At 49.0% G+C, this 71741-nt stretch overlaps 1 protein-coding gene and 1 long non-coding RNA gene across 2 annotated transcripts; one reads left to right on the top strand and one right to left on the bottom strand.

Annotated features, from left to right (window-relative positions):
* Positions 1–36395: 36395 nt before the first annotated feature.
* On the bottom strand, positions 36396–37865 carry LOC109256160 (uncharacterized). The gene is made up of 2 exons (XR_002075530.2): positions 37120–37865; positions 36396–36580 (listed from the first exon to the last, which is right to left on the bottom strand). It is a non-coding gene; the product is annotated as an uncharacterized LOC109256160 (long non-coding RNA).
* A 239-nt stretch (positions 37866–38104) lies between these two features.
* Positions 38105–68249, top strand: MXRA5 (matrix remodeling associated 5). The gene is made up of 7 exons (XM_019431149.2): positions 38105–38295; positions 40600–40818; positions 46838–46967; positions 47196–47586; positions 49862–54841; positions 60683–61583; positions 65220–68249. The coding sequence occupies exons 2-7, from the start codon at positions 40628–40630 to the stop codon at positions 67126–67128; spliced, it is 8502 nt and encodes a 2833-aa protein (XP_019286694.2). The 5' UTR covers positions 38105–38295; positions 40600–40627; the 3' UTR covers positions 67129–68249.
* Positions 68250–71741: the final 3492 nt, after the last annotated feature.

Below are 71741 nucleotides of genomic sequence, written 5' to 3'. Positions count from 1 at the left end.
GATTTCCCAGAACCCCTCATGTCTTCATGTAGCTCACATCTTAATGTTCAATGCATGCACTGTGACTCATTTTCCTGCTAATTAAACTCTTCACAAAAATGATATTTAAACCTTGACTTCCCCCTACCTCAATGCACCTTTCTGGATATAACCGGGGAGTAAAATTGTAAGATATTTAATGTGAACAAAGAGGTGGTGTGATACACATACACACTGTGGGAACACAGAATAAATTTTTTTTACTGACACGACTTAATTTTTTTACTGACACCAGAATTAAGTATGTGAAAAAGTTTTGGTTCTTTCAAAAACAATTCTTTTCATTGAAGGACTTCGTTTTTGGGTCAGCCTCACAAGGAATGAAATAAATAATGCTGAATTAATTTTTCTTTTCTTTCTAATTTTTTAAATGTCTATGTAATTTTGAGAGAGAGGGAGAGGGAGAGGGAGAGAGAGAGAGAGAGAGAGAGAGAAGGGGAGGGACAGAGAGAGGGAGACACAGAATCCAAAGCAGGGTCCAGGCTCTGAGCCATTAGCACAGAGCCTGACCCAGGGCTCAAAGCTGAAGTCAGACGCTTAACCAACTGAATTAATTTTCTTACAGCAAATGAGGTCATATGTCTATGGCTCGGTCCCATCTTTTAAAGGGATTTGAATTGGGGACCAGTGTCAAATTGCACTTTTTTAGTAAATGTTTATCCTTGAATCAGATCTGAAAAATCTGTTTATAAATGTACCCATTTCAAGATGAATACACAAACATCAACTCCTTTTCCATCTCTTGTCAAGTCATTTCCATTACAAGTATATTTTAAAAGTGTTGATCAGAATACAGTCTGGATTCTTTCGGGTACTGTTGTTTTTGGAATTATGAAATTTTTTCAAGAGCAAGGCATTTATCACCTGTTAACAAAAAGCACTTCAGTTTTGATCAAAAGCATTCACTCAAAGGTTATTGGAAAATTATATATATATATATATATATATATATATATATATATATATAATTATATCATATATATATATATATATAATTATATCATATATATATATGTATGTATATATATAATTATATCTTACTAGGGTCATCTTTTGTCCAGTTTTGTTTTTCTTCAAGTATTAACATTCACAGGTGGTTTTTCTTCTCCACGTCTCCAGAGAGCAGACATTCCTGGCACTGATTGGAGAAAGTCTACAACATTCCCGGTGCAGTGGTCGGGACCTCCACAGCCAGTGACCCATGATGCCCTGTGCTCACCCTTCCCCACACCCTATAAGGTATCACCTGCCCAGAACCTCTGAGGCTTAACATCACCTCTTCCAAATAGCTTACAAAAGTATGCCATTCACAATCCCTCTGTTTTTAGAATTCCTTCCAGGAATCCCAGGTAGGGCTGAGCTGACATAGCAAAGCAAGTCAAGTTGAAAATGGATCTACTTTGACATTGTTATCTGCCCTTATCCTACTTGGAACTCTTGTGGATGCAGCTAGAAACCTCAGAACATCATCCTTGCCGACTCCACATGGCGACCTCCAAACAACCTTTCCTTGGCAATGAGCTTTATCAACCATTTGCTATGGACAAAATGTAATCACTGTTGAAAAATCCCAAGCAGTACTCATAAAAGTCAAAGAGATTCTCACACACGGATTCTAGGTTCTTATGGCCACCCAACTTATCCAGAAGACCTGTAACAGGTCAGATAGATGAGACACAATACATGTATTATCTCAAGTAATCCTAAGAATGATGGATCGTGCTGGCTACCACTGACAGACTCCCACTAGATTCCCTAAAAGCAGAGCCTGAGGCAAGGGTTATGTGCTAACCCTTTGGAGTTGCATGTTTCCTTACATGGCTGGACTCAGGTATTCCTATTTATGAGATTTCTCCCTCCCTCTCTTAAGCTCTTAACATACGGAACAGGGTCCTTCTAACTCCCTTCATCTCTGCATCCCCTTTTCCCTTCAGGACCCCATAGCACCTACTTCTCATCCCCTAAAGCCACCCACAGTTAAACTGGTCTTCACTTTGTCGGTGGCATACTATGAGGTGCCTGTTTCCCATCCTGTGAGTTTATCAATTGCCTGTGGTCTTTAAGGCAACCAGAAATATTCTTTTTGGATCCAAGGTGTCTTGAGTTGAGAACACTCTAAGCTTAGACTCTAATATTACTCTTTTTCCTGTGTTCTCAGTTTGACTTTACTCAATTTGGGCAGGTAAAGAAAACTCACTCATATGGAAAGAAAATGACCCAAGCACCTGCCTTTCTCCCCAAGGGGTTGCTGATGTGAGCAGCTGCTTTGTTCTACATTCACGTGAAAACACAAGAACCCCTTGGGTTGAATTCTTTTCCTTCCCCTCAAAATACATAACACTCTTTCATCTCCCACCCCGTCTTGGAGGGAGACTGTGGCGGCCTCTTTATGTGCACATGCATCCCCTTTGCAGAATTTTGGAGAGACAATAGCCCTTCTGGTCAATACATTCCCTACAGGTGGTCACTATGCATGCTGGAAGCCCATCTCCCATCCTGGAGACCTCAGCCAATGCCCAGCCACCTCGATAATTCAGGAGAATGCGTGGTGTCCAGAAACTACAGGGCCCCCTCCCATCGCCAGCACAGGGGGGTGGAAACAATTCCGTGGCCCGGCTTTCACCTTTGAAGCGCGGGAGCTCCTGAATGAACGTTTAGACCACGCGGTGCCTCAGAACAACATGAACCCTGTTTCAACCTGGACACTCCGGGTTTCATCCTTCCTCTCCCTGGACAGAGTCTGGAGTTACTTTGTGGTTTTCAGAACCACAGGATAGTGTGTTTATAATATAATATCCCATTACACAAATTGCATCACTGACAAGCACTGACATTCTGGTGGAAATCTACAACTGAAATGATGCTGCTGGTGGTTGTTGCCTCCAGACTAGGTCTATTCATGAAATCCAATGTCGGTGCCAAGGTAGAAGGAAAAAGGCATTCGAATCATCGTGTTACGTTGCTCCTGGCTTCTGCTAAGAGTAGATTTTCTTCAACGTTCTACTCACTTTACCCTTCACCTTTTAATGCCTTATTCAAAACCCGAATTTAGAATATAAGCATAAATTAAATATATAAGTATATCCATATATTAAACTACAGGTGACAATGTGCAAATAATACATATATGTAACTTACACATTCAATACGTGTATGTATAAATATAAATACAAGCATACCTTGGGGTGCCTGGCGGGCTCAGTCGGTAGAGCATGGAACTCTTGGTTTTGGGATCCTGAGTTCGAGTCCCACTTTAGGGGTGGAGTTTACCTTTAAAAATCATGAAAAATATAAGCATACTTTAAGGTATAAATCTATTTGATGGGTCATTGATGTTAAGGATTCAGATACATATATAGATACAGTACATTATCTATTGAACCCCTTTTGTGTATGAATATATTTCTCTCGTCATCCAGGGAAATTCCTGTTACATTTAAAGTTTTTCATGAGTGGGGCACCTGGGTAGCTCACTTGGTTGAGCTTCTGACTCTTGATTTGTGTTCAGGTCATGGTCTCACGATTTGTGAGATTCTCTCTTCCTCTCCTTAAGATTCTTTCTCTCTCTCTCTCTCTGTCTCAAACTAAAAAAAAATAAATAGATGATTTTTTAAAAATAAATAAAGTTTAGGGGCACCTGGGTGGCTCAGTTGGTTGAGCATCTGACTTCAGCTCTGGTCATGATCTCACAGTTCATGGGTTCGAGCCCCACGTCAAGCTCTGTGCTGACAGCTCGGAGCCTGGATCCTGCTTCAGATTCTGTGTCTCCCTCTCTCTCTGTCTCTGTGTCTCTCTCTCTAAAATAAATAAACATCAAAAAAGTTAAAAAAAACCAAACAAATAAATAAATAAAGTTTATCATGAGCTATCTGTGAGTCTCTCCTTATGCAACAAGGTGTTACTCTCCAATAAGAGTCTGTGTAAGATCCCCACTGAGCATCTTTAAATGGGGGCATCCCAAGCTTGTGTTTGTGGTAAACACACCAAGAGAAAGGAGACTCTTAGACATTCTCTTTCTACTTTGGGAGGAGTTTAAACAATCATATGCGTAGATAGTATGTAAAACCGCCTTTCTTCTGTTTTCAGTACAAAGATGGAAAACACTATTGGTGGTTGGAAAAACAGGAATTATAGGTCATTAAGAGTCGGCCAGGTGTTGTGTCCTAAAAGAAAGAAAACTGAAAATATGGTGGGGCAGGTACTTCATCCTTCGCTTGGTTCGTTGCTATGCTCGTGGCTTCCTAAACTCGTGGAGCTGAACTTGTCAGCCTGTCACCTTGCAATGCCATCCGGTATTTTTTTTTTTATACAGAATACAGTGTGTTGAGAAGCACAATACAAACACATACCAGGAAAGATGCAAACAGGAAAATATGGGTCACCACACTGTCACCTAATGATCACGTACGCAAAGGTGTGTTTTCATTGGTCACACAACAGAGCAAGTTTTGGCTCTCGATTCCAGCCACGTATTTCCACCATCTATAAAATCCATGACATTCCATGCATAGGTATTCTTTTCCCTCCAAGAAATGACTGATTTCATTATGATAATCCATATATACATTTGTTCTCATTTTTCTTTGTTCTCATTCTCATACTTTTGCATAGGCAATGGGTTCTTCTTCCTCTTCCTACCTGAAGACATTATTTAACATAACCATTTTTTTTCTTTGAATGAGGAGTGGATTGTCTAGAGAACATTTTATTCATTTACATTATCTGGAAAGTCTTTCCGTTGAAATTACAAAGTAGGATTTGGTTCTAAACCTGGTAGTTTTGCATGTGGTATGGCAACCTCTGCCTTTTAAAGATTGAGAGGAAAAACAAATGAAAACAGATACTATCTACTTTGGTACAGTTAAAAAAATCCCCCAAAACCTCTCAACTTTATTAGCTATGATTTTTTTTAGTTTTTTTTTCTAAGTTTATTCCTTTTTTTGAGAGAGGAAGAGAGACAGTGCCTGAATGAGGGGAGGAGCAGAGAGACGGGGAGACACAGAATCCAAAGCAGGCTCCAGGCTCCGAGCTGTCAGCATGGAGCCCGACGCGGGGCTCGAACTCACTGACCACGAGATCATGACCTGAGCCAAGCTTGGATGCTTAACTGACGGAGCCACCCAGGCGCCCCAATTACCTACTATTCTTGTGACGATTCTATGGCAGAAATAACACAAGGAGAGTTGAAGGTAGGGAAGCTTGCTTAAATGTATGTCTGTCACCATTGAGTCTGGCCTCGGGATTAGAACACAGATAGCCACTGTTGCAGGAAAACGAACTCCTCCCTGTATCACATCATTAAATTCTATTGTATTTAATTTCAGAAGCTCCTGATCCTTTTTCTTTCCAACCAGAAGGGAGGTGACGTACAGATGGTAGGAAAATAGAGACGTGGAGCCAGACGTCTCGGTAGAGAAATCCTTAATCCCTCCGAGATTAAGTGTGTGGGAGCTCATGCGTGCATTTACCATCCATCAAGATGTCAGTACTTTAAAATGACCCTGCAAGTTCCCAGATCATCTGTAAATGGTATCAGAGGTGGAGAGCAAGAGCGTGAGTGGCATAATGATGTTGAGCTTGGTTTCCAACGGACCTCCTCACGAAAATGATCCTGTGGTAATTTTCAAGGGCTCTTGGCTTAGTTGTTGAAGAGAAGAGCCATTTCAAATATACAAAGTAGCCAAAAAGAACATAGGACGTACTTGGATGGTACATGTTCGTCTATGTCAAAATTTCAGCCACAGGGATGTTTGTGGGCTGGCTTTTCATAAAGCGGGATTGAGAGAACTCTACTGGCAGACAGCAAACACAGGAGTGGACAGAAGACTCTGGAAAGAGAAGAGGAAGACAGGAATCACGTGTAGAAGACCTGACATCGCCTCTGTGTTAAACTATATCCTTCCTCAAACACTTGCTTCTCCCACGTCTATATGGCTTCCTGTTTGCTACACCTGAGACCAGCCGTGTTAAAACCTGACTTTGACTTCTGGTCCACAGCTTTTGAGGAATGATAAATTCCCTATGAGGGCAAGAAACGATTAACATGTTCTTCTGCTCATCTGTGAATGAAGGAACACATTTCCGGGCTCCCCGATAATAGATATTCAGAATTGTGCAGCCCTAACCTCTGAGCTGTTAAAACATATTTTATAACAGGCATTTTGGTGCAAGTTTATTTAGAACACATTGTGCCATAGAATGGGCATACGATACAGCAATTGCACGACTGGGTATTTATTCAAAAGAATCTGGAAGCAGAGACATACAGATATTTGCAGAAGGCTGCTAACAGCATGATTCACGATGGCCAAGAAATGGAAACAACGCAAGTATCCATGGATCGATGGATGGATAAAGAAAACGTGGCCCAGGCACACGGAGGAAGATGATGCTGTCTTGAAAAGGAAGGACGTTCTGCACCTGCTACAACTCGGGCGGACCTTGAGAGTGTGATGCTCACTGACATAAGCCAGTCACTAAAGGACACATCCTATGTGATTCCACGTCCCTAGAAGAGTCACCCCGGGGGACAGAAGGTACAAAAGTGGTTCCGGGGCTGGGACAGGGATGGGAGTTAGTGTTTAGTGGGGACAGAGTTTCAGTTTGGAAAGATAAAAAGTTCTGGACAGAGATGGCAGGGATAGTTGCCCAGGTAGTGTGGTTAATGCCACTGAGCTGTGTACCTCAAGTGGTTACAATGGTAAGCTTTGGGCTGTGTATTTGTCCCACAACAACAACAAAGCTGTTGCTTCATCCGGGTCCCTGTGGCTCTTTAAAAAAATTTTTTTTTTAAATGTTTATTTATTTTTGAGAGAAAGAGACTATGTGGGAGAACAAGCAGGGGAGGGACAGAGAAAGAGTAGGACACAGAATCGTAAGCAGGATCCAGGCTCTGAGCTGTCACCACAGAGCCCGACGTGGGGCTCAAACTCACAGACCGTGAGATCATGACCTGAGCTGAAGTCGGACGGTGAACCGACTGAGCCACCCAGGCGCCCCTTTGTTTTATGTTTATTTATTTATGTTTTTCATACATCAGTTATTTTATTTTATTTTATTTTATTTTATTTTATTTTATTTTATTTAAAAAAATTTTTTTTAACGTTTTTATTTATTTTTGAGACAGAGAGAGACAGAGCATGAACAGGGGAGGGGCAGAGAGAGAGGGAGACACAGAATCGGAAGCAGGCTCCAGGCTCTGAGCCATCAGCCCAGAGCCCGATGCGGGGCTCGAACTCACGGACTGTGAGATCGTGACCTGAGCTGAAGTCGGACGCTTAACTGACTGAGCCACCCAGGCGCCCCTATTTTATTTTATTTTATTTTATTTTATTTTATTTTATTTTATTTTATTTTATTTTACTGTACTGTATTGTATTGTACTGTATTGTATTCTATTTATTTTTTAAATATAATTTATTGTCCAATTGGCTTCCTTAGGGCACACTGAGCCCTGGGTGTTGTCTGCGGTGCTCTTAAAGACATTTGTCGAAACTGATGGAGAAATCCCGCCTCCATTCAGATGCACCTCAAGCCAGGTCTCGGCAAGTCCCCGACAAGCAGTGTGTAACACGGGACGTTTGCCAGGACTTCTCCTCACTAGCACACACCCCTGCTGCCATGTCGCACAACTGCTTGGAAGCCCCATAGCTTGCAGCCTAGCCACGCGGGACTCGCTGTCCCTTTGCAATCTGTGTCTCTTGTCACCTCTCTGATCACCCACTGAAAAACATCCTTAAAGTTCCACAAAGCCAAAGGCACTTTTTGCTTCTTACCCAACACTCCTGAGCCGGCTCCGGGTCCCGTCCGCCCACAGGCAATGAGAAAGTTGGCCATTTAAGAACACCTGAGACTAAACTATTTCTTTTTAAAAATCCCTTATCCCGGTTTTAACTGGGCAATCGGACTCGGAAATTTCGGGGTGGGGTGGTTACAGACAGAGAAAATAATATCCCCATTCTACCTAGGGGCACGAAGCCTTCACCGAACCCGTACCATGTTCTAAAGCTGTATCAGACACTTTCCATTCATAGCAACCTCCCCCCACCCCCCAGGAAATAATTTTATTATCATCATCCCCATTTGGGGGGGGGGTGTATCTTTGTTACTTCAACACTAGCAGACTAATACACCATCCATCATCTGTGGTCCAGCTCAGAGGGCTTTGCTTTGCATCGAACAAGACAGAGGATGGTCCAAGAGAGTTTCAAGCTCAGAGTGGACTCACGTTGCTGTCGCCAGGGTGATGGCCGATCTCCAGAGATAGTGTGTGATTCGGGCGATGGCCCAGGCTGGTTGTGAGTGTGGCATCCATCCATGCGTGGGTGGCTGGAAGGTGGCTAGGAAAAAAAAGAGCATGCGTCTTGTGGGGTCTACCTGGGGCAACTTGGGTGGACAGGGCTCCCTACTAAGTGCTCTGGAGTACTCCTGATGTTCTGCAAGGGCAGACTTTGTGTGCCCACTGAGATTTAACTACCATAGACAAGAGGAAATAGTTACCACACTTACATTTTCAATAACACTTCATTCGGGCTATGTCACCTGAAGCCATTGAACTCCTCAAGACTTAGGTGATCCCATGATCGTATGGTCTCTGTACAAGTGACCCTGGGACTTGTACATTCCTGCCTTTTTCTCCTCCAGCCTTACAAACACCCTGAAAGAGAAAGTATTTCTCTGAGAATTGGATTTGCCAAAACGCATGTGCGTTCATTTATTCCAAACAGAGTCCAAATGCTGAATTTTCATCATTCCCTTCTACTTTTTTTTTTTTTTTAGCTTTTGGCTTGAGTTTACCTCCACCCTCCCCCGCACCTTTTAGTTCCGAAGGCACATCCAAAGAGTACATACAGAAAATAATTTAACGAGTTTTCTCTTCCTAAAGTATTTTCATAATCTCAGATGTCAGTGCCGTCGTCCTAAATTTATGTATTTTCACAAAGAAAAATATATCATCTTACAGGCACAAGAAGCTGGACTTACAGTCAAATGAAAAAAAAAAAGAAAGTAGACTTGCTCCAAACACCAGAGGAATGAAGAAAACAGACTCTCTTCTCTCCGGTCAGTTAGAAATGCGTTCAGTTATTTTTATGGCTTCTCTGAGCCAACTTAACAAATGACGGAATGCAGGTGATATTGAAGTCGGGTAATTGAGGTTCTAATACTTGGGCAGTCTCTGAGATTCACGTGTGTCTTTGATCCAGCGGGTCCCAAGTAATGATCCCAACGGAGCGCCTCTGCGGTCACACCGAGACTGGTCACCCCCAGCTCCGTGTTGTCTGAGATAGTGTCGTCCAGAGGCAGATCTTCAAGCACCGGTCTCGGTCAGAAGTCTTCTAGGCTGGCAATGGGTCCCCACAGTGACCCTGCCCAAACCCAGTCTGGAAATTCTCCCGAGCTGGGTGTGGCTGGAGACAAACCGCACCCCGGTGACCATGTGTTGGCATTATGTGCCCCAGGACGCTTCTCATGCCACTTTCTACAATCATTATTTTCCATCTCCCCCCACCGTCCCCCACCCCGTTTCGCTAAAACGATGCTGCCTCCGTCTAAGCCAATGAGCTCACCTCAAACCTTATAGAAAGCGTATATTTTATCAGCTGCCCTCAACTGTACCTTCCCTCCATCAAATGTACCGTTCTACCTTCAAAACCCCCCACCTTGTCCCTATTGCCTCCAATTCAAGTGGAAGAGGTGTCTGAGATCATTAACATTTCCAACCTCCATCATCTGCCCCTGGAAACTTCCCCCCGCAGGACTGGCAAGCCCTGTCCGTGGCACATCTCCTCAGCGGTGCTCAGCTCCAGGGGCAGGCGATGTCCGTTGTCCTGTGCCCATAGGCAACGTTCCACGTGCAGTGCCTACGGATACCTGGTCCGTCTCAGGGTTTGTTCAAAGCTCAGATTTGGGGTCAGGGAGGTGACGGGGACTGCCTTCTGGATTCTCCACAACCCACAGGAGTGGGTTTGGGGCATGGGATGTCCAACGCTCCAGTCCAACGTCAGGACTGGTCCCTGACACTCTTCTATAAGCATGCTGATAGAGTCCCCAGTGGGACTCAAGCCCAGCTGTCCCTCTGTCACCTTGCGTGTCTTCCTGTCTCTCTCATCCATCTTCTTTGGACAGCCTCCAAAATAAACCACCTCCTCCAGGTCTCTGGCCGGAGCTCTGTTTTTCATGGCAGCAAGAGTTAACGGAAAGCACTTCCGTTTCCATCATCCAGAACAAAGACCTCATCATTTCTCTGACAGTGACAAGAGGCTCACCTCAAACAGAAAGCCCGGGGAAATTCTTCCTTGGGGCTTAGAACTAGGAGCTGGACACCATCCAATCTTCCTTCCCCCCACCCCCCACCCGGTCAACCCCCGATTCCTGGTAACCACTTTTCTGCCCACAGTTTCTAGGACTCTCACTTGTATTCAGATTCTATATGGAGGGGAGATCATACAGTACATGTCTGACTTCACAGACTCTGTCTGACTTAACCCATTTTCCCCGATGATGAGGGATGTGGAGCGTCTTTTCATGTGTCTGCTGGTCATCTGGATGGCTTCTTTGGAGACATGTCTGTTCTTGTCTTCTGCTCATTTTTAAACCGGATTGGTTGCTTTCTTTCTACTGAGCTGTGTGAGTTCATCGCATCTTTCTTGATGGTGTTAGTTCCGGAAACCAAAAGTGCAATCATTTGCAAACGGCTGCTTATTTGTGTCACAGATGGGACACAGCATGGATGAGATAAGGAGCGTCCCAGACAGCAGCACCCGTGGCTAACGGCTCCGGCCTGGGCTATGTTAGAGTTCCAACGGGGAATCACAACAGCTTTGGGGAAAGGGCCCTGATCTGAGTAGCTCACCTTGAATGAAAGGCTTAGCTGCTTCTTGAGAAACTGTTTAAAACTGGGAAGCCGCATAGCTGTTGTATCTTCATTAACATACTGAAAATGAAAATTAGTTAGCAATGGCCTGTGCTCAAAACACACTTGGAGTTTTTGACTCGGATATTGACTCAATGGCGAATACTTGGCTTCCATTTCTGTTCGGAAGTGGATGTCTTCTGAAATGTGGGTACGGCGAGAGGCCCACGTGCATAGTTCTGCCACAATAATTAGTTGAACAGCCAGAGAATTGGTTTCCCAGATTTCTTAACCTGCTAGACAGGAACTCCAGGAAGCAGGGAAAGTGCGTATGTGTTTTTCTTCTTATGGAATGTTTCTCCTTTAGCAAAGTATTAGCCAAGAGTGAAGGAAGCAAGAACTACAGTCTTCCCGGAAACAGGTGTATCTAATATTATAATGTTTTTTTCATCAACTGCCTTTCTCTCATGATTGTTCTTACTTTCCCTGGAATTTATGGAGGGCTGAAATGACTTTTACCTCCAGATCATAAAATATACAGTAAAAAGAGGAGCGGCTTAAGGATTTCCACACAAGCACAATCGGTGAAGAAAGCCTCTTTTGGCGAGTGGTAGTGGTTTGTTGAAGACGTTAACCCAAGATATTCTTGGGGGCTGAGTGTCCCTTGATGGTGAGTCCAGGTGCAATACCCAAACCTAAAAAGAAAATCACTACCTTGAGAGGTTCTGTGTATCCCAACGGATATTCCCATCTCTGTGTGTACGTTATGGGCTAAATTGTGTCATTTCCCAAATTCTTATATTGAAACCCTCATCCCCAGGACCTAAAAATGAGGCTGTATTTGGAGCTGGGATCTTTAAAGAGGCGTTTAAGGTAAAATGAGGTCACCAGGGTGCAATCTAACCCCATATGACTGGTGTCTGTGTAAGAAGAGGGGTTGGGGACATAGACACGCACAGAGGGACGGCCACGTGAGGACACGGAGAACACGGGATTGACACGCTGAGGAGAGAGGCCTCAGGAGAAACCAGCGTCAGTCCCTACCTGGATCTCAGACCCCCAGCCTCAACCCCTCCTTGATCTCAGCCTCCCAGCCTCCCGCCCTGCCTGGATCTCAGCCTCCCAGCCTCAGCCCTGTCTGGACCTCAGACTCCCAGCCTCAGGCCTGCCTGGGGTCGCCGACTCCCGACCTCCAGAACCCTGAGAGACAAATCTCTATTATTTAACCACCCAGTCGATGGACTTTTGTTATGGCCGCCTTAGCAAAATACTAGAGGGCTCCAAATGGCTGCTTGATATGAAACAATGATGTCAACAAGAATCAGGATATTGTTCTCTGTTTAGGCTTCCTGATAACACAGGCATATTCAGATTTAGGCCAAGCAAGTTGTCTTTAGCATTTCCACTCTACCCTCCCTGGGGAAACATGGTTTCAACCCAAACAATGAGGAGGGGGGAGGGGGAACATGAGTAAATGGAAAAGAGAAAACAGCTAATGCCATTACATTGCACTGGTAACATTGGCCTGCTTCGTTGTTTTCCCATCGCTACATCATGCACACAGAAGGCAGAAAAATGAAAAAATATTGCAAAATGAAATGCCGCTTACTTGCTGGACCTTTAACGAAATGACTCAGAGGTCACTTTTCAAGGCAAGACTTTGTACTACCCTCATTCACACTGTGGGACATTCCCTTTATGGGCGTTGGCAGCTCGAAAACCATTTTAACTCTCAGAATCTAATCTGTCCTACCTGGGATAACTTTTCACTGAAAGAGAGAGACAGAGAGAGAGAGAGAAATGAATTGCATAGGTATTACATACTTCCATGAGGTTATTTAAAAACTCATGGAACTGGAGGGGCCCCTGGGGGGTTCAGTCAGTTAAGCATCCAACTTCGGCTCAGGTCATGGTCACCCAGTTCGTGGGTTCGAGCCCCGTGTCGGGCTCTGTGCTGACAGCTCGGAGCCTGGAGCCTGCTTCCGATTCTGTGTCTCCCTCTCCCTCTGTCCCTCCCTCGCTCACACACACACTCTCTCTCTGCCTCTCTGAAAAATAAAATAAATATTCCAAAAAAAAGAGTATGCATTAGAAGTAGATCACCAGAGCACAGAATTACAGGCAGACTGGAAGACTGGTGATTTACGGACTCACAGCAGCTCAGGAAGTAGAAATACACAAAGGCCACTGCACACACATGCACACAAACTGAAATTGACTTCGCATCATGTTTGTCTTGGGCAAGAGCGGATTTATTAAATCTTAAATCTGAGAGCGGATTTATTGAGTCCATGGCCCAGGCAGCTAACCACTGGGAGATACTGTCTTAGACACCCGGGTTTCGGAGGCGTATGGCCGTGTCCACTGGCTATGGGAATGCGCCCGCTTTCCCTGTGCAATTCCTTGTAAAGCGAGAAAGGACTCATCATCAGTTTAGGAAAAATCCATGCTGTCCATCATATATAATAAAAACACTTGATACAGGGGCAAAAACACTTCCTCATTGACTTCAGGTTGATTCAGTGCAAACATCCTTGAAAACACTTAGATGTTTCAAAACGCCTCGATTTTACAGCCCAAATACCAACCTCTGTCATGGAGCTGAAGCGGTACTGGGGAGACGTTCCCATAAAGCGCCAGCACACTGAGCTCAACAGGATACTTTGTCTTCAACTCCAAATCTTTTCAGCGCCCGGAGTTGACGGGAGGGTCCAATTTCGGATCTCCAGAAAAGCCAATTGACCGAGTGTCCCTCAAGCAATCCTTGAATGGCGACGTTTAGCGGGAGTTCTGCGCAGGGCAGAGATACAGATTTGGAAGCTGCCTCTCCGGCAAGACCCCAGAGTCCCGATGTTGACAACAAACCGGCCAGTGAAAGCCAGCGTTGTGTCTCTTCATGAGCACATGGACCTGAAGCAGGGTCGTGCATCTAACCAACATCGCCACCCACGTCACGTGGAAGAAGGTTGCCTGGCACGAAAATCTCCCCAGGGAATATTTCTGCTTTGACACCAATGTTCACAGTGTGCCCAACACCATAAGAAGCAGAACGTTGGCCACCGCTGATTACCCTGCACGAATTCGCCCATTGTTTACCCTTATCAAAGCCACAGGTTCACTCACGTCCTTCATCAATTGATGTCGTGAGTCAACGTCCCACTTGGCCCAGGGGGGCTGTCGAGAAAAGTTCGCTGCTTTTCAACACTGAACATCGAAAACGAACCATCAGAACTCGTCTTGCCTTAAAAGCAAGCTCGGCGTTCCAACATGGTTGATTTTACCGGGTCAGCGTCCGGGCGGAAAAAAAAAAAAATCCGTCTTTGACAAAGATATAGTGGCTTGGCCCCGCTCCCTTCTCCCCGCAGGATGGGAAGGGGCGCTTCTGCAAGGATAGTCCTGCTGTCGGTGGACCTCTTTGTTTAAAAACAGTGCTCTCATGTGAAACAGGCTGCTTGTTTTTTATATATACTCCTTTTAACATGTTCTTGTGACATGAAACGCACATCAAGCAAACACACGGACATATGCACACACACAGTGCAGACAACGGACGGACGTTGTACGCGCACACGCACACGTAGGTGTGGTAAGTCTCTTGCCGGCTCTGTTTCTTTGTCTGGGACCAATTAGAGCCCTGATGTGGGTATAGCGGGAAACCTAGGTCACTCAGGTTTTTGGGGTAAAAATCTACAAAAGGGTGCAGCGTCCCGGCAAAGCCCTGCACCTTCTAATAAAATGACTTTTAGCTTGTTTGGATAAGCAGTGATTGGAAGGTCACAGATGAGATCCTGGGCGAGTGGGGCGTTTTTATCAGCTTCAGCCCCTTGGCGTCTGATCTGTAGGCTGCGAAGCCAGCCTTGGGCTCTCCACTGTCCCCCAGGGTCACCCCTTCACCTTCTTTGCTGCGTCTGCTTACTGGGATCAAGTGACGCTATGCTCCTGATTGTCTGAGGAACGTAGCCCTGGAAGGACAGCCCAACTCAACACGTGCGGCATTTGCCAACTTTCCTGGCATTCGTGCTCTCAGCAAAGCCGATCGGAAGCCATCAGTGACTTAAACGCCTGCCTCGTGCACACACGACCTCCGCAGAACAGAGGGTCCCAAACTTGGGTGCACATCGGCATCACCCGGGGAGCCTGCAAAAGTCCTAATGTCCAGTATGCATCCCTGGACAGTTAAACAGAACACCTAGCATATGTCCCGGGTGTCAGTATCTTTAAAGACATCTGGATGATTCCAATGCACGATCAAGTTGGCTCCAGGGGTGAAGCCATTAATCAATCATCCAGTTACCTCATTACAATATTTTTCTTTTTCCTTTTTTAAATTTTTTTAATGTTTATTTATCTTTGAGACAGAGAGAGACAGAGCATGAATGGGGGAGGGTCAGAGACAGAGGGAGACACAGAATCTGAACCAGGCTCCAGGCTCAGCACAGAGCCCGACGCGGGGCTCGAATTCACGGACCGCGAGATCGTGACCTGAGCCGAAGTCGCTTAACGCTTAACCGACTGAGCCACCCAGGCACCCCTCATTACAATATTTTTCAAAAGATCTGCTCGTGGCCAACTCTGACATGTCTGAGTGTTCAGGGCTATGCTAGAGGTCTTCACCTTGAGGTCTTTGTAACATGTATTTGCCCGTGTCCCCGTGAGTGATCAAAATTAAATCTGGCATTTCACATCAATTCATATACTAGCTTCATGGACATGTTTTTTTAAAAACCATTTTTTTAAACACAAAATTAATATTTACTTTTGAGAGAGAGAGGGGAGAGAGATGTGATGATGATTGTTCACGTGAGGTCATCGGTTGTACCTAACATTCCATCTGGCTGAGATGGTGATAGTGGGGAGTCTGTGCCTGTGTGGGGGCTGGGGGTATACAAGCAATCTCTGTACTTTCCTCTCAATTTTGCTGTGAACCTAAAATTGCTCTTAAAACAAAAACACTTAAAAAAATCCAATTTGCCTCACGCAAGTTAAATATTTTTTTTTCCCATTTGTAATTATCTTAAAAATAGTCATTGTAGGGGCACCTGGGTGACTCAGTCAGTTAAACATCCAACTTCAGCTCAGGTCATGATCTCATGGTCCGTGAGTTCGAGCCCCGCGTCGGGTTCCGGGCTGAGAGCTCGGTGCCAGGAGCTTGCTTCGGATTCTGTGTCTCCCTTTCTCTCTCTGCCCCTCCCCAGCATATTCTCTCTCGCTCGCTAAAAAAAATAAATAAACGTTAAAAAATAAATAAATGTTTAAAAATTTTTAAATAGTAATTGTAGAAAGAATTGACCTTTTCCATTTCTTTCTTTCTTTTTTGTTTTTTTGAAGCTTGAAAGGTTTACATAAGCTGAGTTAGACCCCAGGCACTGGGTTCTCGACTTGCTCTCTGCTCACTGGGTGAATTTTCTTCCCAGCCCTGCTCTGCAAAAGGCAGAAGAGCTGAAGGTGTCAGGGTGTGTCGTTAATGCGCACGAGGTAAAGCAAGGACTTGCAGGCTGGTTGACTTCAGTTCTCGAGATATTCTCTCTCATGAAACATCTTTGGACCTTGTTGGGCTTTGGGCACGATCCAGTGAGATGCCACTCGCAGAAGCCACTCCCTTTGTCATGTACTATGTCCTACAGGCAGTCTCAAAGACTGCCAGGCCAGCAGCTGGAAATATACAATGGATCTCACCCTTGAACAACCCGGGTTGGAACTTCACAAGGCTCCTTATACAGGTTTTTTTTTTCCCCCAGTAAAAACAACACAGTCCTGTAAAGGGAGTTTCACTTCCTTATGACTTTCTTGGTCACATGTTTCCCCCTCTAGTTTACTTTATTGCGAGGATATGGTATAGAGAACACGGAACACAAAATAAGTGTGAATCGACCGTTTATGTATGGGTAAGGCTCCCAGTCGACAGCAAGCTATCGGTCGTGAAGGTTTGGGGAGAGTCGAAAGTTAAATACGGGTTTTCCACAATTCAGCAGTGGGCTCCCAACCGCCATGTTGTTCAACGATCACCTGTACGAGGAACACGTCAATCAGGGATATCGCCCGAAGTCAATGGTTGATGCAAGTCTTTGCCTTTTCAAATGAATGAGCGCATCTGATCTGGAGAAGGACATTTCACTCGTGTGTTTGGGAACCGCCTGGCTCCCTACCAGGCATCTTGGACCCGAGTCCCCGCAGCTTCACAAAACAGATCTCCACATGCTTCCCAGCCTGGGGTCATCACCCGAATCAAGCAGTTCTTAGGATTCATGTGATGTGAGGCAAGCAATGCCCCCTGGAGAGTCCCACCCTCAGGAGTCTGAAGTTCAGAAGGGAGAGAAAGCCACGTAGTCGAATGACATTAAACTCAATGTGTTGCCATGAGCTAAATAAGGAACCTCTTTCAACATTTTCATGAACTCTGCTGTGGGAGCTACCCAAGCACATTCTTTGCTTTTCACTATCATCAGGAAGAGCCAGAACAACCACTCCTGGGGGACACAGTTTCCTGTTTAACGTTCCCGTCCAAGACAGGCTTTCTGGTAGCTTAATCTTTAACTAGCTCGGTAGTGCAGTCCCTGTATCCATCTGTTCATGGGCCGTTGCGTGCTCCCGGCCAGGCACAGAGCTAGGTGATGGGGATTAGGGAGAGAACACAACCAGACGAGTGTGGGTGTGGAGCTCACAGTCTAGCGGAGGCAGGTGGTCACAAAACAGGCCAGCAGATGAGTGATGGCAGGCTGTGGGAGGTGCCATGATGCAAGTGAGGATCCTTCTGGAGAAGGAGGGAGTGTGTTGGTCCCGGAGGTCAGAGATGGCTCTTCTGTGCTTCAGGCTCTTCCGGGAAGACTTGGGTACAGCCACGCATCTCCAGCAGGGCAAGTGTGGGAAAGCCAGGGTTCCTAAGGGCAATGCAAATGGGACATAAGTGAGAAATGGAACCAGGGACGCGAGGAGGGCCGGAGCTGAGAGTCTTGTGCACCAGGTCAAGGATATCGTGCGTTGTGAGAGCAACGGCCAGCAGCTGCATGGCATAAAGAAGCAAGGCTGTCTCCAGGGCAAGGGGATTTCAGAAATGTCACTGTGGCGGCAGGATAAGCAATATGGATCGGACCTGGTCCACAAGGTGGCCGCTTATGGAGCAGAGAAAGTGTCCAGGTAAGAGTCAATGGTAGTTTCCACTATATTGACCGTGCTGGCCGTGCAGAGATAGGCACAAATGACAGTGAGCCATGAAGGCTGAAGCTGAGTCAGAGAAGGTGGCATGGAAACCTCCAGGTGCCATCCACCCTGGACCCGCCCGGCTGGAGCACAAGTTTGCTTTTTGGTCTCGATGAGCTTACTAAAGTATGAGACAAGACACGCTGAGGACGTGCCAGGCAGTTTTGGAAACTGGAACTGAAATCATTCATAAGCAGAAGCAGCTCTCTCCCATTTAGCATCGCGGCCACTTGCCAAAACGCAGCCTTTGTTTTGTTTTGTTTTGTTTTGTTTTGTTTTCTTTGAACGTTCCAAAAGTCACCAAGTCTAGGAAAAGCAGAAGACCGCTCCTGAAAATACGTGTTCACGATTTCAGGAAAGAAGCAGGATCCGTTCCTGGAGAAGTCAGGAGGCGGGGTCGCAGCCAGCCCCCTCCCACCCCACCCCACCCCCCCACCCCCGTCCTCAACATCTCATCAGTGGGAAGTGGCTGAGTTTTCCTGGATGGAAATGCATGTTCAGCAAATGTGATTTCCACGCCTAGCCTGCTGACCAGGCTGGAGGGCTTTGAAGGCCCTCTTGTCCAGATGCACGGGGCCCCCCTCCCGCGCTGTCAGTGTGTGGCCAGCAGCCAGTCCTGCTGGGCAGTGGGGGCAGGGGGACAGGAGACAGCCGGAATCGTCTGGGAAGGGGGGAGGCAAGGAACCACCAACCAGGAGATGACACACTTTTCTTCCCTCCCAGAAAGAAACCCAGGACGGGAGTTTACACCGTGGTCTCCTGGTCTCTCGGAGGCCACGGGAAAGGTTGCTGGGGAGAGCCAGGCTGCCTCCTGACCCCAGTTTCCTCCTCCCAGGCTCCCTCCCTGCCACCGTATTTCCCCAAAGACCCGCCTCTCCTCTCCTTCCATCCCCTACTCCCAGAGAATGACTTTCCCTTCAGCCGACTGACAGTTCATTCTCTTTTCTCCCACCGTCTCTTCCAAGCACATGGCCACTACACCCAAGATGGCTCAATGCTGCAACCTTCGAGAAGGGACAGCTGAGCAGAGTGTTGATCCGAAGAAACCTTCTGGGTGACTTGATCGAGCCACAAAGGCACCCCCAACCTCCCCCGGGGCTTGAGGATACGGCTCAGAACACCAACGTCCATGTGAGTGTTTGTGTCTTATGGCTGCCGTAATGAAGCAACAAGCTTTTCATCTTCTACCAACCACAGAATCGGGGGCTGACACAAGAGACATTGATTTCCCACCGTCCTGGAGGCTGGCCATCCAAGATTCAGGCGGGGCCGAGGCTCAGCTCCTCCTGAGCCCTCTCTTCTTGGCGTGTAGAGGCCATCTGTCTAGCGCACCAGTCATACCTGCCCACCTTGTCCACATACTTGAACTGGATAGTGTCCATCTTTCCAGGCCTTTCCATGTCAGTGAGAACCAAGGCAGTTTATTTCAACGTATTTATCTCATGCTCTACGCCTTACCTCAACTTTCAGCTTACATTCATGATCTATTTTATTTTATTTTATTTTATTTTATTTTATTTTAATTCCACTATATGTAACAAAAATAAACTCAGAACAGATGAAAGGCTTAAATGTGAGACCTGAAACCATAAAAATCCTACAAGAAAACACAGGCCATAATTTCTCTGACATTTTTCTAGATGTCTCTCCTGAGGCAAGGGAAACAAAAGCAAAAACAAAACAAAACAAAAAACTATTGGGACTATGTCAAGATAAACAGCTTTTGCACAGCAAAGGAAACCAGCAAAGGAAAAGACAACCTACCCAATGGGACAAGATATTTGCAAATGACATATCTGATAAAGGATTAGTATCCAAAATATATAAAGAATGTATACAACTGAACACCAAAAAAAAAACCCCCCAAATAATCCAATCAAAAATGGGCAGAAGACATGATCTTTAACTCATGTAAAGCTTTATTTTAAAACAATGGTTTATAGAGTTTTGAAACTCTGACATAGACAGTCCATGACAATGGGTTTCAATTTTGAGAGATTAATAGATTTTGTGTATCTCTTTTCCCATGAGCAATAAAAGCTGCCATTCATTACTAACTTGTAACAAATATTCATTGAATCAAATCTCAGTAACAGCAAATGTCCAGTCACTTAAACGATTCCCAAGTAAATCACAAAGGTGATCAGGAAGTATCACACCCTTGAATAGGTTCATAGAAACTCATAAGTCATGAGCCCTTTTGATACACAAGAAACATAAACACAAGCAAGGTAGCATTTTTACAGCCTCCTAACAATGTGCAAAATCAATTGAGTTCAAGCCCTGCATGTGTTCACGTTTTTGTCACATTTGCACAACCACCAATACAGGGTGAAGTGTTTGTTAGGGCCAGAGTAATAAGCCAGGCAAATAAGGCAACACGCGCCCACACGCGCGCACACCCACACACACACGACTCATTGTTGCAAGAGGCATGCCATTTTAGATTGCGAAGAAAACATCACGGTCAGCGGCTAATGTTGCCTGCTTCAAAAGAAGCCATTGTCAGTTGGATCGCGGTGACTACTGGAGGTGAGATATGGCGGGCATAATCTGGCACCTTACATTTGCTGCTGGCATCCTTACAAAGCTTCCATGCTTGGGTCTAATCAGCAGATTATCTCCGTGTCTAGACAGTGAGTTAGGCCTGGCAAGAGGTTGGCTTTGCTCATGCAGATAGAGGGGGCTGGCAAAGTCTATCAAAGGTCTTTGAGTACAGAGCCCTTCCCACACATGAAGTGGCTTTTTGAATTCCAATGGATGTGTTGGCTCTATCCAATGAAAAACCTCCCACACATTATTTACCTAAAAACGTTGCTTGTTGAGATCATTTTTGGCAAGAGCCATGGAGTATGATTAATCATTATTCCCCGGTCTTCATATTGGTGGTCATTTTTGTTTGCATGTGGTATTCTATCATTCCTTGGGGGACGTTTTCACATGCTAATGGTTTACCCTTTTCTGCACACAAATCTATCTAAAACTATCTCATGGCTTCAGCATCTTGTTCGTAGGTAGCATGTCTGGAATAGTAAGGCATAAAAGAAAGCTACTTGTCTGGTTGATGAAACAAAAAAAAAAAAAAAAAGAAGAGAAACATGGCCATGAACTGACTCCTCCATTGTAAAGAAGGAAAGTGCTATAAAACTATCACGATAATATTGGTTGAATGTTATCCGTGTGCTAAGTCCTGTGCTAATTGCTTCACAGACTTATCTTCCTGAAACTAGTGAGTCAGGGCTATTGGGATTATTCAAGTGAAAGCTGGAGTCTGAACTCAGGGTTTGGCTTTGGCCTCTGAGTTCTTAACCACTAGTCTATACAACAGAACATTTCAGGGCTGAGCATAATCATTATATGTGGGTTTTTTTTTCTTTTCACATCAGGATCTTGGAGTTCTTTCAAAGTATAAATAAATGGGGAATTTTTTTTGTGAAACAGAAACTTTTTGCTAGAAAAAAAAAATTTTTTTTTGCTTTTTCTATTTAATCTTTCTCCAAGCAGAAGATTATAACTGAGGGGAAAATGGTGAACCCGTTCAAGCAGGAATAGCTGATTATGCGTAAGAAGATACGAAACACCCTTGTGACTTTGTTCCAACACAAACTGGGAGCGGGGGCCGTCGGAGAAACCAGTTCTCAGCCACCAGTTGGGCCCCTCGACTTGGAATCGATGACTTCTGTCGAGGTATTTTTCATTGGTGGTTTCTACAAGGTGCCAACGGCTTTTTCTCAATGTGAAGTTTCTCAACCAGAGACTCTGTGCATATCTGTTTCCCACGTGCTCCTGAAGGCCTCAGAGCTGTGAAAAAGAAAATCATTTGTTTCTGGAAGTGCAGAATTGGGGGTAGCCCTGTGACTTCCTCATTTTGTTCAGTTGCAAAGGGACAGTGCGGGTTGAAGCTCCCAGACTTCTGTTTTTCCCTCTTTACCCCTGGCCATTTTATGTTCCCATCACACCGTGTGGTGACAAATTTGTCGTCTCTTGCTGATGGCCTCGAGAGGAAGGAGTGATCGCAGTGTGTGGTTGTTACTGGTTGGGCTTCAGGTCGGGTTGGTTCTAGTGGCTCTTCAAGAAATTACTTTTATAAAAAGAAAAAGACACATATTTAGAACCAATAAGAGCGTCTTTCAGATAAAGTGGAGTGGGTGTGTCAGGAAAGGCAGACGGCTGGTAGGACATCTACCCAGCGAACGACGAGACTTTCTAAGGGTATTTCTTGAATAGGCTGGAGCCCAGTGGAGTCCTGGCTGAATGCCTCTATTTCAACCATCTGTCTGGGTCTCTTCTCTTCTTCCTCATGTTCCCTATTACCTCCTGCCTCGCCATGACATCGCCTCCTCCTACGGGCTCAAAAAATGGCGTCTTCCCTTTGGACAGGCAAGGTCACCACCAACGGACCGATGGAAAGAATATATTTGTGACTGAATTTCTTGCATTTGGAACTCTTCAGCCACGAGCAGTTGATTTTTTTCTCCATCACGCAAAGTTCCTCAGATCACCGATACTGGCCAGAATCTGCACTGAAACGAGATCCCTGGGTGATGCATATGCACATTACAGCTTTATTTAAAAAGCCTGCTCTAGAAGGATTTCTGACATCCTTTTTTTAAATTTTTTTTTTTAACATTTTAATTTATTTTTGAGACAGGGAGAGACAGAGCCTGAACAGGGGAGGGTCAGAGAGAGGGAGACACAGAACCTGAAACAGGCTCCAGGCTCTGAGCCGTCAGCACAGAGCCCGACGCGGGGCTCGAACTCACGGACCGTGAGATCATGACCTGAGCCAAAGTCAGCCGCTTGACCGACTGAGCCACCCAGGCGCCCCTCTCACATCCTTATATTATGGTTCTTATCGTTGCAAAGCAACACACATGATACCCTATATACTGAAATTAGAAAGCACCCATTTTGTATTCAAAAGCTCTTACCAGGATTCCATGAAACACATTCACCCCAGATTACTCCATATACCCCGATACTACTTCTACACCTAAAATTTCTTTTTGGGTTTCTAGGAGCGCCCGGGTGGCTCGGTCGGTTGAGTGTCTGACCTTGGCTCAGGTTGCGATCTCACAGTTCGTGAGTTCGAGCCCCGCGTCGGGCTCTGTGCTGACAGCTTCACATTCTGTGTCTCCCTCTCTCTCTGTCCCTCCTCAGCTTGTGCTCTCTCTTTCTCTTTCTCAAAAATAAGTAAACACTAAAAAAATTTTTTTTAATTCTTTTTTTTTTAAACAGATTTGCTCTCATAATCCATTAACTCAATACGGGTTAAGTTATGAGCCAAAGAGGAACCCTAGCCCTCTTTCAAAGTAAACAGTATTCAGAAAGACTCCTACAGTGGCTCATCGTTCCCCCCCCCCTCAAAACCAAAGCTAAACCCCCAAAGGGCATGTGCTCCAACGCCAGGGCACCATGTGAAATCTTAGAAACAAATTATACGTTAACAATTTGCAACCACAAATTCCCAGATGACCAGTAACTGTAAGAGTTACTTACAAAGAAAAGAAAAAAGAAGAAACAAGAAACGAAAAAGAAAGGAGACATTCTTCCGGCGAAGGCTTTATTTTCTCATGTGGAAACTGGCTTCTTTATCACGTTTCTCTTCCAAGAGGTGGATCAACTTCACGGCTGGCTACTCGCCACGTGGTTCATTCGCTTTGAAATGCCTCTGATCAACGTGGTTTTTTTTTTTTTTTAACGTTTATTTATTTTTGAGACAGAGAGAGACAGAGCATGAACGGGGGAGGGTCACAGAGAGAAGGAGACACAGAATCTGAAACAGGCTCCAGGCTCTGAGCTGTCAGCACAGAGCCCGACGCGGGGCTCGAACTCACGGACCGTGAGATCATGACCTGAGCCGAAGTCGGACGCTCAACCGACTGAGCCACCCTGGCGCCTCTAATCAACGTGTTCTTTGACCACTGCGTTCTCCTCCTTCTAATCTACCTGCTTAGCCACAGTTACCAGGTGCATGTGGGGGAAGCGGCTGCACTTTTCAAGGTCTTTGCCAAAATTATATAAGTAGATGCACTTGTCTTTATTAAGCTAATTTTTTTTTTTTTTTTTTGCTTTCAGCTCTGATGTGCCATTGACCGTGGTTTATCCTCATTTCTACTAACCTCATTTCCAGCTGTAAAGGGTATTCGCCACGTGCATGATTCACCTAAAACGTGTTATATTCCCCATTTATAGTGTATCCTCTTATAGCAAAATCACAGCAGATTTTTTTTTTCTGGGTTGTGGTCTCTGTAAGAACAGTCCAAATGAAAATTTCTAAAAATGCCAACTTTCCTTCCCCAGGCCCCTCCCCCCGTTTTGGATGTAGCTGGATTGAAGATCCAAAGGGGTTTGATATCATCAAAGGTTACTTCTGACTCCAGCACCAGGATGAAGAAGTTCGAGTCTTTTGAACTCTCGTCAGTTGTATTTTCAAATGCTGGTCATGTAATTGTTTGCAAATGTGTGGAACATACTTTAGAAACACCCAGAAGGCACGAGGCGGAGATGATCAAAGGACACTAGGATTAATACTTGAGTATCACATATGGAGACGAATTTTCAAAAATACATTCAGTCTGCATTTCTACTTTCAAAGAAAAGCCTCCACTTCCTGTGGGGACGGGGGTTTATCTTTGTCCCTGAGCTTCCGGACCTTGAGAAATGACCCAAGTGCTGAGGCACAGAACTCAGCAACCAGCTTTGACTTTGGACGGGTATCCCTATAGTCCCTAACAGAGTGTGATTTGAGGCAGACGGGGACATTCTCCCACCCAAAGCCACCAAAATAATCACAACAAGAAAATAAATAAGAATAAGAATAAGAAGAAGAAGAATGAATAATAATAATTCTGATGTTCAAGAGCCAGGTATTTGGTCTAAAACCAACCTCCTTATCTTTTACTTCTGAAAATGCAAATGGCCAGTGGTGGGCTTGCCAGATTCAGCAAATAAGAATACAGAACGTCCAGTGAAAGGGTGGTTTTGGATTAACAATGGGTACAGGGGATTCTGTATCTTCAGTGCCCCTAAAAATAGGGGAGCACAAGGTTGGGTCTACCTGGGAGGAGAGCTGGGCAGCCGTCTGCAGACATAGAGCTCCAGGTAGGAGGTGGCACCTGAGGATGGGTCGCCATGAGGAAGGAGAAAGGCGTCCTGGGAAACTCTGCCCCGTCCATCACTCGGTCCCGAGCCAGCCTTGTTGCCAGGACCATCCCGACAGATCAATGCTACCTGCTCCCTTCACTGAAGATACGGGGGCCACAGAATGAACTCCTGAGATGTCTGCTGGGAGCTCCCAAGAACAAATGCATATTGACAAGTTTATCCTTGCATGCCTGAAGTCCTTCGGTCCCCTAACCACCCGTCCCCTAACTTGCACTTTAGGCCAGGTTATCCTTTCCTCTGTCATCCAGTCTTGCCCCATGAGCTTCATGCTCTTGGTGATTTAGCAAAATAAAGTTTAAGGGGAAAAGCAAAACGTCTTCCATTCCTGCCAAGTCCTCTCTCTCTCTGTCTCATCTCATTTGGCTTCTCTTTGACCTTCTGTGTCCTCTTCTGTTCTCTCACGAAGCTAATGCAATACTAATGACATGTGGGTCCTAGCTGGCTTTGAGTGGAGAGTTGGGCCATCAATGCAGGAGAATTTAATATGAAATTGCATCGCCTATGTAGAGAATCCCTGATTTACATGGATCCCAAAACTCCAGTGTACTTGGCTGGCACATAGTAATGCATTTAATTTTGATATCTATCTATCTAGGTATGTATGTATGTATGTATGTATCTATCTACCTATCTACCCATCTATTATCTAGCTATTACCTATCCATCCATGTATCCATGTATCCATCTATTATCTATCATCCATTCATCTATCTAATCTATTATCTATGTATCTAGGTATCTATCTATCTATCTATCATCTATCTATCATCCATCCATCCAATGTATGTATCTATCTATGTATCTACCTGTGTATCTATCTATCCATCTATCTCTCCATCTATTATCTATCACGTATCCATCCATCAATCCATCTACTATCTATTTATCTATCTATCTATCTATCTATCATCTGTCCAATCCATATACCTATCTATCCATCTATCTCTTCCTCTATTATCTATCACCCATCCATCCAGCCATCCATCTATTATCTATCATCTATCTATCTATCTATCTATCTATCTATCTATCTCCTGTCTATCCATCCATTCATCATCTACCTATTCATCCATATATTATCTATCTATCTATAGATATATGTATCTATTGCCCATCCATCCATCCATCCATCCATCTATCCATCTATTGTCATTCACCTATCCATCTATTATCTATCTATCTATCTATCTATCTATCTATCTATCTATCTATCATCTAGCCACCCAACCATCCATCCATCCATCCATCCATCATCCCACCTACTTATCCATCTGTCTACCCACCTACCGCCATGGATTAACATGGTAAGGTTATCCCCTCACTTAGGTTCCAAGATCCTTATTACTTTCCCCTCACAAAACCACCACACCGTCCCAAACCACCCCCATAGTCTGACCTTAGATTATTACCCAATTTTATTTTTTCTTATAAGCCAGTCCAAGCCATCAGTTGGGTTAAAGCAAGTGGGACCAATATTCCCACACCATGTCACATCTATTCTCGGTGACAAGTTTTCAGTTTTTATCCAGTCTTCTTGACTACAGAAGTCATTACGTTTATTTTGTTCTCTCTTTTTTGGGAGAGGTGGAGATTATGCTGCCCCAGAATGTGGGCGAAGTCATCGCATCCTGGAAAAACAAAAGTAGACAAGCAGTGATGACATACCTATGGGACTCTTGTACTAAGAACAATAATCATTACGGTTGGCATTATTGTAATTTTCAATGCTATGGAAGAAGATCCAATCTATCAGAAGCCAGTGGCTGTTGCTTCACTCGCTTCTCAAGAATCTATCCTGGCTAGAGTCATGCAGCTGTCGTGTGAATCTTTCCAGCTCATTCCGAAGGGATGAACCAACGGGGAGACATAGGCAGATGTATAAAGATGTATAAAGATCTTTCTCTGTCCTCTCTCTAGCGCAGAGCCCTGAGATTATTTAAAATCCTCAGAAAGTCCGGTCCAGTTGCCAACATCGATGGCTAATTCACCACGGTGTCCTCAAATTGGCTTTCCCTCCTGCTGCGCGTCACCCTCCCCCCACTTCCTGAAGTTTGTTCCTGGCTCTCTGTCCTCAAGTAAATGACTTGCACAGAAGCCTTGGCCTCCGGCTCTGCTCTCAGTGGTCCTCTGACGATTTTGTGCCTACAGACTAAACTCTGGGGGTAACAAACATAATCAAATGAATGCACTGACTTCTCTGAAAGGAAATCAGTTGTGTTTTTCTCACACTGACAAAATGAACCTCATTTTATTTTAAGACTATGAACTTTTTGGCAATCTGGGTTTTTAAAAAAAATTTTTAACGTTTATTTTTAAAAGAGAGACAGAATGTGAGTGGGGAAGGGGCAGAGTGAGAGTGAGACACAGAATCCGAAGCAGGCTCCAGGCTCTGAGCTGTCAGCACAGAGCCCGACGTGGGGCTCAAACCCACAAACTGTGAGATCATGACATGAGCCAAAGTCAGACGCTTAACTGACTGAGCCACCCAGGCGCCCGGCAATGTGGTTTTTAATGACTCCCACATGTATGTCATTGAAAGAAAAGTGTGCCTCAATGTATCCCCCTGAAGCATTTGAAATCAGAGAAAAAAAGGAACATATAAACTAGACAGAAAGGTACACCCCTCCACCCCCTATACACGGGGTTAATATCTAGAATATGCAAAGGATGTCTATTAAAACAGAGAAGAAATCTAACAGAAGATGGGGCAATGTATGGAGATAAATGGTTCTTATTTATTTGTTTTGGTGGGGGAGGGGCAGAGAGAGAGAATCCCAAGCTCCAACCCACAAACTGTGAGACCATGAGCTGAGCCAAAATCAACAGTTGGATGCGTAACCAACAGAGCCACCCAGGCACCCCCAAAAAATGGTTCTTAGAAGAGAAACTCAAACAGTTTGAATGGAAGGAATATGTTCCCTTTCATGGCACTGGAGAATGAAGGCAGCAGATGAAATTCAGGTTGCCAGGCAGGTGAGGAGATTGGGGGGGGGGCGGGCACGTGGGTGGCTCAGTCAGTTAGGAGTTCCACTTCGGCTCAGGTCATGATCTCGTGGTGTATGGGTCTGAACCCTGCGTTAGGCTCTGTGCTGATGGCTCAGAGCCTGGAGCCTGCTTCAGGTTCTGTGTCTTTCTTTGCCCCTCCCCTGCTCATGCTCTGTCTCTATGTCTCAAGAATAAACAAGCATTAAAAAAAAATTTAAGAAAATAAGGAGATGGTCCTGGCTTATCCAGGTGGGCCAATGCAACCGAAAGAGGTCACAGGTTTGACCCAACATTGGTGGCTCCGAAGATGGGAGAAGGAGCCATGAGCCCAGATGGGCAGCAGCCCATGGGGTCACTCTACACTTCCTCTCGCACCTTCCAGGCACTCTTACTTCCTCCACATTCTTATTTCTTGTATTTTCTTATTTCTTGGATGGTAACACAGCCGCGTGTCCCTGACACAGGAGACGGACAAAACCTGTTCTGGTCTATCCCGTGGGTGACAGGAGATATGGTGCAATCCTGGTTGGCTTAAAACAGCAGTCCTCAAACTGGGCACCGAACCCGTTTCAGTTAGAAAGGTGTCCCTTGATTTCCATCAAATGTTCGAAGACAAACCTACATGCTATTTATCCGTGGCCTTGACACATTGAGAGATGGTGTGTAAATAGTTTGCAGACTTCTGCCCATACGGAGGCAACATAAACTTTGCCTGCTCTTCTCCCCGTGATATTTCTTTGTAGAATTATTCCAGGGCCTTGTGCCAGTTGCAAAATGCTCACTTGGCAAATGCACCCTCTCTCCCTCACGTGGTTCTACAGAAAAGGCACAGCGTGGTTCTTACATATTCCTCAGCTGCTCCCGAGTCTTGTAATGGTGTAGGACCCTGGGCGGAGACGCCGGAGACCTGCGTTTAGCCCCAGTCTTTCGTTTCGACTGCCTGACCGTCGTGGGGGGTCCCATGATTTTCTAGGTGGCTTCTGGAAAATGGAACAGCATGCATTCCTGAGGCCGGCATTGCACAGAAAACTAGTCCCTGTTCCCCTTCAGAGTGAACCGGCAAATACGACGTACCCACTAACTTTTCCTTCATTACGTTCCATTTCCATTACGAGTCTCTTGGACGACTTAGACTCTGCCAGGGCCCTTCATGCCTGAACGCACAGCCAGAAAACTGGGTTGGCTTCGAATAAAAGAATATTACATTATTTTGTTGTTGTTCCCGTAAAGCACGGTGTATATGCTTTATTTCAGACACGTGAATGGATGGTCTCTATCCGCCGATGGGGAGAACCAACCGTCTTCCCTACCTGGGTCCACCTGGATGGATACCCATGAGCCCCGAATGCTTCATTGTAAAAGGCTGTAGACGAGCAAAGCCTGTCATGAGGTGTCTCAACCACAACATGCACAGACACGTATTGATTCTAAAGAAAATAATACACAGGAAGCACAGGGATGCCCAGTGATATCTGTTAACTCAGTCGTTCCTGAGTTAAGCCCACGAGCTGTGATTTCTGTGACATGGGAGTTTTTAACAACCAGAGCTAGACAAAGGCTCAGGTCACTTGGCTTCTGGAGTCGCACACGCTTTCCCCGCATCAAGGTCACGCTGCCATTACACCAACAGCGTCCTTACCTGCGATTAATTTCGCCGCGTAGATGATATATACAGGCTATTGTTTCCATATGTGGGGAGCGTGTGTATCGTATCTGTGTTCCTTCAAAAAAGAAAAAAAAAAAAAGAAGCTCTCATTTTCCAGGTGTTGAATAGGTGGTTTCGCCCCAGCGTTGAGGTTTATGTAGGAACATGTTACTTGCTTTTTCCTCGCTTCACGGTCCTGAAATGTTTAGTCTCCTCTGGAAACTTACACAACCTCACGGCTTGGCGCGTGTCATGTAAGGATCCAGGATCAGTGCGGCTCAGTGAACAAAAGCAGCCCCTCCTTCCTGCTCCCTTGGGCCGTGCGGGGAGGTGGGAGGTGGCCCATCAGAACACGGGTCTCATCCGTTAAGATCCTCGTCCGTGTGCTCTCAGCCCTTTTGTGTCAGGCTGGCGGTCCCAGGGGCTCAGATTGTGCCGTTCGGTGCGTGTGTTTCTCTGGGCGCCCGGGTGGCTCAGTCGGTTAAGCCTTCGGCTCAGGTCATGATCTCACGGTTCGTGAGTTCCAGCCCCTTGTGGGGCTGTGTGCTGACAGCTCAGAGCCTGGAGCCTGCTTGGGATTTTGTGTCTCCCTCTGTCTCTGTCCCTCCCCTGCTCATGCTCTGTCTCTCTCTCTCTCTCTCTGTCTCTCTGTCTCCAAAATAAATATTCAAAAAAAGAAAGCTTTTTTTTTTTTAAATTTTATTTTACAGACAGAGAGGCAGATGGAGAGAGAGAGAGAGAGAGAATCCCAAGGAGGCTGGAAAGACCCTGCCCCACGTGCCATATTTGCTCTCCCACGGTCACCAAAAGAGGTCACAGGTTTGACCCAACATCGGTGGCTCGGAAGACAGGAGAAGGAGCCATGAGCCAAGATGGGCAGGCAGCCCCAGGGGGTCACTCTGTATAGTCGGAAGGGATGGACCGTCTCTGTGCCGGCCAATCGCAGCCAGCCATCGAAGGATTGCAGGAGCCTGGCCGATCCCACGGGAAGGCCCTTGTTCCAAGGAGGAAAAGAAAGAAGAAGGGCTCCAGGCCAACGAAGAAAAACGCATCAGTTTACAGTAAATCAGGAGCCGACATGTTCCACCAGAAAACACGACATGGTTCTATTCCCTAAATTGCAATATTTCTATTATTAGTTGAAAAACATGACATTCTAAGGTTGTTATAAGGTTGCTTATTACCTCTATTGTCATTGTAATGCAACATACTTAACCCTCGGATAGAGCGGACGGCTACCGCACAGGGGTGAATGGTGTCCCCTCAAAATGTAACACAGAATGTTCCTTATTTGTAAATAGGGTCACTGCAGATGAAATGAGTCAATATGAGTTCATCCGGGATCAGGGTGACCCTAAATCCAATGACAGGTGCCATTATAACACACAGAAGAGGGACACACACGCAGAGGAGACGCCACATGAAGGCGGAGGCAGAGATGGGAGGGACACAGCCATGAGCCCAGGGGCGCCTGGAGCTCCAGAAGCTGGAAGAGGCAGGAAGGACCGTCCCCTGGAGCCTCTGCAGGGAGCACAGCTCTATCCCACGTGGATCTCAGCAGCCCTGCCTGGATCTCAGTGGTCCTGCCCTCCTGGATCTCAGTGGACCTGCCCCTCCAGGATCTCAGCTGCCCTGGCCTGCCTGGATCTCAGCGGACCTGCCCCTCCGGAATCTCAGCGGCCCTCCCCTGCCTGGATCTCAGCAGCCCTGCCCTGCCTGGATCTCAGGGGCCCTGCCCCTCCTGGATCTCAGGGGCCCTCCCTTGCCTGGATCTCAGCAGCCCTGCCCTGCCTGGATCTCAGTAGTCCTGCCCTCCTGGATCTCAGGGGCCCTGCCCTGCCTGGATCTCAGTGGCCCTGCCCCTCCTGGATCTCAGGGGCCCTACCCTGCCTGGATCTCAGTAGTCCTGCCCTCCTGGATCTCAGGGGCCCTTCCCTGCCTGGATCTCAGTGGCCCTGCCCCTCCTGGATCTCAGGGGCCCTGCCCTGCCTGGATTTCAGGGGCCCTGCCCTGCCTGGATTTCAGGGGCCCTGCCCTGCCTGGATCTCAGGGGTCCTGCCCTCCTGGATCTCAGGGGCCCTGCCCTGCCTGGATCTCAGGGGCCCTGCCCTGCCTGGATCTCAGTAGTCCTGCCCTCCTGGATCTCAGGGGCCCTTCCCTGCCTGGATCTCAGTGGCCCTGCCCCTCCTGGATCTCAGGGGCCCTGCCCTGCCTGGATTTCAGGGGCCCTGCCCTGCCTGGATTTCAGGGGCCCTGCCCTGCCTGGATCTCAGGGGTCCTGCCCTCCTGGATCTCAGGGGCCCTGCCCTGCCTGGATCTCAGGGGCCCTGCCCTGCCTGGATCTCAGTAGTCCTGCCCTCCTGGATCTCAGGGGCCCTTCCCTGCCTGGATCTCAGTGGCCCTGCCCCTCCTGGATTTCAGGGGCCCTGCCCTGCCTGGATCTCAGGGGTCCTGCCCTACCTGGATCTCAGGGGTCCTGCCCTGCCTGGATCTCAGTGGTCCTGCCCCTCCTTGATCTCATTGGCCCAGCCGTGCCTAGATCCCAGTGGTCCTGCTCCCCCTGGATCTCAGGGGCTCTGCCCTTCCTGGATCTCAGCGGCCCTGCCTCGCCTGGATCTCAGGGGCCCTGCCCAGATCTCAGCGGCCCTGCCCTGCCTGGATCTCAGTGGCCCTGCCCTCCTGGATCTCAGTGGCCCTGCCCTGCCTGGATCTCAGGGGTCTTGCCCTGCCTGGATCTCAATGGTCCTACCCCTCTTGGATCTCAGTGGCCCTCCCCTGCCTGGATCTCAGTGGCCCTGCCCTGCCTGGATCTCAGAGGCCTTGCCCTGCCCAGATCTCAGTGGCCCTGCCCTGCCTGGATCTCAGCAGCCCTGCCCCTCCTGGGTCTCAGCGGCGCTGCCCTGCCTGGATCTCAGTGGTCCTGTCCCTCCTGGATCTCAGTGGCCCTCCCCTGCCTGGATCTCAGTGGTCCTGCCCTGCCTGGATCTCAGAGGCCTTGCCCTGCCCAGATCTCAGCAGCCCTGCCCTGCCTGGATCTCAGTGGCCCTGCCCTACCTGGATCTCAGGGGTCCTGCCCTGCCTGGATCTCAGTGGTCCTGCCCCTCCTGGATCTCATTGGCCCAGCCGTGCCTAGATCCCAGTGGTCCTGCTCCCCCTGGATCTCAGCGGCCCTGTCCTGCCTGGGTGTCAGCAGCCCTGCCCCGCCTGGATCTCAGTGGCCCTGCCCTGCTTGGATCTCAGCGGCCCTGCCCTGCCTGGATCTCAGTGGTCCTGCCCCTCCTGGATCTCAGTGGTCCTGCCCCTCCTGGATCTCATTGGCCCAGCCGTGCCTAGATCTCAGTGGTCCTGCCCCTCCTGGATCTCAGTGGCCCTGCCCCTCCTGGATCTCAGTGGTCCTGACCCTCCTGGGTCTCAGCGGCCCTGCCCTGCCTGGATCTCAGTGGTCCTGCCCCGCCTGGATCTCAGTGGCCCTGCCCTGCTTGGATCTCAGCGGCCCTGCCCTGCCTGGATCTCAGCGGCCCTGCCCTGCCTGGATCTCAGCGGCCCTGCCCTGCCTGGATCTCAGCATCCCTGCCTGGATCTCAGACTTCTGATGTTCAGAGTTGGGAGAGGATCCATTCCTGTAGTTTTCAGACCCCTGGTTTTTGGTACTAATTTGTTAAGGCAGCCCCAGGAAACTCTTGCAGGAGGTATCCGAGTTTGAAGCCTAATTAGAAATGGTTACCACACGGCACAGTTTCTGTTTCAGTTAAATCTTTTCTTAGCCTTTTTTTTTCCCTTTGTAAGAATTCAGTGTCTTGTGTGGGCGTGTCATTTTCTCCTCCAGAGATTTATATAATCATTTGAGTCATGTATTTCCCCCAGTTTATTCATAAATGACTTGTATTTACATCTTTTAACACCACATTCCAAGGCATGTGGATAATTTCTTTGGATTTCATTTGGGTGTTTTGTTTTGCTTGGGTTTTGCTTTGTTTTGTTTCATTTCGTTGTTTCCGGATGTTTAAGACAAACACACACCTGCCTTTATACCAACGGGGAAAATCAGCACATTTCTATTCCCTGACGTGCAGGGTAGGGCCACTGTGCACAAGGATTCCTTCCTACTTGTAGGATTCAGAATGGTCTAAACTGTGTCAAGAAGGCATCTTGTGTCCATCAATGAGGTTATGCAACCTACTTTGCAAAAGGAATCCCCAGAGAAATGTCCTTAGGGGACCCGCTGAAGGGCTGGGTCTCAGCAGCCTTCAGCCTCAGAAGGAGCTTTTTAATGACATTCCTTCATTCTGGCGTCTGGGCCAGCTTCCCCCGGAAATACCCTAGAAGCTACTGGGTTTGCATTCCTAGAGACAGCTCGCATGGCCAAAATGGGTCGTCCAAAAAAAAAAAAAATTCTTTTTTTAAAAAGTCTTTACAACACTTTGTAGAACTTTGAATATTCATCGTCTGTAGGACCCCTTTCTCCAGTGAATATTTTCACGTTGAGGTCGAGACCTTGTGCAGTTTTCATTTTGCAAAGGGACAAAGGGCTTGGTGTTTACCAAAGTGCCATCCAGCGCGGAGGCCTTGGAGGCCATGCTCTGGAATGCGCAGACGCCCCCTCGCCTGCCCCCCCCCCCCCCCCCCCGTCTGCCTGTCACTGGCCTGCGTGGTGGGGACGGAGGACAGGCTGATAATTCCCTGACCTCATCCCCCTGCGGTGGTTTTCCACCCGGCAGCATTTGGGGACCCAGCGTGAAGGACCATGTGCCCACGACCTTCGTTGTTCAAGGGGCTTCTGCTCACCTAATGGGCGGCGAGGGGTCAACACCCTTCCTGTTGCCCAGAATCCCTTCTAGACACGCGTCATGGGGAGCGGAGTCCCCACCACGGGCCCGACTGACTTCCCAGCTGCACACGATGCATTTTCTGCACGTCGCTGCCCTACCGGCTGAGCAGAGTCTTCCCCAGCCTCGTGGGCAGAGACACTAACTCGACTGTGCTCGGGAGATCTGCCCTGAGCCTCTGATGTCTTTTCCCCTTTAAATTATGCTGCCGAGAAAATCTGGAAGCATTTTCGTCCAGGCAATGGAACAGGAGAGTTCCGAGCGCGCGGTGTGTGAACAAACAAAGGAAACAAGCCTCCTCACTCCCAGCTACGCGAGGAGACGTTTCCTGTGTAGGCTCTTTTCTCTGTCTCCTGGTCATGGGACAGGATTCAGGGTCAGTCCTTCCCGGGGTGATGGAGCCTGACAGCAGCCGGCCAGGGCAGTCATGTGACTCAGGAGTGAGGTTTAAAATCCCTGTCAAGCAAAGAGCCACGTCACTCCTTGCTCACGCACGGCCCCGCTTGGAATAATAAACTTTCCCCTTCAAAAGCCACAGCCCGTCTGTCCCTGCAGCCAGAAACAGCCCATCCGTCCCTGCAGGGATCCTGCCTTGATTAGGGGGAAGGGCTGGGGGAAGGGACACAAAAGACACAAGAACGCAGTAAAAATAAATGACGGTGGGTTCACCGGATCATCTGCATTAAGGACAGGTACCCTACTGCCTCGCACAGCACTGACAAGGGGGCATCACTGTCCTTATTTCACATTTGGAAAAGCTGATGTTAGGAAGGCCGAATAGCATATTCCAGGCCACCCAGCCAGGAAACCAGGAGGAGGGAGTGGCTTCAGCCCCACTATGTGACTCAGTTACCGACTGCTCAGACGTCTGTACCCTTCTAACAAGACGGGTCCTAAGGTTCTCACAATAATTCAGATGACACACACTGATGGTGGGTCCCCCACAGGAGAGGACTGTAGGGAGCCTCTGAGCCATGAGCTTGTCTTATCCCCGTGTCCTTAAAAGAACAGTTAGGTCAAGGGCAGGAGTTGGAGGCTGGGGACTGAGCCGGCAAAGCCATTAGATCAAAGATCACGATGCCTGTGGCTCTGGCTTCCAGAACGAGCCCTCTCCGTGGCTCACAGATGGCTACCTTCTTGCCGAGACCTCCCATGGTCGACAGAGACATCGCGACGTCTGATCTCTACGCACAAGGGCACGAGTCCCTTCCTCATCACCTCCCAGAGGCCTCACCTCCTGATACAAACCCCATGGAGGGGACTGGCTTCTGCGTAGGGCATTCGAGGGGACACCACCCAGTCCACAGCATAGCTATTGTCAAAATTCTGGTTGAAATGGGGACAAGGAAAACACTAGCTGGCGAAATCACTAGGTACACCATGCATCCATCCAGACACATGCCGTTTGGACAGTAGCACGAATCCCATGGACCCCTGGCAATATGGACGTCAGTATCACTCCTTTGCCCCAAGCACATTCGAAGGAGCTAGCGTTCTCTTTCCTCCCCACCCTCCACGTGGTAGAACAGCGATCAAACACGTGACTTTAACTCAACCGACATGCGTTTCTACCTCTGGTGGATTCAAGGAACTTTGCTGGCACTGGTGGTGATTCCACAATGCCTAAAACACGGTTCCAACCCATGGACTCAACCCCCGGCGAAGCAAACCGAAGCTGCCAAAGTGAGTGTCCACACAAAAGGATTGAACACATCAAAGCACTGATTTCTTTTTTTCGTGGCACAGTCATTGAGAACCGTAATGCCATATGCAAGGATTTGCTGTGTGAGTTGCAGACTGACCTTTTCGATCTACACGTTCCTTGGCAGAATTGAACCTCGTTCGCTCATTCATTCAGTTCACCCATCACTGGCAAGAGAAGAAGGCACGATCTCTACCATTTCTTCAAAACAGCAGCTGCAAGGGGGTGGGGACAGTCTGGGAAGAGCTTGGCACGTCGAATGTCACCTCCGGGCACCTTGGCAACCTTCCCAGCTTGGGTGACCCACTGGGCATTGAGAAAACAAGGGACTGGTGCAGGAAGAGGCTGGCAGGAGGCCCAGAAGGCTGGAAATGAGCGTCCCGCCCAAGGCAGCCGGAGAGGTGGGTATAAAGCCCCGTCCACTGGGCCCAACCAATCTTAGGAGCCAGGATCCACCAGACTGGGCGACCGGGTGACTGTGAGGTCCCCCCAGACAGGCACACGGGCACAATGATGTGAGTTTCCAGTTCGGCTCAGTAGACGATGGCAATGCCATTAACAAACATGAGAAGATGTTGTGGGGACAAGATTTTTACAAATTCATAGAACAAGTCCCACCACATAGGTCTGCACTTACTACTGAAAAGTAAAGCTATAGAGGAAGTGAATCAAGCCACTTGGGAACCAGCGTCTACTGATGACATACCTTGTGGATACCACCGTGGACAAGGGACGCGGAGGAACCCACGGACACTGTGTTTCTTGGGAGAAACCGAGGCAGCCCGGACTCCAGGCATCAGAAGCAACCGAGCGCCGGGCTCCTATGCGGCCGCGTCCCAAGACTCCCCGTCTCATGGCCGGCCTTGCAAAGGCTCTATCAGGACCTCTGGAATGTTCTTTTCCTGAATCTTGGCCTTTGGACACCTAGTTTTTTTTCTCTCTTCACAGAAGCTCTGTCCTTTCTTCCAGGGGCTGGGGGGGGGGGGGTGTCTCTGCGCGGAATGTCCTCACCTGATCCCTTCCTAACTTTCTAGGGCCCTCATTCCTTCTGGAAGCTGGGTGCCCTTCTCCTGCGTCCCCATCTGGCTCCTGGACGCACGGCGCTCTCCAGCTGTGCTGTCGCGCCCCCTCCCCAGGTGGCCCCCAGCTTCCCGCAGCCGGCACCGAGGCTCCCGGCGGCTCCCCGCCCCCGCCCTGCCCCCGCAGGCCGCTCGTGGGGGCGGGAGGAGCGCGCTCCCACCTTCCGGGCAGGCCGAGTCTGGCGGCCGGGAGAGGCGGGCGTCCAGGAGCCACCGGAGAGGCGGGAGGGCGTGGCTGCGGGTCTCACGTTGCAGCCGGGCCTGCCGGAGGGGGCTCCCGCCCGCACACGGGTTCGGGGGAAGCCGCCAAAGCAAACTCCGGCCCGCGCGGAGGGGTGCAAAGCGCGCGCCTTGTCCCTTCCCCGGAAGGAAAGGCGGCCGTTTTGCAGCCCGGCTCGGCACCCCGGCGCGCCCCCGGCCCCTAGTCCCCGGCCTGGCTCCGGGATCGGCGGGACTCGGTCCCAAAGCCGCTGCGCGCTGGGCCCCGGCCGCTCCCGCAGCCGCAGCGGGCGAGGCGCGATGAAGAGGCGCGAGGAGGGCTGAGCGCAGCGCGCGCGGCCAGGGTCCCTGGGCTCGGGCCCGCGCCCCGTCTCCCCGGGGTGGGGCAGGGCAGGGTGGGGGTGGGCCGAGGCGTGGACTCGGGGAAGCCTCTCGGCGACGCGAATAAAAGGGCGCCGGCTCGCCGCGCCGAGCTGGGAAGCCTCGCCGCCTCGCCCCCGGCCCGGGAAGGGCATGGCCCCGGCGGACCCCCGGCGGTGAGTCAGGGCGCCCCGCTCCCGTGTGTCGCGGCCTCCGGAGGACAGGTGAGGACCGAGGGCGGCCTGGGCGCCCGCGGGGAAGGGGGCGCGGTGTCTGCTGCGCGGGGGCAGTTGGGGGTCGGCCAAGGGTGGGGGCGAGGACGAGGGCGCACAGGCCACTAGGCCGGGGGTTTGCGGGGCCTTTTTGGGAAGGACAGACAGGCTGAATCTGGCGGGAAGATCCCCGTCGCCTTAACCTCTCCGCTCCCTTCCCGGGCCACCTCGCGCCTACCCATCCCTGCTCTCCAGGGAGGCGCCCGTGGGACCCCCGAGGGAACCCGAGCCCTCCTGGCGTGGGAGGGGACAGCAGAGCCGCGGGGCCTCCCCGGAGGGCGCTAAAGTCCCCCCGCCTCCTGCTCGAACTCTGGAATGTGGGTGACCCTCGGCCCGCTGGCGGCTGAGCCGCACGGAAGCCGGACAAGTCTTCCCCCCGGGAGGGACGGCGCCTGTTGCGCGGGTCCCCGCAAGGCCACCCGAGCCGCGTTCCGGGAAACCCCGTATTTTCCTTGGAGCGGCGCTGGAAGCTGGCCAGCTGGTCCGGCGGGGGCCAGCCTCCCCCGCCCCCCCCCGCCCCCCCCGCCCCTTCCCCGGGGCGGCCCCGGCGGTTCCGGCGGCTCTGGCGGCTCGGGCGGCTCGGGCGGCTCCGGCGACTCCGGCTCAGGGCACCTCCCCGCGCGCGCGGCGCCGGGCCCGGGCTTCCCTGGGGCGCGCGCTCTCGGTCTCCGGGGACGACCCGGCCAGAGCCGAGGCTTTACAGAAGGCGTCGGCGCGCGGGGGCCCGGGTGGCCCGCGGGCACAGCGCGCGTTCCGGGCGCGGTCGGCGGGGGAGGCTGCAGGAGGCTGAGCCGCTCCTCTGGAAAGGCTGCAAGAGAGGACGCGCTCAGGCCGAAGAAGGTGTCTATCTCGAGGTTGTTTAAAGGACCAACAGCTCCGGATTCCTAGCCTGAGCGAGCGGATCAGAGCGTGTTGCCCGCGGTTATCACCTTCCCAGAGCACGCGCGTGTCTTTTGCGCACTTTACACGTGTATTATTATTTTTAAATAAAGTCGTTGCAAGAAGTGAGAAACACATAACATGATTAACGGATGCGCAAAGCATGGACCTAATAATAATAATAATAATAATAATAATAATAATAAATAACCACGCATATTCTAAACTGTTGCTTGAAATATCCGCGCATTTCCATGTTTGCGCGCATGGCCTCACTGATCGCGTTTCTTTGCACATGTTTTGTGGGTCAATTCCTTTCCTCTTTATCTGATGTCGGATTTCACCAACTTCTTCCCCTATAGCGCACGCACCCACATGTAGTGGAATACATTTTGCTTCAGTGAGCGCGCACCCCTTAAACAGTGTAAGAGGACATATGGGACACCTCAAGGAATGTCATTCAAAGAAGGGTATACTCTTAATAACGACCTTGTTGAGAAGTTTATTTTCAGTCAAATATGTACAATATATAATGGCTCGGAATGAACATTGGAGGCGGAGACTTTAATCAGTTACTTTATTATTATAGAAACATTATAGTAATATATGTTATATTGTTATATATATAAAGTATATATTATAGTTACTTTAATCAGTTACTTTATTATTATGGAAACATAATATATATATTGCTGTATATGTAACTATATATTATAGTTACTTTAATCAGATACTTTATTATTATAGGAATATTATGGTATATATTAGATTACTATATATATATAAGTATATATTATAGTTACTTTAATCAGTTACTTTATTATTATAGAAACATAATATATATATTACTATATATAACTATATATTATAGTTACTTTAATCAGATACTTTATTATTATAAGAATATTATAATATATATTATGTTACTATATACATAAAACTATATATTATAGTTACTTTAATAAGTTACTTTATTATTATAGAAACACCAGTATCTCTCTCCTCTCTCTATATGGATGAGCAAATATATACACGAATATCTGTACATTTGTATATATGAACACACATGTACGTATATTTTTGTGTGTCTGGTCTCCATCCATTCCATACCGTCGCTCGTCACAGCGTCAGATTTCCAAATGGGAGCGTCAAAGTCAGGAATTGAGATGACCTCCGAAATAATGGTTCCAGATCGCGGGGAAAGATCAGGAAAATAAGTTTCGAGTCTCTTGGCCCGAATATCTTGTGTCAGTGAAGGACACCATGCGGTGATGTCTTGGGAAGCCCCAAACCATCTTGCACAATTGGAAGAACGTTCGCTGCACGTGCGCGCGCTACCCGACAATAAACGGCTCTCCTTCTGTGGTCCCACGACAGGTGTCCAGGGATAACGAATCAGGACAAGATGCCATCATCCCGGGCGCGGTGGCCAGCCCTGTCCGTGGTGCTGATTCTGCTCTGGGGTCATCCACCAGCCGCGCTCGCCTGCCCTCACCCGTGCGCCTGCTACGTCCCCAGCGAGGTCCACTGCACATTTCGGTCCCTGGCTTCTGTGCCCGCCGGCATCTCTAAACATGTGGAAAGAATCAATCTGGGGTTTGTACCACATTCTTACTGAACAATTTCAGCCTCTTTCGTTGCGTGTTTGTTTTTGTTTTTGTTTTTTCACACATGTACGTGCATTTACGAAACTGTCAATGCGTACGACTTTCTGTAAATGCAGTCCTTTGGGGGCGATTATCTGAATTGATCCGTCAACTGGAACCACAATCGTATGATTTAATAACCAGGCATCCTGGATAACTTCAACGTATCTACAGATTTCCCTTGAAAACAATTGCCTACCGTAGAGTAGATACAAATGTATCTGATACACACATAAATATATAAACATTACTTCAATAGACTTCAGAAACTACTAAAAATAACTTAAAAATCAGTTGGACTTCTCCGACATTCTGTAAGTTATCTGGATGATGCACTTGTGCTCTTGGGGGAATAAAAGGGCCTTGTAGTTTTTACCTATTTAAAATATGAATATTTTGGGGCGCCTGGGTGGCTCAGTTGGTTAAGCATCCGACTTCGGCTCAGCTCACGATCTCACGGTCTGTGAGTTCAAGCCCCGCGTCGGGCTCTGTGTTGACAGCTCAGAGCCTGGAGCATGTTTCGGATTCTGTGTCTCCCTCTCTCTCTGCCCCTCCCCTGCTCATGCTCTGTCTCTCTCTGTCTCAAAAATAAATAAAAACATTTAAAAAAATAAAATAAAATATGAATATTTTTTATGAGAGGTTTTATGCAGCATTTCAGGTAGATTTATATTCATATAGATTTATATTTATATAGATTTATGTAGAGACATGTTTTTGTATTTTAAAATATCGTTTCATGTGCATAAATGCTTTGTATACATAAATATTAGTTGCCTTAAATTGCAGGTACTCATGTGAAAATTAAATAATAAACAATTATTTGGACTTACCCAACAAAATATGTAAGCTATTTTCTACCACCTACAAAACAACAAAAATAACTTAGGCTTTGGTGACTAGCCACAGACGGGATGTTTTAAGTGAAACGCAATGGCCAATGAACAAAATAATTGTAAATGCGCTTGGCATCTTATAGCAGAAGCTTAAAAAAAATCTTGTATTTGTAAAGTCCTGTAGCAGAAAAAGAGAATGAAAAGTTAAGACAGTAAGATAGAAAGTTCCCTAATCGAAGGCAGGAGACCATTGAGTAATTTTCTCAGTAAGATCTTGAGAGACCTTATGATATGAGTATCTGAAAATCCAACCAGAATCATGATAACTCAGTAGGGGAAATAGTTTGACTTTGCCAGAAGAGGGGGTTAAATTTTTTTTTAAATTTTGTTTTAAAATTTATTCTTGAGAGACAGAGCACGAGTCGGGGAGAAGGGCAGGGAGAGAAGGAGACACAGATTCCAAAGTAGGTTCCAGACTCTGAGCTGTCAGCACAGAGCCCCTACGCGGGGCTTGATCCCACGAACCATGAGATCATGACCTGAGCCCAAGTCTCCTGTCTCCGCACCGTTGCTGTCTTTCTCAGCCTATGGTCCCACCAGCTGTGATTAGCCCCCTGGTCCCTCCAGCCCGACCCCTGGCAGTGCACACAGTAGGACGTGGTGTCCCACAGGGCATCGTGCAGCCCCCTAGAAAGCGTGACAGTGACGAGCAGGACGACAGGTTTCTGCTGTGCTCCTGCCTACAAGGCATGCATGTGCCGCCTGCTGTATACTGGGGCTCTGGACTGTGGGGTGGGAAAACAGGGCAGGGGAGATGTACACGGTGGCTTTGTACAGACAACAGCACTGGGCTACGACCTGTCAGGCTGCGTTTATCGCAGTTAGGATTTCCGTGGCTTTTGTCCCCTACTCCTCTTTACAGTGAAGTATTTTGTACATGTGAAACCTAGCTTCTCAGCTGGAGCATAGTTTCTGGTGGCTTCATTTTAACCAACTTTATTTGTTTAGCTTTCTTTATTCTGAAAGAGAGAGAGAGAGAAAGAGAGAGAGACAGAATCCCAAGCAGGCTCCACACTGTCAGCACAGAGACTGACGTGGGGCTCAAACTCATGAACCGTGAGATCACCACCTGAGCCCAGAATCAAGACCCAGATGCTTAATGGACTGAGCCACCCAGGTGCCCCATTTTAAGCTGACTTTATATGGTAAAGACTATAAATGACTGGGTCCCAAAAGCTTTGCCACTGGAGCAGTACATAGATACTGAGGTCCTTCCTTTCCCTGTTGATGGCAATAATATTTTCGGGTGTTTTCTGTAATATTAAAGAAAAAAACAAAACAGCTAAGGTATGGCTTCACTGCACACAAGTGTATAAGATCTACCCGGCTAACTTGGTCATAGGAATCTACATGGCACTTTTCAAATCACTCTTTTTAAAAAATGTTTATGTATTTCTTTTGAGAGAGTGCACACATGATCAGGGAGGGGCAGAGAGAGAGAGAGAGAATTCCAAGCAGGCTCCATGGTGTCAGCGTGGAGCTCAGTGCCAGGGCTCGAACCCATGAAATAGGAGATCATGAACCTGAGCCAAAATCAAGAATGAGACACTTAACCGCCTGAGCCAGCCCGGTGCCCACTAGATCAGTCTTATATCCCAGCACTGTCTCGGGAAATCAGTCTGCAAGGAGATGATGTTAGTGTCATTGTGCGTTTTGTTGAGGGGGGGGAGGAAGAACCAAGGGCGATGTCTAATACAGACAGGACTCAGGGTCTGATTTGTGTTTTCGCCATCTGGAAGGAGCAGCGTGCTCTCAAGGAACGAGGGATTGTTGGCAAAGCGCTACTGAACTCTCCCGTTCCCGCACAGATGTTTTTGCAGGGTGTTTAGTCGGCACTGAAACAGAGATCTGCTGTTTCCTGTTTGGACACAGCCCCAGAGCTTTTTCAAAAATTACTTTCCAAGTATATTTTAAATGTTTGTATTTATTTATTTATTTTAGAGAGAGAGAGAGACAGAGAGACAGAGCATGAGCAGGGGAAGGGCAGAGAGAGAGAGGGAGACCCAGAATCCAAAGCAGGCTCCAGGCTCTTGAGCGGTCAGCACAGAGCCCGACGCGGGGCTTGAACAACTACCATAGATAGATAGATTATATATATATAGATGGATAGATAGATAGATAGATAGATAGATGATACATGGATGGATGAATGGATAGATGGATAAGTGTATACATATATATGATAATAGATAGATAATAGACACATGATCCATGGATCAATAGATGGATGGATTGCTGGATCAGTAGACAGGTATGTAGATAAATGATGCATGGATAGATGGATAGATAGATGATAGATGGATGGATCTGTGGATTGATGGATTGGTAGATAGAAGATGAATGGATGGATGGATGGATAGACGGATCAATAATCAACGGATAGCTGGATGATGGATGGACAGATGGATGGATGGATGGATGGATGGATAAATAGATGATGGGTGGATGGATCAATGGATAGGTAGATGATGGATGGACAGATGGATGGATGGATGGATAGATAGATAGATAGATGATGGGTGTATGGATCAATGGATAGGTAGATGATGGATGGACAGATGGATGGATGGATGGATAGATAGATACATAGATGATGGGTGGATGGATCAATGGATAGGTAGATGATGGATGGACAGATGGATGGAGGGATGGACGGATGGATAAATAGATGATGGGTGGATGGATCAATGGATAGGTAGATGATGGATGGACAGATGGATGGATGGATAGATAGATACATAGATGATGGGTGGATGGATCAATGGATAGGTAGATGATGGATGGACAGATGGATGGATGGATGGATAGATAGATAGATGATGGATGGATGGATCAATGGATAGGTAGATGATGCATGGACAGATGGATGGATGGATGGATAGATAGATGGATGATGGATGGATGGATCAATGGATAGGTATATGATGGATGAACAGATGAATTGGTTAATGGATGGATGAATAGATAGATAGATAGATGATAGATAGATAGATGATGGATGGATAGGTAGAAGATGGATGGATTGATGGAATGATGGATAGGTAGATAGATGATGGATGGATGGATGGATGCATGGGTGAATAGATAGGTAGGTAGATAGATACATACATACATACATACATACATAGATAATGGGTGGATGGATAGATAGACCAACAGTCAGCATCTCTTCCGCTTGGGCAGTTTCCAAATCTCAACACTCTTGATATTAAGGGCTGAGCCATTCTTTGTGGGCGGCCATCCTGTGCATTGTGGGATGTTCATCAGCACCCGTGGTCTCTACCCACTGGATGCCACTAACACATCCCCACTCAGCTGTGATGCCCAAACAGTTCTCTGGGCACTGTCCAATATCCATGCTGTCTAATCCAGAAGGGGGAGCCTTTCTATGTAATTGTCCGTTGACTCTGTGAGTTAAATGCAAACAGCAGCCATGATTACTTTTTACTGTATTTTACCCGTGCATCACTTCAAAGCCCTATTGCGTTTTCCTAACGAGACAGGATACATTTCATTGCATCGAGTGTTTCCTTTGCCTAAGTTGGTCTTATAAAACAATGCAGTGTTTAAAGTCGTTCTTTGTAGACGTCCAAGCGATCAAGCTGAGTGGTTTTGCTGTTGGAGGTTATTTTTCCTGGAATTTATAGCTGAAAAGTGATGCTTCCTCAGGCTGGCTCTTAGAGGAGTCATTAACCAGATCTTGACTTCGAAATCAGGGTTTGGGCACATATGTGTTTATAAGAATGGGGCACCTGGGTGGCTCAGTCAGTTAAGCGTCTGACTCTTGATTTTGACTCTGGTCATGATCTCACGGTTCGTGAGTTCAAGCCCCGAGTCGGGCCCTGTGTTGGCTGTGCGGAGACTGCTTGGGGATTCTCTCTCTCTCTCTCTCTCTCTCTCTCTCTGCCCCCTGCCCCGCTCGCATGCTCTCTCTCTCTCCCAAATTAAATAATCATTAAAAACTTATTTTTAAAAAGGAAAGAAATTGGCATTGTCTGTTGTATTTAGCTATGAGCATTTCACCTTCACTGTCTTACAACATCTATTTCCTTTTATTTAGGTGCTATGGGGAAGTCATAAATAATGTCAGGCTACATGTGTTGTATTTCAGCAGAAGCAGTGGCACAAAGCAACTGCCCTCCAATACAGAATTCTTCATTCATTTTAGAATGCCTTCTCTAGGCATTGACTCTGGGGATTCCCTTGTGCCATCAGTAAGGTAGCAATGAGGAATTTTCTTTTTTAAAAAATTTTTTCATGTTTATTTACTGTTGAGAGAGAGACAGGCAAAGCGTGAGCAGGGGAGGGGCAGAGAGAGAGGAAGACACAGAATCCAAAGCCGGCTCCAGGCTCTGAGCTCGAACCCACACGTTGCGAGATCATGACCTGAGCCGAAATCAGACGCTCAACCGACTGAGTCACCCAGGCGTCCCGGAGATGAAGAATTTTCAAACTGGCCAAGAAAACATCTTTACCAATGTTGACGCGACACGAAAACCAAAAGACACCAAAATGTTTACAACTAATTTGGAGAATCCATCAGAAATGGCCACTGTCCTGGTGAAACAGAGAGCTGGTGTTAGTGTTCGTTCTTTAATTTGGTCCTTCCTAGCCTGGAGTACCTCCTCCTGTCATTACATGATGCAAAGCTCCTTTCCAAGCTGCCTGTTCCCTGGCATCGATGCTCATTCTTTGCATTCAATGACCCATGTGTCATCCATCATTATGCACACTTTCCATTGGACGTTTCCAACAAGGGGCCATTGGACCAGCTTCCTTTCGACTCCAAATCCTACTTGTGTCCCTGAAATCATCTCTAGCTGCATTAGCACATTCTTAGTCAAAATATCCAGCGAATATTCCTGAACCGAGTGAAGGCCAGTAAGAGTAGGTCATTTTCCTTTCGACCCTAGAAACGGACAAGGATACAAAGCAAGAAATGGCACCAGTACACCTCAGACTCAACATTGGGTAAATGGTTCCTGGGCAGACTGCTGAATCTTTCCCAGATGGGGCTTCAGTATTCACTGTTTCTTATTCCAACTCTTCTTCTTTTTTTTTTTTTTTTTTTAGATTTAATAGTATACAGGCTTTGTCAGAAACCTCATTTGCGGGACTGAGCAAGTTGGAGCTGCTTATGATTCATGGCAACGACATCCCCAGCATCCCCGACGGGGCTTTAAGAGACCTCAGCTCTCTCCAGGTAAACCCGGGCTTTTACAAGCATCGGGAATTGCAGCTTCTACGACCGTTAATGAGCAAGGGGAAACGACATCCTGCTCCCCAACGATTCATAACATTGCCGATTTTTTCTTCCCGTTAAAAACCAGCTTCATGTCATTCCCTCTCTGCCCTTTGTTCTGGTTTCTGTCCCTGCTTGTGGCTTTGTCTGTTATAAACAGGCTTTTCCGCTCCGCCCCTGCCTTTGTAGGTTTTCAAGTTCAGCTACAATAAGCTGCGTGTGATCACGGCTCAGACCCTGCAGGGGCTGCGGAGCTTGACGAGGGTGCACATTGACCACAACAAGATCGAGTTCATCCACCCACAAGCTTTCAATGGCCTAACCTCCCTAAGGCTGCTCCACTTAGAAGGAAACAAGTTGCAGCAGCTACACCCTGGCACGTTCTCCACGTTCACGTTTCTGGATTATTTCAGAGTCTCCACCATCAGACACCTCTACCTAGCGGACAACATGATTACGACTCTCCCCACGGGGATGCTTCAGAACATGCCTCTTCTGGAGAATCTTTACCTGCATGGGAACCCGTGGTCGTGTGACTGCAACATGAAGGGGTTTCTGGAATGGGACGCCAGATCCAAAGGTAAGAGGAGAGCACGGCGAACGTGGCTCCCACCTGCACGGTGCCCACCCTTCTGGACAGCTGATGTCGTCCAGCGTTGTGCCATGGCTTTGTCTTGTGAAGAGAACATCACCAAATCAGCACGGCAGGAAGCTTCCCGTGGAAAGGGTTACAGCGTAGATGCTGAGGCACCTCGGTTCCATAATTCTCACGGCTGTCTCCGTCAGGCAATTGTGAGGCAATGATCATTCAGTTTTATATGGTTGACTATGGTTGTCCTAAACTGAATATCTGGAGTGTTCCATGCAGCCCTGGGTTACGGCGACATGTGGGACTTTCTCTGCATCCCTGTTATATGAGGAGGTGTTCAAAGATGCTTGGAAAAGGGAAGGCTGGCAGTGGCTGTGACACGTCTCTCTTGAGAATGGGTGACAGGGATGTTCTGCACTGGTCCAGAGAACAAAAAACAGGAGGGCTGTGCAGAAGTTGCAAGAAAGTAGATTTTTTTAAGTTTATTTATTTATTTTCATGGGAGGGAGGGGGAGGAAGAAAGAGAGGATGAGCGGAGGAGGGGCAGAGAGAGAGGGAGACACAGAACTGGAAGCAGACTCCAGGCTCCGAGCCGTCAGCACAGAGCCCCACGCGAGGCTCGAACCCACGAACTGCGAGATCATGACCTGGGCCGAAGTCGGACGCTCCACAAACGGAGCCACCCAGGCACCCCTTGCTTCTTAATACTCTTAACTAGAAGAGACACACGTCACCTCCATTCATATTTCATTGCTGGGAGATAGTCCCCAAACCCCACCGGGTACGTGGCAGGGGGTTGAAAATCAGTTTGGGTAGACCTTTACCAGCAAAACATTGGATCAGGGAAGTGAAAATATGATGTTTTCCTGCACAGACGGCCGTCTTGGCCATTCTGGAGATACATGTGTGTGTGTGTGTTATGTGTGCATGCACATACACGTATGTCTGTGGATATTTGGTGTGTGCATGTGTTTACATGTGTGTCTGTGTATCTTTTGTGTGTGCGTATGTGTCTCTATGTGTCTGCATGCACTGTATCTATATTTTTGTATCTGTGCGTGTTGGGTGAAGGAGTGACACAATTATATCTGCACGTTGAGGTGTTTACTCTGAAAGTCACGTGGAAAACTGCATTCAGAGAGGCAGAACCAGATCTCGTGAAACCAGTTAGGAGGTTTATCGTGCTCTGAGTCATATGATAGCCCTTTGACTGGTTTATTCCCAGCGGGGATGGAAAGAAGTGAGCAGATATCAAGATAGTTCGGTCTCATAAATGTCACCTGGGGGAGACTCTGGGACTTGGAAATAGGCACGTCAAGTAGAAAACCGGTGTGGAGTTTGTACGATGTGTGTTGACTGGACAAGCACGTATGGCAGCCGTCATTGGAAAATGGATGGTGACGAAAACCATACATGTAGGTGAGGCCACCTAGGCCAAGTCCTGGAGCACTCATCGTGAATGAGTCCATGGGCAGAGAAGGGTGAAGGTCGTGAAAGAGGCAGATACAGACAACATTCTGGAACACTTGGTGTCCAGGAAGACAAGAGTAGAATGGGAATCCAAAACATAAACGTGGCCTGAAATGCAAAATTACCGGGGCCCCTGGGTGGCTCAGTTGGTTAAGTGTCTGACTCTTGATTTCAGCTCAGGTCATGATCTCGTGGCTTGCGATCTTGAGCCCCGAGGCAGGCTCTGCACTGACAGCATGGAGCCTGCTTCGGATTCTCTCTCTCTCTCTCTCTCTCTCTCTCTCTCTCTCTCTCTGTGTCTCTCTGCCCTTCCCCCACTCACTCTCTCTCTCAAAATAAATTAACATTAAAAAAGAAGAAAAATTATGGCAACCAAAAAAATCATGAAAGACAGATACGATGTGATTCATGGCAAAAGTGGGACCTTTCACCTCGAACTCTTTTCATGGGTTGGTTGCATTTGTTTATGTAGATTCTCCTGGACCTTCAGAGAAGGTAAGTTGTATCGGGTGTGTGAACAGAGTCACTTTTTTAAAAAAATAACTTGGAAATACTTTTGGAAAAAAAGCATTCATTACTCCTTGTCAGGGAGTTCAAACACCGTGGTTCCGTACCACATTCTGTGCTAAATGGATTTCAAGTCATTGGTGAAGTCACAGAAGTGGGTGAGTGTTGAATCATTATGTACATGCACTGAGGAGATAAAGGTACACTGAAAGCCTTCATCCTCTGCCATGTGCAAGGCATGCTGCTCTTGGGTTCCCTGACTTACTGCACGCTTGTTGATTCCTTTTAGGGACTCTGAAGTGCAAAAAGGACAAAGCCTATGAAGGTGGTCAGCTATGTGCCACGTGCTCCAGTCCCCGAAGATTGTACAAGCAAGAGATTCACAAGTTGAAGGACATTACTTGTCTCAAGCCTTCCATAGAGTCCCCTCTGAGACAGAACATGACCAGGAACAGTGAGGAAGACCAGGAACAAGAAGAAGACGGTGACGGCCAGCTGTCCCTGGAGAGGTTCCAATTCCCCCCGTGGAACATCTCTTTGAATATGACCGACGAACACGGGAACACAGTGAACTTGGTCTGTGACATCAAGAAGCCAACGGACGTGTACAAAATCCACCTGAACCAGACAGATCCCCAAGAGATTGATATAAATGCAACGGTTGCTTTGGACTTTGAGTGTCCCATGACTCGGGAAAACTATGAGAAGCTGTGGAAACTGATCGCGTATTACAGTGAGGTCCCTGTGAGGCTAAACCGAGAGCTCATGCTCGGCAAAGACCCCAAGGTCAGCTACCAGTACAGGCAAGACGCCGATGACGATGCCCTTTACTACACGGGCGTCAGAGCCCACGTTCTTGCAGAACCAGAATGGGTCATGCAGCCGTCCATAGATATCCAACTCAACCGACGTCAGAGTACAGCCAAAAAGGTGCTGCTCTCCTATCATTCCCACTATTCGTTAACAATGCCCGCCAAAGAGGCCAGGCAGTCTCGGAGCAGAAGCTGGGTCATGATCGAACCCAGCCGAGCAGTGCACACAGCCCAGATCGTCTTGGAAGGGGATCCGTGCCAGCTAAGCTGTAACGTGAAGGCTTCTGAGAGTCCATCCATCTCCTGGGTGCTCCCGAATGGCTCCGTGCTGAAAGCACCCATGGAGGACCAGCATGGCAAGTTCTCCATCGTCACCAGCGGCTGGCTGAGGATCAGATCAACAGAGCAGTCAGACTCGGGTTTGTACCAGTGCATCGCCCAGGTGAGGGATGAAATGGACCAGATGGTGTACAGGGTCTTTGTGCAACCACCTGCCACTCAGCCTCCCGACGGACACACACTGACAATTCCAAAGAACGTAGGGGAGCCTGTGATGCTGCCTTGCAGTGCGCTGGCCATACCCGAAGCCCAGCTCAGTTGGATCCTTCCAAACAAAAGGATAATAAACAATCTGGCTAACACGTCCCATGCATCCGTGTTGGCCAACGGAACTCTTTCCATCCCAAAGGTCCAAGTCAGTGATGGCGGTTACTACAGATGTGTGGCTGTCAACCGGCAAGGGGCCGATCATTTTACTGTGGGGGTCACCGTGAGTAGGAAAGGGTCTGGCCGGTCATCCAAAAAAGGCAGACACCCAGCTGCGAAGACTCTTTCCAGAGTGCCAGGAGATGTCGTAGAGGACGAAGGTGGCTCAGGCGTAGGAGACGGAGAGAGCACTTCAAGGAGATTTCTACATGCAAAGGACCAAGAGGAGCTCCTCAAAACAAAGGACGATGCCGTCGCTGGAGGTCAGAAAACCAAGAAAGGGCGAAGAAAACTCAAACCCTGGAAGAATTCTGAAAAAGAACCAGAGACGAACATCGCAGAAGGTCGCAGAGTGTTTGAGTCCAGACGAAGGATAAATATGGCAAACAAACAGATTAATCCAGAGCACTGGGCAGACATTTTAGCCAGAGTACGTGGGAAAAATCTCCCTAAGGGAACCGAAATACCCCGGGTCATTAAAACCACCACTCCCCCATCCGTGGGTCCGGAGGTGACGCCCCTCCTGCCTGCCGTCCCTCCCCCCTCGGTAGGGGAGGAGGGTCCTGCACGGACCACAACCAGCGCTGAAGAAACCTCGGCAGATGCATTTCCATTTGGTGAGGACGATCAGGTTTCCGGCACTGTGTCCTCAACCAGGATGGGACCGGACAGTGGACATGATGGAGTGATTGTCGCTGAACCCAAAGTGACAAGCACGCATCTGGAAGACTTTATTGACCATGACTTTTCTAAGACTGAGGATACAACTCCCACTCAAGTTGACCCAAAGTGGGCTACCGCCAATGTACTGATATCCATCCCTTATGAATCTTCTCCTACTCTCCAGACCCTGCACACGGTCTACGAAGAGCCCACCGATGAAAACACAGGCACAGAGAGCTGGCCTGCAGGAGATGTTGGGTCCGTGCCAGAGCCTACGTCAGATGGGTATGAGTCTCCACTGGGTGCCATCGCCTTGGCTGAGTCTGAGACTGTGTCCTATGTTGACCCAGATGTGGAGGCTGACTCACAGCCAGATGAAGAGAACAGGAAAGAATTGACTTTCGATCACTTTACGCCAACCCCCATCGTGTGGGTTGATGACTCCAGGACATCTGAGCCATTAGATAGTGTCGCATTAGGGGAGTCAGCTGTCCAACGACAAGGACATCCACGGAGACAAACAGACAACACCCAGCTTGTGAAAGGTGCTTCAAGCACTCAGGGAAACCCGCTGATTGAAAAGGGCACAGAGGAGAATTCTCAGACACCGCAGGAAGGAGATATGTCCAAGAGAGACCCCACAAACTCCGGAGATCCTAATAGTATGGGAAAGCGAGTCAAATCTACCCCTCCGCTGGACTCTGCCCCCGGAGTGATGAATGGCATCACTCCCTCGGAACATCCCAGCGACACCACACTGGGTGCTCTCTTTGACAAGGACCCCACCACGGTAACAGCAGCGATGCCAACCAAAAAGGCCACTTCGGCTTGGGGGCCGGCCACTCACCCTTCTCGAAAGAGACCCAACGGGAGGAAGAGATTACGCGCCCACAGATTCCGACACAGGCATAAACAAACCCCGCCCACGACTTTTGCCCCGACGGAGACTTTTTCTACTCCACCTACTCAAGTACCTGAGGCGAAGGTTCCAGAGCACGTGGAGAGTTCACCGGTGCCGACGTCTTGGATTGGCCGCACAGTTGGGGTCCCCAAGCAGGCGCAAACGGAGAAGCAGGCAGAACCAGTACCCAAAGGAACCCCAAGAAGGAAACACGGGAAGAGGCCAAATAAACATTGGCATTCCACTTCTACAGCGAGCTTTCCCACGTCTGCCTCGACACCCAGCCCTTCCCCAGAAAGCAAGCATGAAAATATCATTGTCCCCAGTCCAGAAACTCCACTCTTGTCTACAACCATTTCTCTGACAACTGGGGACCCACGTGAGAGGACTACCATGGAAGATTCTGTGACAACCGCCACAAAAAGACACTTGTCACCCCATAAACTCCAGGAGACCATTCCAGTCACCTATAAACCTATATCGGACGGAAAGGAAATGACGAATTATGGTGTCACAAACATCAATGAGCATAAAACGGACAGCCCAGTCCCTGATGACCCCTCGAGTAATGCTGCATCACCTTCTGGCTCTGAGGTCTCCACTGTGGGAGACTTTCAGGAGGAATCTGCTCCGTCTAGCTTTCCCGGAACCTCACCCTGGAATCCCCCAGGGACAGCCCGGCCTGGGAAGCCACAGACAGACACACCTGTTACCAGCTCTGTGGAAACCCTTACAAACTCACCCTTTCTTAAACGGTCGGAGGATGTGGGTTTTCCTTCCGAGTTCCCTCCGTCAGTCACAGCATCTACACTGTTTCAACCAGAAGAAGGGGGTGTCTCAACCCCTCTCTTGAGCATAAAAGTAGAGCCATCTTCAACTGAGGCAGAAACCACCACCGGTGCTCATGATCATCGTGGAACGACTCCTGCTGCAATCACACCTTGGAATCCTGCCTCGACTCCTGCCCCCGCGGAGGGGACTGCATCCCCTTTCCTGGCCACCACTCTTGTGTCCTGGGCACAGACCTTCACGGAGCCCACCTCTCTTTCTTCAAAGACACCACCGTTAACAGATTCCAAGGAAAACGTTTTCTTGAATTACGTGGGGATCCCAGAAACCAAAGCAGCCCCGGTGAATAACGGGGGAACACAGCATGTATTGAGGCCACATGATTTACCCACCCCTTCTTCCAACCAGAATAAATTTAACTTAACTCCAAAGCAAGAGTTGGGAAAGGAAGCATTTGATGGAAAGGCCCAAAACAGTCTTCCACGTGGCCCCGACGGTAAGGCTGGGCGAGTCCAACTTTTCCACCAGCCAGCCAGAGTTCCTGCCCAACCAATCCCACCGAGGGGAACGGTGAGGCCACCACATGTGGCCACAGAAGGCTCCTTTAGGTACTTTGTAACTCTCCAGCCCCCTCGTCACTTGACCAACAAACCGGAAATAACGGCGTACCCTTCAAGGGCTTTGCCAGAAAATAAGCACTTTACGACTCCGAGATTACCAAGCACGACCAGTCCCATGGTTTCAGCGCAGAAGCCCAAACCTCGCCTTCCTAGTAAGTTCACTGACCAAGGAATGGACCGGTTCAGTGTCAACCCCAAAGTGTTTGGGAATAACAACATCCCAGATCTAAGAGAACCTGGTGGCAAGCTTCCAAGCTCAAGCGTACCCCATTATCCCAATGGAAGATTCCCTTTCTTTTTCAACAGGACTCTCTCTTTCCCACAGTTGGGAGTTACTCTCAAGCCCCAGACGCCTACATCCCCTGCCCCCAGCGTAAGAGAGAAAAAAGTCAACCCAGGTCCCTACAATAGGCTACATTCCCAGAGCATCATCCACATGGACTTTGGTCCCCCCGCACCTCCATTATTGCACCCTCCCCGGGCCACGGGGCCGCCCTCAACAAATGCACAGAACATCCCTGTGGTCTACTCCACCCGGAGCTCCGTCCCCAACGTGGTATCATCTGGCCAGCCTTCCAGAAGCTTCCATCAGACCAGCTCCAAGCTGTTCTCTGCTGGAGGACCGCCCGCATCCAAATTCTGGACGCATGGGGAAAAGCCCCAAATCATCACCAAATCCCCTCAGACTGTGTCTGTCACCGCGGAGACAGATGCTATGTTCCCATGTGAGGCAACGGGGAAACCCACACCTTTCATTACCTGGACAAAGGTTTCCACAGGTAAGGCGTTCAAGTGTCTGCGTTTTAACTGGGGCTTGTGTAGGAAGGGGTTACTTGGGCGTGTGACCCTCGTCGAAACTGCAGACTCTGGGCAAAGGGCAGATGGTTGGGACAGGAGGGGACCTCTGAGAACCTAGATACAAGGATACTCCTTTAGAGGGAACGGAAGTAAGGAACCAGAACCCCTACTCGGGCTCTAACGTATGTGAGATTTTAGTGGGGCCATGGAAACATGTAGTAGGTTCTTTGGATAAGGAATGACTGAGGCTCAGGGACATTTCAGAAAGGAGCCACTTGCCGTTTCCCTGAGAGACTCAGCACACAAGTCCTCCACCACTTGTGGGGTGCCGTGAGGGTGAGGACAGGAGTGAGCAGACTCCCCTGCCCTTCCATTGGCCGGCAGGTGTAAGCACAGCCCGTCTGGGGTGCATGAGGCATTCCTTTGACTGGTACCTACACATAGGGTTCTATTCATTTGTTTGGGTTGCCATTAACAGCGGACCACATGCAGGGTGCCTTAGAGACAGGCGTTTATTCTCTCCACGTCTGGGAGGCTGGGAGACTGAGATGCAGGCAGGGCTGAGGCTGGGGGTCTGAGATGCAGGCAGGGCTGAGGCAGGGGCTCTGAGATCCACGCAGGGCCAAGCATGGGGGTCTGGGATCCAGGCAGGGCTGAGGCTGGGAGTCTGAAGTCCAGGCAGGGCTGAGGCTGGGGGTCTGAAGTCCAGGCAGGACCGAGGCTGAGGGTCTGAGATCCAGGCAGGGCTGAGGCTGGGAGTCTGAGATCCAGGCAGGACTTGAGTTTAGGAGTCTGAGGTCCACGCGGGGCTGAGGCTGGGAGTGTGAGATCCAGGCAGGGCCGAGGCTTGGAGGCTGAGGTCCACGTGGGGTTGAGGCTGGGAGTCAAAGATCCAGGCAGGGCGGAGGCTGGGAGTCTGAGGTCCAGGCGGGGCTGAGGCTGGGGGTCTGAGATCCAGGCAGGGCGGAGGCTGAGAGTCTAAGATCCAGGCAGGGTGGAGGCTGGGACTCTGTGGTCCAGGCAGGGCTGAATATGGGAGTCTGAGGTCCAGGCAGGGCTGAGGCTGGGAGTCTGAGATCCAGGCAGGGCCGAGGCTGGGGCTCTGTGGTCCAGGCAGGGCTGAGGCTGGGCGTCTGTGGTCCAGGCAAGGCTGAGGATGGGAGTCTGAGGTCCAGGCAGGGCTGAGGCTAGGAGTCTGAGATCTAGGTAGGGCTGAGGCTGGGGGTCTGATATCCAGGCAGGGCTGAGGCTGGGGGTCTGATATCCAGGCAGGGCTGAGGCTGAGGGTCTGAGGTCCAGGCAGTGCTGAGGCTGGGCGTCTGAGATCCAGGCAGGGCCCAGGCAGGGAGTCTGACATCCAGGCAGGGCTGAGGCTGGGGGTCTGAGTTCCAGGCAGGGCTGAGGCTGAGAGTCTAAGATCCAAGCAGGGTGGAGGCTGGGAGTTTGAGGTCCAGTCAGGGCTGAGGCTGGGGGTCTGAGGCCCAAGCAGGGCTGAGGCTGGGAGTCTGAGATCCAGGCAGGGCCGAGGCTGGGGGTCTGAGATCCAGGCAGGGCCGAGGCTGGGGGTCTGAGATCCAGGCAGGGCCGAGGCTGGGAGGCTGAGTTCCAGGCAGGGCTGAGGCTAGGACTCTGAGGTCCAGGCAGGGCAGAGGCTGGGAGTCTTAGACCCAGGCGGGCTGAGGCTGGGAGGCTGAGTTCCAGGTAGGCTGAGGCTGGGGGTCTGAGATCCAGGCAGGGCCGAGGCTGGGAGGCTGAGTTCCAGGCAGGGCTGAGGCTAGGACTCTGAGGTCCAGGCAGGGCAGAGGCTGGGAGTCTTAGACCCAGGCGGGCTGAGGCTGGGAGGCTGAGTTCCAGGCAGGGCTAGAGGCTGGGGGTCTGAGGTCCAGGAGGGGCTGAGCTTGGGGGCTGAGGTCTGGGTAGGGCTGAGTCTGGGGGTCTGAGGTCCAAGCAGGGCTGAGGCTGGGAGTCTGAGGTCCAGGCAGGGCTCAGGCTGGGAGTCTCGGATCTAGGCAGGGCTGAGGCTGGGAGGCAGAGTTCCAGGCAGTGCTAGAGGCTGGGACTCTGACGTCCAGGTGGGGGCGAGGCTGGGGGTCTGAGATCCAGGCAGGGCTGTGGTTAGGGGTCTCAGGTCCAGGCAGGGCTGAGGCTGGGAGTCTGAGATCCAGGCAAGGCTGAGGCTGGGAGTCTGAGAGATCCAGGCAGGCTGAGGCTGGGAGCCTGAGTTCCAGGCTGGGCTAGAGGCTGGGACTCTGACGTTCAGGCAGGGCTGTGGCTGGGAGTCTGAGATCCAGGCAGGGCTGAGGCTGGGAGTCTGAGATCTGGCTGGGCTGAGGCCAAGAGTCTGAGATCCAGGTAGGGTGGAGTCGAGGAGGCTGACATCCAGGCAGAGCTGAGGCTGGGGTCTGAGATCAGGCAGGGCTGAGGCTGGGGGTCTGAGATCCAGGCAGGGCTGAGGCTAGCTCCTCCTCTGTCCTGTCTGCTTGGCTTGTAGACCCCGTCTTCTCCCTGTGTCCTCACATCGTCATCCATCTGTGTGGGTCTGTGTCCTCATCATCCCCTGTCCCTGTTCGGACACACTCCCTCCCCGAATACAATGCACCCCAACGACCTCATGTTGCCATAATTATCTCCTGAAAGACCCCATCGCCAGACAGTCCTGTCCTGAGATCCTAGGGATGCTTCTTCAACGTACAAGTTGGGGAGGGGACACAATTCAGCCCAGCACAAGGGTGCATGCTGGGAATGCTGGGATGCCCAAAGAGCTCTCGGCTTTGCAAGGGTGAGCATCCACTTCATCTGGACGGCAAAACAGTTTCCAGGTGACGGACGAAAGGAACATCTGACGAGACACCACGAACGGCCCACTGCTTCCCCTTCCCTGTCTTTCTCTCTCAACGCGGCTGTGTCCTTCAGGCCTGGATTCTGATCAGAGGGGTTTTTTCCTTCCTCTGTCCATTTTGATGATACAGGAATGATTTATGCTGATGGCAATCGCACTGGAGGGAGCTATTCATTCCTCGCTTAGGTTTATCTCACCAGCGTTTTGGAAACCTTCTGAAGTTCAGCAGAGGCTCCGCGCACAGGGGAATTAAGGACCTCTTTGATCCGCTCAACACTGATGTCATATGTTTGCGTAATGATCTAAGGAGGGATGTTGCTCAAAGTAGAGGGCTTTTCATCCCGAAAGCATCGTGCCTGTGTTTCTCTCCCGGCAAAACGTATTTGTATTAACCCGTAGAATCTTCGTGCCTCACGTGAGAGCAGATCACCCCCCGGACCGGGCCCCCCTCACTAGACACACATGCGCACAGGCAGCCGTGGTTGCAGGCGGGATCCAGGAGCCCAGCTGTGTGGGAGGCGAGGAGAATGCCAGAACTCAGGGCTCGCCAGGACTTTTCGTTTTGTATACATGGGATTTGGTATTCTTCAGAAATCGTGAGGCCACGACCTCAGGGAAGGACGACCGTTGAAGAAAGACAGTGTGTTTTGCAATAAGAGGGGACCACGCAGGGAGGGGCCAGGGTCCGTCAGCAGGCAGAAGGGGTCAGGGAAACATGGACGGGAGCCTTTACTGGAGTTTGTGCAAGGAGGCGTAGGGCTGGCTGGCTTGAATCGCACCATTGGGCTCTGGGGCCTAGGGGCTTCCCGAATGTGTGGTCCCGCCCTGGGAAGCTTCCAGCAGGTGAGCGGTGGCCTGGGAACGGGAGAGCCCCATACACAAGGGGGTCGAGGTATGGGCTCTGGATTGGGTGGTTTATTTTTATGTATTTGTAATTTTTTAATGTTCATTTATTTTTGAGAGAGACAGGGAGAGAGAGAGAGGTGAGTGGGAGGGGGTAGAGAGGGAGACAGACACAGAATCTGAAACAGGCTCCAGGCTCTGAGCTGTCAGCACAGAGCCAGACGCGGGGCTCGAACCCACGAACCGTGAGATCATGACCTGAGCCAAAGTCAGACGTTTAACCGACTGAGCCACCCAGGCATCCCTGCATTTATTTATTTACTGTTTATTTATTTATTTTTGAGAGTGGTGATCTACTTCTAATGCATACTTCTTTTTTAAAAATATTTATTTTATTTTTCAGACAGGCAGAGAGAGAGAGAGAGAGAGAGAGCGTGTGAGCAGGGGAGGGGCAAAGAGAGAGGGAGACACAGAATCCGAAGCGGGCTCCAGGCACAGAGCCTGAGGCTGGGCTCAAACTGATGAACCCTGAGGTCGTGACCTGAGCTGAAATCGACATTCCCATCATTTGAGGGACTCAGTCACCCAGGCGCCCCTATTAGTTTGCATTTAAAAGGTGAATTGCTTGCTAACTCTGGGACTGGCTAGTTCTGGGAGGGGCCTGGGGTCCCTCCAGGGTCAGCAAAACCCAGATGTGAAAGCATCAGAAAAGCCTAGTTGCTAACACATCCTGAGCGTGCTGACAGCTCAGAGCCCGGAGCCTGCTTCACGTTCTGTGTCTCCCTCTCTCTGCCCCTCCCCTGCTTGTGCTCTGTCACTCTGTGTCAAAAATAAATAAATGTTAAAAAAAGAGAAGAAAGAAAGAAAGAGGAAGGAAGGAAGGAGGAAGGTAGGAAGGATGGAAAAGAAAGAAAGAAAGAAAGAAAGAAAGAAAGAAAGAAAGAAAGAAAAGAAAGAAAGAAAGAGGAAGGAAGGAAGGAAGGAAGGAAGGAAAAGAAAGAAAAGAAAGAAAGAAGAAAGAAAGAGGAAGGAAGGAAGGAAGGAAAAAAAGGAACAAAGAGAAAGAGGAAGGAAGGAAGGAAGGAAGGAGAAAGAAAGAAAGAAAGAAAGAAAGAAAGAAAGAAAGAAAGAAAAAGAAAAAAAGAAAGAAAGAAAGAAAGAAAGAAAGAAAGAAAGAAAGAAAGAAGGAAGGGAAAGAAAGAAAGAAAGAAAGAAAGAGAAAGAGGAAGGACGGAAGGAAGGAAGGAAAAGAGAGAAAGAAAGAAAGAAAGAAAGAAAGAAAGAAAGAAAGGGAAAGAAAGCAAAATTTAAAGTTTACAAACTTCCTCGTAGAGATTTTACCATTTGGTTGGGGCACCTGGGTAGGTAGTTCGGGCAGTTATGCGTCTGTCCGACTCCTGATTTCAGCTCAGGTCGTGATCTCATGGTCTGTGAGTTCCAGCCCCGCGTCAGGCTCTGTGCTGACACCTCGGAGTCTGGACCCTGCTTCCGATTCTGTGTCTCCCTCTCTCTCTGCCCCTCCCCCGCTCGCACTCTGTCTCTCTCTCAAAAAATAAATCAACATTAAAAAATATTTTAAAAAACCATGGGGAGGAGAGGGTGAAGAGAGAGAGAAGCACGCCCCCAGACTGCCGTGCGGGGAGGGCTCTCGACTCCGTGTGGAAGCAGGAGTTAGCACCCAAGTCGGTCAGACATGGCGGAGAGGGACCAGCTCAATGTCGCTCACGTTGGACTCGGGAGCCTGGCCACACGCAGGCCGGGGGGGGGGGGGGGGGGGGGTCAGCCTCCGCACCTGTGTGTCTAGTAGCAGAAGTGATAAGGAAATCCCCCGGTGCCAGGGGTGGGGTGGGGGGGGGGTGGATCTCATAGAAGCTTCCAGAAAGCCCTCCAAACCCATGCTGGCTGCTCTTCGCCGGAAGGTGGCATATCCCTCGATTCTGGGGTCGGCATACGAGCCAGAAATGGTGACCCTGAACCTTCTGTCGTCTCCGTGGTGGAGCTGAGGGCTGGTCTTCGCTTCTGCGGGTCCGGACATGAAGAGAAGGATTGATTCAGCTCCTTAACGAGGAATCGTCCTCCCTGGCTTGTGCGGAGAGGGTGCGTTTGCCTGGAACCTGATTGTACCTGTTTTGACTCCCAGGTGCCCTGATGACCCCCAACACCAGGCTCCAGCGGTTCGAGGTCTTGCAGAACGGCACCTTTGTCATCCGGAAGGTACAGGTGCAGGACCGTGGCCAGTACATGTGCACGGCCAAGAACCTACACGGGGCGGACAGGATGGTGGTCCTGCTGTCTGTCACCGTGCAGCAGCCCCAAATCCTAGCCTCCCACTACCAAGACGTCACCGTGTACCTGGGAGACACCATTGCCATGGAGTGTCTGGCCAAGGGAACCCCGGCGCCCCAGATCTCCTGGATTTTCCCGGACAGGAGGGTGTGGCAGACCGTGTCCCCCGTGGAGGGCAGGGTCACGCTGCACGAAAACAGGACCCTGTCCATCAAAGAGGCCTCTTTCTCCGACAGAGGCGTCTACAAGTGCGTGGCCAGCAACGCGGCGGGCGCGGACAGCCTGGCCATCCGGCTGCACGTGGCGGCCCTGCCACCCGTCATCCACCAGGAGAAGCTGGAGAACATCTCGCTGCCCCCGGGGCTCAGCATCCACATCCACTGCACGGCCAAGGCCGCGCCCCTGCCCAGCGTGCGCTGGGTGCTGTGGGACGGGACCCAGATCCGGCCGTCGCAGTTCATCAACGGGAACCTGTTCGTCTTCCCCAACGGCACGCTCTACATCCGCAACCTGGCGCCCAAGGACAGCGGCCGCTACGAGTGCGTGGCCGCCAACGTGGTGGGATCTGCGCGCAGGGTCGTGCAGCTGACGGTGCAGCGCGCGGCGGCCAACGCGCGCATCACCGGGACTTCCCCGCAGAGCACCGACGTGCGCTACGGCGCGACCCTCCGCCTGGACTGCAGCGCGTCCGGGGACCCCTGGCCTCGCATCCTCTGGCGCCTGCCGTCCAAGCGCATGATGGACTCGCTGTTCAGGTACGTGCTCGCTCCTGCCTCCCGTTGCGCTCCGGGGGCCTGCCTCCCCTCTGGGCGCTGGGGTCCCCTCCTGCATCCGCCCTGGAGCCATCGCGGGAGCCCTCTCCTTGGGGTCAGATGCGGAGGGAAGTGACTCCGTGTCGGGACAAAGATGCTCGCACCTGGATCCCTGCGTGTGCTCCGCGCAGGGAGCGGGCATTTCTTTCTTTGCACAGTGAGTTTTTGTCTTTGGAAAGTGGGATGTGGAAGAAACATCTGCCTTTCTCCTTCTCCTTTCCTGTTCCCCCCTCCCAAGGGAAAAAAAAATGAACCAATAACTTCTGTTTTAATGATTATATATGGACTGTATTTACAGGGATAATATTGCCTGTAGTCCCCTAGGTTGTACGATTTTGACCCAACACACACAAGAAGCTTCAGGTCTTACGAGAAAGTGGCCTTAGCGGAAGAGAAAGGCGGTGAACACAGAAGAAGTTAAAGACATGAATAGGGCACCATGTTGGAATATTCCAAACATTTCTTTTGGCTGCAAAGAGAGTCACGGTCTCATCCAGTGCCTTAAGTTCCCAGATGTACCTAGATCACTGGTTCTCCCCTGTAGGCGGCTTTGGCCCCAGGGAACATTTGGCAATATTGACAGACTTTTTGATTGACAGGAATCAGGAAGTGACGATGCCACTGGTAATCACCCTACACTGCCCAGGACACCCCATTCCAGGCAGTCATCCAGCCACGGGTCTCAGTAGTGCCCAGGCTGAGACACTAACCTAGCATGAAAGACCATTCTTCTATCATCTATGTGTCCGTCTATCTATCTATCTATCTATCTATCTATCTATCTATCTATCCATCTATCATCTATCAATGATGTATCCATCCATCCATCACCTATCTATCTATCCATCATCTATTTATCGATCTCTCTATCTATCATCGGTGTATCCATCCATCCATCAGCTATCTATCGATTAGGTATGTATGCATGTATGTCTCTATCATCTATATCTATCATCTGTATCTATCCATCCATCTGTCCATCTATCAGCTATCTATCTATCCATCAACTATCTATCGTCTATATATCTATCCATCCATCCATCTCTCCATCCATCCATCAGCTATCTGTCTATCCATCAGCTATGCAAGCATGTATGTACATATCTATCTGTCATCTATATCTATCATATCTATCTATCTATCTTTGATCCATCCATCCATCCATCTGTCAGCTATCTATCTATCCATCACTTATATATGTATCTATCTATCATCTATATCCATGTATCTATCTGTCTATCCATCCATCCATCTGTCCACTTATCTATCTATCTATCTATCTATCTATCTATTATTGGTCTATCTATCCATCTATCCATCCATCTATCCATCAGCTATCTATCTATCCATCAGCTATGTATGTATGTATCTATCATCTATATCCATGTATCTATCTGTCTATCCATCCATCCATCTGTCCATCAGCTATGTATGTATGTATCTATCTATCATCTATATCCATGTATCTATCCATCCATCCATCCATCTATCCATCAGCTATGTATGTATGTATGTATGTATGTATCTATTTATCTATCTATCATCTATATCTATCTGTCTATCATCTATGTACTTATCTATCTATCCATCCATCCATCCATCCATCCATCCATCCACGAGCTATCTGTTGTGGTTTTCAGCTAGACAGATTATTCCCCCAGGGAACACCCATAAATGCCTGGGGACATATTTGGTTGTCACACTAGAGGGGAGGCTTCTAGTGGCATTGGGTGGGTGAAGACCAGGGACACAGCTCAACACCCTACAGTGCTCAGGACACCCCACCCCAGAAAGCCACCCCTCCCAGATGTCAGCCGTGCTGAGTCTAAGATACCGTGGGCTACATCCAGAAGAGCCAATGTCTCTTCAGGAAGCATCTCAAGATACAGAGCAAAGAGACAATGGTTGCCAAAATGAAACCAAGGAAACATCAGTGGTGCCGTGGTTTAGAAACCCTGGCTCACGGCGCGTCCTCAGCATCCACAGCCCAGCAGCTCAGGCAGGAATGCATGTGGACGTGGGTCCCACCGCAGCACGTGAGGAGGGAAGCCAGCACCCAGGGCCTCGGCGCAGCTGTGCCTGGCCTCTGCAGTTTCTTTCCAATGCAGGGAAAGGGCGAACACGCTTTCTCGAAGCCTGAATGTGAACTTTAGGTGGCGGGGTGGTGCCTGGTGAACCTTGCACTCTCCTTCCAGAATACCATGCACCCAGTTTTCCCTGGACTATCTCCCAGCTGGGCAGATGTACTGAATGAACGTGCAGTTAAAGAATGTGGTCCCAGGACGAATATGAGCCACTCTGCTAGTATGTCCCTATAAATCATAAATCACTGTCTTGGCATCTTCATTAGTACGAAACTCTGACTAATTGCATTCTTAGTAGAGTGTAATTAAACAACCCATGTGAGTTTTATCAAAGAGCAGGCTCTTTGGCTCGCATACACATTGGGACTATTTAAAAATACAGATATCACAGCTTTTCTTGACTCCCGATCCCCTGTGATGCGTAGGCATGTATATGTTTCTGGGTTGCCCAGATGATTGTGGTTATGACCAAGGCTAGGAATCACCACTCCAAAGTTTCGAAAAGCTGGCAGACATAAGGTACTGCACAGAGTTTTGGATTCTAAACTCTTAAGGCACATTGAGATATGTTTGTCTCCTCCTCTCTACTGACTCACATTGGCCTGATTCACACTTGCGGCCAACCAAACGGTGTATTTGCTCATTGTTAGTTGTTGTTTGTATTTTATTAACAATAGTCAGGTTGACTCAACCGTAGGCAGACTCTGTTTGGTTTTGTGTTTTCTCTTCTTTTCTTCTCTTTTCTTTTTTCTTCTTTCCCATTCTTCTCTTTTCTTGGTAACTGTACAACACAGTTCCAGACACGCTGTCCGAATAATGCAAAATTTAGGATATATTTATGGGTTCAAACTCAACCCCTCCTCTCCTGATACCACCATGGTAAATTATGTGTAATTGCAAATTTTCAATCTGGACACTTTTTGAGGGAGAATCTCCCAGATCTTTCCACTTGTTACTGTGGGAATACCTCCAATTACTCAATGCATAGACTGGCCAATTTGCAGCTCCTTGCCTCATAATGGGATATAGTATAATATAGAATAGTCAAGAGTAGAAATTACGTCCGAAGCATTTTATTCGGGAAGAACTCTGCCTCTTTATTTGGGTTAACACAGATTCATTCTCTCCATGGCTGTAGCTTCTTTTATCACTACCATAAGCTCTGCCCTGACCTCCCTGCAAATACGCAGTGAATACCCACCCAGCCTAACTGGGCACAAGTCCTTGACTGCATTGCACATCCTGGGATCAGTGGCCAGGCCAGCCAAAGGTCAGGCTCTACCGAGTCAGAGTTCTTATTTGTGGCAAATCAATCATCTCCGCCTGTGAACGCAGTCCCCTGCCGGCTGCAAAAACCACGTGACATTTTGCAGCCGCGGCCGTGTGCCCAGAAAGTTCCCCAGACCACGTGTTTTCCTTTCATTCTGGTGACCTAAAGCCAGGATAGAGCATATGGGAGACTGACATCCCTGTCCTTTTTGTCCCCCTCGGCCAGCTTTGACACCAGAATCAAGGTGTTTGCCAACGGGACCCTGGTGGTGAAGTCTGTCACGGACAAGGATGCGGGGGATTACCTGTGTGTTGCCCGGAATAAGGTTGGCGACGACTTTGTCGTGCTCAAGGTGAATGTGGTCATGAGACCGGCCAAGATCGAGCACAAGGAGGAGAATGACCACAAGGTCTTCTACGGGGGTGACCTGAAAGTAGACTGTGTGGCTACCGGGCTTCCCAACCCCGAGATCTCCTGGAGCCTCCCGGATGGCAGCCTGGTCAACTCCTTCATGCAGTCTGACGACGGCGGTGGCCGCACCAAGCGCTACGTGGTTTTCAACAACGGGACCCTCTACTTCAACGAAGTCGGCATGCGGGAGGAAGGGGATTACACCTGCTTTGCCGAAAACCAGGTTGGGAAGGATGAGATGACGGTGCGAGTGAAGGTGGTGACCGAGCCCGCCGCCATCCGGAACAAGACGTACGCCGTGGTTCAGGTGCCCTATGGCGACGTGGTCACCGTGGCGTGCGAGGCCAAAGGGGAGCCCACGCCCAGGGTGACGTGGCTCTCTCCAGCCAACAGGCTGATCCCCGCCTCCTCCGATAAGTACCACATATACCAGGATGGCACTCTTCTCATCCAGAAAGCCCAGCGCTCAGACAGCGGCAATTACACCTGCGTGGTCAGGAACAGCGCCGGGGAGGACCGGAAGACGGTCTGGATCCACGTCAACGTCCGGTCGCCCACCATCAACGGGAACCCCAACGCCATCACCACGGTGCGGGAGATCGCGGCCGGGGGGAGTCGCAAACTCATTGACTGCCAGGCGGAAGGCATCCCCACTCCGAGGGTCTTGTGGGCCTTTCCCGAGGGCGTGGTTCTGCCGGCCCCTTACTATGGGAACCGGATCACCATCCATCGCAACGGCACGCTGGACATCAGGAGTCTCAGGAAGAGTGACTCCGTGCAGCTGGCGTGCATCGGCCGCAACGAGGGAGGGGAAGCCAGGTTGATTGTCCAGCTCACGGTCTTGGACCCCGTGGAGAAGCCCATCTTCCACGACCCGGTCAGCGAGAAGATCACGGCCATGGCTGGCCACACCATCAGTCTCAACTGCTCGGCCGCAGGGACCCCGACGCCCACCCTGCTGTGGGTCCTTCCCAATGGGACAGAGCTCCAGAGCGGCCAACAGCTGCAGAGATTCTACCATAAGGGTGACGGCATGTTGCACATCAGTGGCCTCTCCTCCGTGGACGCGGGGGCCTACCGCTGCGTGGCCCGCAACTCAGCCGGCTACACGGAGAGGCTGGTCTCTCTGAAGGTGGGACTGAAACCCGAGATCAGCAACCAGTATCACAATCTGGTGAGCATCATCAACGGGGAGACCTTGCAGCTGCACTGCACCCCTCCGGGGGGCCGGTCAGCTCGCCTCTCTTGGACGCTCCCCAACACCATGCTGTTGGAGGGCCCCCAAACACGGGGGCGCTTTTCCCTCTGGGAAAATGGCACCCTCACGGTGCGCGACGCCTCCGTCTTCGACAGGGGAACCTACGTGTGCAAGGTGGATACGGAGTATGGCCCTTCCGTCATGAACTTTCCAGTTATCGTGATTGCTTACCCGCCCCGCATCACCAGTGAGCCAACCCCCGTCATCTACACGCGGCCCGGGAACACCATCAAGATAAACTGTATGGCCATGGGGATTCCCAAGGCCGAGATCACCTGGGACCTGCCGGACAAGTCGCACCTGACCGCCGGGGCGCAGGCCCGTCTGTATGGGAACAGATTCCTTCACCCCCAGGGCTCACTAACCATCCAGCAGGCCACACACAGAGACGCGGGTTTCTACAAGTGCACTGCAAAAAACATCCTAGGCACTGACTCGAAAACTACTTATATCCACATCTACTGAAATGCCTCCCCCAGAATGTGGACTCCACACAGCCACTGCTTGGCAAGTTAGAACAAAGCCTCATTTGTAAGGAAAGCCGCCTCAGTCAGATGGTCAGGACTCTTAACGGATCTGTCACGGTGCATGGGAGCCCCCGTCTGGGTTTCAGGTTCATGTTGACTTTGACCTACGCTTGTCGGCAAAAGGAAGCAGGGCAAACACGAGAACCATGGTTTGGCTTCTCCAGGGACTTTCATTCATGTTTATGGGATGTCGTGTGCTCGCAGGAGCTGACTTGCACACACCACGCCAATGCCTTACTGGGCGTCTGTAGCAGACGTAAGGAGAACTCCCTGAAAATAAACCATAGAGATTGCCGGTGCCTTGCTACCCCGTTGAAGATGCATCCCCTAGTTAACCTGCTGCAGTCTTAACATGATAGAATGTTCTACGATGACTACCCATCTTTCACTTATGTCCTGTCACTTTAGAACTCCAGCTTGCCCAAGAAGGGCTTAGAAGCACAGTGACTGATGTCTTTGTAATGTACAAGTTTCATGCAATATGGCTACCATTTTATATGGGACTCACTTTTTATATATTGGACTCACTTTCTCCCTGGAACTCACTTTTTATATAAGGTCTTACCTAAAGACTTTTTTTATATTTTCTTTCCAATCAGACGATGAGGCTAGAAAGAAAGGAACACTTTCTGTCTCATTAAAAATAATAAATTATTGGTCTTTACAAGACTTGGATACATGAGAGCAGGCATGGAAATACAATCGAAAAAAAATAGCCTCCAACCCTCCTTGAGCAAATTCAGTAACCATGATTATATTACATTCCCCAGCAACCCTACAGTGTGGGAGGCTGGGAGATTGGATTTCCTCGTTTGTGGATTTATCTTGAGAGCTGAAGTCGGGGAGGGGGAAGGAGAGGGTAGGAGAGAGCTAAGCCGTGTCCCTGAACAATGAATCCAGAGCCTCCTGGAAAAGCCCGGAAAGGTGTCTCCCTCATGCAACGCCCCGTCGGTGTGTGCTCATGGAAAATAGGAGACATGTTATCCCCATGACTGCTTTACTGTATTTTTAAGGTCAATATAATGTACATTTGATAATAAAATAATATTTTCCAAATAACTAGGCAATGATAATAGTCCTATTTTCCAGGGCAAGAGCATTTCACATGAATTTGGGCATAAAGCAGTGTTTAAAGAGCTGCCTTTATCCAGCACATTGGAATTATTTTATTATCTGCAAGGGTTTAACAGGCAAGGAAACTGAGTGGCTCTAAGCATGTATTTTACAGGAAGGTATGGTGGGACCCTTCCATTCCAGGGGGTGCTGGTTCAGTAAAACGCAAGACATTCAGGGGCACCTGGTTGGTTCAGTCAGTTGACCATCTATCCGACTTTGGCTGAGGTCATGATCTCTTGGTTCATTAGTTTGAGCTCCACATCTGGCTCTGTGCTGACAGCTCAGGGCCTGGAGCCTGCTTCAGATTCTGTGTCTCCCTCTCTCTCTGACCCTCCCCCACTCATGCTCTGTCTCTCTCTGCCTCAGAAATAAATAAACATTAAAAAAAATTAAAAAAAAAAAAAGAAATAAGAACAAATACCTGGTCTGCTTAAATGAAAAGTGGTTCATAAAGGTTAAAGAAATAAAAAAAAAAAAAAAAAGCAAGACAATGGCGGGGGGGGGGGGGTGGGGACGTGGTGCCTTTGCAATCGCTCAGGAAATTCTCTTTGGGAAAGACACATCTGGGGCACATGTCCCAGCCTTCCTCGAATATGCCAAACTGTCATTCTTCTGTTTCCCCTAAGAGGAAAAACAAAACTCGAGATAAGTATTTGGGAAGAACATGACTCTCAGCGTTGACACCAAGTGAAATGCTGCCAATCTTTAATGAATGGCAGTCACTGATGCAAAACAGTGCTTGGCTCTCCATGACCTGTGGGATGCACAGAGGGTCTCTCGTCTGTCCCTCATTAATCCATTTATTTGCTTACACATATTCGCAGTGCCCTTACCATGTGCAGGATACGAGGGCAGGCCCTGAGAGAACCACATGTGCAGGAAACACGTCTTGCCTCACATGCTCTGTAGACAAGTCTTCAGCCAAAGGAGGGCTTCTCGACCTCTGCACCCATTTGGGTTAATGAGGGACAGGCGAGAGACCCTCTGTGCACCACTCTCTGGCGTGGGGTGTCCTGTGCACTGTAGGGTGTTGAGCAGTGTCCCTGTTCTCCACCCACTAGATGCTGGTAGCACGTGCCAATCCAGGCGTGACAACCAAAAGATGGCTCCAGACATTGGCAAACGTGCCCGCTAAGATTGCCCCTGCTTGAGAACCACTGCCATGGATGCCAGATATATGGTGGAGGACAAAGATGAAAACGATACATAGGTAAATAGATGGACAGATGATGAAGAGGAAGATGATGATGATGATAAATAAATAGATTGGTGACACACGGGTGGGCTCCACACGCATCCTTAAGGACTTGCCCTGTCCTGCCGGAGGCAAGATAGCACGGCACAAAGACGCCTTTGGTGGTCTCCACGCACAGTCTTCTCAAAGGATGGAAAACAGTTGCCCAGGTCAGCTTGACACAAGCCTGAGACATTCAGAACCATTACACGTGGTTCAAAGAGCTTTCAGAACCCAGGAGACTCAAAGGCCACATCAGACGGAAGGGTGAGTGACATTTTTATGATGGGAAGTCATAACAGGGATGGCTGGACTTATTCCCCAGGAGTAAACACATTTAAGTCCGTTTGCCCACAATATGGATGTGTGTGATTTCAGACTGTTAATTGGCACCACATATCGTTCTCTCATGACTCGTAAATACTATATTAACGACATAATACATTAACTAAAAGAAGGTCTCCCCCACCCGCCCTCCACGAACTTCTAACATTGGGTACGTGTGCTTGTAAATCTGGGTGCACGAGCAAAACTCTTAGCTAGCAGACAGGTGTCCCTCTTTGCTCCCAGGGTTCCACTGGAAAAGAGAACCCAAACCGGGCAATTTGGTTTCCAATTGCAAATAGAGGTCTCGTTCCAATGAAGCTGGACAGGACTCTAGATCTGGTGAGGCCAGCCTCTCTCCTGCTACTAAATGGAAAGTGTAGGATGCTACATCCTGCAGAGGACTTTTCTGCACTTTTTATCCCGTGAGACCAAACTACAGATGGGCAGTGTGGTGAGTTTCTGGGTTCCGGGAGGACCTGATATTTTGGGAAAGGAAACTGCATCCCACGGGTCTGGCTATTCAGCCTTCCTAACAGACTTAAACTTGTTACGTCATGAGAAGTCACTGGCTTTCCTTCTTGGCTTTGTGGTGTGATCACCTGGGGAGATTAAAAATTCCTCATGTCCTGGTGTGTTCATTTCCTGGGGCTGCCATAGCAAATTACCACAAATTGGGAGGGGGATGGGTAGGGCTTAAAGGAATTGAAATTTATGCTCTCCCAGTTCTGGGGAGCTATTTCTGAGGTCCACGTGGGGCAGGACCACTGAGATCCAGGAGTGGCAGGGCCACGGAGACCCAGGAGGGGCAGGACCACTGAGACCCAGGAGGGGCGGGACCACGGAGATCCAGGCAGGGCAGGGCTGTGCTCCCTCCAGAGGCTCCAGGAGAAGATCCTTCCCAGCTTTTCCAGCTTCTGGGGCTCCAGGCATCCCTGGACTTTTGGCCACATCCCTCCCATTTCTGCCTCCGTTCTCTGTGTCTGTGTCTCCCCTTTTTTGTCCCTTATAAGGACACCTCCCATTAGATTTAGGGTCTACTTGGGTAATCTAGGATGAACTCATCCAGAGATGTTTTACCTAATTATGTCTTCAAAACTTGTTTTCCTAAATAAGGTCCATTCATAGGTTTCAGGGTTTAGGACGTGGACATATCTTTTGGGGGCCATCATTCAACCTAATACACCAACCCATATGTCTAGCTAGTTCAGAATCTTAGAAGGCGGCCCTGTAATTATAATCTGTGTCAAGGTAGAGGTGAACAAGTGGCTGGTGTAGTGCTGAGATCCATCAGGTGGTTTGGCAAATCTATACCATGGTCCATTCTGCATTTCCTTATGGGTTAACGCTCTGTGGGGCAATCTAATGTGCTCTTTTCTGCCATATTGCAGGGCCCCTGCCCGTATAGACATCAGAGCCTTGGTACGTGCTATTTAACCTCCTGTGCTCTGTTGCAGACTTGGGAGAGAGAGGAAGCTCCCTGCACACCCACCTTAGAGGGTCATTGTTCAGATAGAAAATAATGTGCTTAGAACAGAGACTTACCCATTGCATGTGTTTCCCATGCTTTGCGATTTCCATACTTAGTCCTTTTATTTCCCAAACTTTTAAAATAGCTCTGGCTTCCAATGCACGTTCACACACTGTGTTCCATTCAGTCTTCACAAAGGCACATGGAAGGCTTGAATTCTGAGGACGAGTCTTCGTGATGATATAGTCTGCTCCTACGCCATGAGTCTTTGGCTGTGACCCGCCCATCCGAAGCCACGTAACAGGACCAGAACCAGAAGCAGAAGCAACCTGTGTACTGGGCTGGGCTCTGCTCAACTATGAGGCTTATTAGAATATGGCAGAAAAAAAAAAAAACACAAAGCTTT

Source organism: Panthera pardus, unplaced genomic scaffold (genome assembly GCF_024362965.1).
Source record: "Panthera pardus isolate Hobbes unplaced genomic scaffold, ASM2436296v1 HiC_scaffold_27, whole genome shotgun sequence".
Lineage (NCBI taxonomy): Eukaryota > Metazoa > Chordata > Mammalia > Carnivora > Felidae > Panthera > Panthera pardus.
This window is presented reverse-complemented; position numbering and strand designations above follow the sequence as displayed.

Bases quoted from the DNA above. Each gene is read 5' to 3' on its own strand.
- MXRA5 (XM_019431149.2), top strand. From the start codon at position 40,628: ATGCCATCATCCCGGGCGCGGTGGCCAGCCCTGTCCGTGGTGCTGATT. The intron at 40,819-46,837 runs GTTTGTACCACA...TTTTTTTTTTAG, and splicing joins GTGGAAAGAATCAATCTGGG to ATTTAATAGTATACAGGCTT. The intron at 46,968-47,195 runs GTAAACCCGGGC...CTGCCTTTGTAG, and splicing joins GAGACCTCAGCTCTCTCCAG to GTTTTCAAGTTCAGCTACAA.